General features: G+C 40.6%; 3 protein-coding genes and 1 long non-coding RNA gene across 11 annotated transcripts; 3 read left to right on the forward strand and 1 right to left on the reverse strand.

Moving 5' to 3' along the window:
• Positions 1 to 883: 883 nt before the first annotated feature.
• ppp1r26 (protein phosphatase 1, regulatory subunit 26) lies at positions 884 to 17,603 on the forward strand. Of its 2 annotated transcripts, XM_084047615.1 has the most exons (6): positions 884 to 1,028; positions 4,271 to 4,460; positions 8,206 to 11,603; positions 15,263 to 15,371; positions 16,033 to 16,112; positions 16,323 to 17,603. In XM_084047615.1, exons 3-6 carry the CDS (start codon positions 8,278 to 8,280, stop codon positions 16,345 to 16,347), a joined length of 3,540 nt encoding a protein of 1,179 aa, XP_083903741.1. In that variant the 5' UTR covers positions 884 to 1,028; positions 4,271 to 4,460; positions 8,206 to 8,277; the 3' UTR covers positions 16,348 to 17,603. The 2 variants fall into 2 exon arrangements, with proteins under 2 accessions (XP_083903741.1, XP_083903740.1); XM_084047614.1 differs by having other exon boundaries at positions 16,033 to 17,603.
• Positions 17,604 to 18,100: 497 nt separating this feature from the next.
• On the forward strand, positions 18,101 to 23,797 carry mrps2 (mitochondrial ribosomal protein S2). The gene is made up of 4 exons (XM_084046517.1): positions 18,101 to 18,152; positions 18,933 to 19,073; positions 21,483 to 21,615; positions 22,258 to 23,797. Exons 1-4 carry the CDS (start codon positions 18,128 to 18,130, stop codon positions 22,805 to 22,807), a joined length of 849 nt encoding a protein of 282 aa, XP_083902643.1. The 5' UTR covers positions 18,101 to 18,127; the 3' UTR covers positions 22,808 to 23,797.
• A 2,543-nt stretch (positions 23,798 to 26,340) lies between these two features.
• Positions 26,341 to 34,443, forward strand: LOC311037379. 7 transcript variants are annotated; one of them, XR_014599948.1, is made up of 11 exons: positions 26,341 to 26,442; positions 27,333 to 27,393; positions 27,764 to 27,846; positions 28,213 to 28,300; positions 28,695 to 28,776; positions 29,673 to 29,758; positions 30,417 to 30,499; positions 32,739 to 32,821; positions 33,215 to 33,301; positions 33,703 to 33,774; positions 34,018 to 34,443. It is a non-coding gene; the product is annotated as an uncharacterized lncRNA (long non-coding RNA). The 7 variants fall into 7 exon arrangements; XR_014599949.1 differs by having other exon boundaries at positions 33,218 to 33,301; XR_014599950.1 differs by having other exon boundaries at positions 32,742 to 32,821.
• A 648-nt stretch (positions 34,444 to 35,091) lies between these two features.
• On the reverse strand, positions 35,092 to 46,080 carry dipk1b (divergent protein kinase domain 1B). The gene is made up of 7 exons (XM_084046648.1): positions 45,621 to 46,080; positions 45,388 to 45,535; positions 43,967 to 44,101; positions 43,554 to 43,661; positions 40,954 to 41,130; positions 37,723 to 37,986; positions 35,092 to 37,268 (listed from the first exon to the last, which is right to left on the reverse strand). Exons 2-7 carry the CDS (start codon positions 45,454 to 45,456, stop codon positions 36,720 to 36,722), a joined length of 1,302 nt encoding a protein of 433 aa, XP_083902774.1. The 5' UTR covers positions 45,457 to 45,535; positions 45,621 to 46,080; the 3' UTR covers positions 35,092 to 36,719.
• Between the last annotated feature and the right edge of the window lie 5,082 nt (positions 46,081 to 51,162).

Consider the following 51,162-nt stretch of genomic DNA (forward strand, 5'->3'; position numbering starts at 1 on the left):
TGCAAGACAGAATAACTTGGAATTGGACAACCACAACAGATGAGCAATACAACTAATGGCTATTCCCTAAATTGTCATATAGGCAAAACATGCACTGAATTGTCAAATGTTATTGGTTATTGTGCTCAAACAGCAAAAAATGACATTAATGGGTGATATTTTGTGTTACAACAAAACTTTATTTTATAAGTTAAAGCTCTATTCTGATAATAATTACAACAGTGTTCAGTAACAGGGGTCTCCCCATCTCTCCAGCTCCTTTTCACCCAATAACCAATAAACACTGTGTGTGTGTGTGTGTGTGTGTGTGTGTGTGTGTGTGTGTGTGTGTGTGTGTGTGTGTGTGTGTGTGTGTGTGTGTGTGTGTGTGTGTGTGTGTGTGTGTGTGTGTGTGTGTGTGTGTGTGTGTACGCGCGCGTTCAACTTAAAGCACCTTTAAATTATCACTGGGGACCTTACAGTAAAGATTGGGGTCCCACAGAGAACAATTATTATAATGTATTATAATTACATGGGGTTATTATTTACCCCATGTTATGTGGCCCAGGCATTATCAAACTGGGAGTTCTTCAAAAATGAAGAGGGTCGAGAATCACTAGGAGGGTAACAGGATAGGTGGACACCAAGGAAGAGTCAGCACCTCTGTGTTAAATTGACTATTTTTTTTACATTACTAAGACCATTTTTCAAATACATTTTTTTTTTACATTTTGGACAAAATAGCCAATTTTACATCGAGGTGCCCAGATGTCCCTACTAGTGCCCACCAATCCTGTATCCACTAGGACCCCCAGCAGCCCAGCTAGCTTAACCAAGCCTGACGACAGTCAAAGAGGGGGGGACAGTGGACTCGACAGACAGGAGGCATCCAGCCAGCCCTAGGCGCGTGTCCGTGTCCGCGGTGCTGAGCAGTGTGTGTGGAGGCTGAAGATCCGCAGACAACCACCTCACCCACCGGCCGCAGCAGCAGCAGCACACTGACTGGCTGGAGCTGTACAGATCTTTACCACGGACCAACAATAACTCGGGTAAGTTCAACTTCCATGTGCGTGAATGCTGACTCGATGTGTAAGTGTTCTTTGAAAAGAAAAAAACCCGGGTTTACGGTCGTCTGTGGTATAATAATAACGATTAAAAACAAGAATACAAAGAGGCTGTCGTGTCTTCTCTTCGCCCCGGAAAAACTAAAATGCCGGGGCTGCAGCAGCAGCAGCAGCGAGCCGAGGGCCGCCAGACACTGTCTTCTTTGAAGTCACGCAAGTACAAACAATTGTATCCATTCCTGCCGCTACTGGAGATAATTGTGTCGCTTTCTTCCGATAGACTGTGTCGTGTTAGTGTGAAGGGGAAAATGTTTAGGGCCATATTAGTTCATTTCTGGCCGTGATGTCGGTATTTTGACATCCACGGCCCGGGTAACGGAGAAACATGGTTGCCTCTGCGGAGTCTCCTAGTGCCTCACACCGGGCATCAGAGCGGTCAGAGCCGGGGAGTCTCCTAGAGCCTCACGCCGGGCATCGGACCTCTCGTCTCTAGTAAAAATTAAAAAAAATACACTTTTGCCACTCATCAAAACAAAGACGGGTTTAAGATGTTGAAAGCATACTTTCCTTAGTGGGAACACTCGGAGCCCCCCACCTCACGTCTAAAATACACTTTTTGGATAAAAAAGAAAATATTTCACCGGAAAGAAAACATTTTAGTTGCTCCACTGCGCCCCCTACAGATTTGGTCAATGGGATTTTTCTGTTGAGAAGATCTGTAGGGGGCGCAGTGGAGCAACTAAAACATTTTTCCTTCCGGTGAAATATTTTATTTTCTGTCCATAAAGTGTATTTTACACGGAAGGTGGGGGGCTCAGAGCGTCCCCACTAAGGAAAGTAGGCTTTCAACATCTTAAAACCGTCTTTGTTTTGGTGAGTAGCGAAAGTGTATTTTTTATTTTTTCTACAGACGAGAGGCTGTACTATGGCGGTATGCGGGCAAGGGCCGAAAAGTAACTTAGCGTTAATAAGGAGAACTCCTATGGACGCTATGGACCAGAGCGGAGTGGTCAGAGCAGCGGAGGCACTAGGAGCCGGGGAGTCTCCTAGTGCCTCACACCAGGCATCGGAGCACTCTGAGCCGGGGATTCTCCTAGTGCCTCACCCCGGGCTGTGGAGCGGCCAGCGCCGGGCCGACAGGCTCAGCAGCCCCGCGGTGGTTGTTGTTGTCGGAGGGTGGAAAACACCAGTGGTGGAAGAAGTACTCAGATATTTTACTCAAGTAAAAGTAGCAATACCACAATATAGAAATACTCTGTTACAAGCAAAAGTCCTGTGTTCAAAATGTTATTTGAGTAAAAGTACCAAAGTATTGGCATCAAAATATACTTAAAGTATCAAAAGTAAAAATGCATTTAAAAAAAAAAGGCAGATCTACATCGCATTGTGAGATTGTAAAATAGCCGATGTATGAAATAGGGCTGAAGTGGTTAATGCTACTTGAGTTGAGTACATGTAGTTACTTTACACCACTTGAAGACACTAGCAACACAACAGACACCTTGTTATGTAATACAGTCAGAACATGTTAAAATGATCCAGTTTGAACTTTCATTTTAACACGAATGATTCGCTGTATCTTCAGTTACTAGTTACTTTGCAGATATAAATTATTATATTATAAAACATACATTAACCACTTTAGCCCTATTGTATTTGTATACATAGGCTATTTGAAAATAGCCGATCTACAACTCATACTTAAAGTACCAATAAGTAAAATATCTGAGTATTACTTCCACCATTGTTAATATCTGACTATAGGCAGATGTACTGTTTAGTGGCTTGCATACAGCACTATTCAGGATGGCCACTATGAGCATGGGGGGGTGGGGGGGCTCAATCAACACGCCATTTGTCTTCTTTAACACCTGCTAACAGCTGTGTTGACATTTGCCAGTGATGTGTAGTCACTAATTGAATGCCATTGGCCACATGTACTACAAGTTTACGTGCCATTGGAGGTCAGGAAACCCGTGTTCACATTATCCACTGCCACCCAAGCTGAACGAAATGTCATCACATGAACACTAATTATAATCCCCATTCTGGGCTAAAATAGTGTGGGTGTTGTGAGCTTGTAGATCAGCTGTTTTTGGGGGCGGAATGGAGTGTGCCTACTAGTAAAGAGCAGTGGTAGAGTTGTACCGATACCAGTATCGGAAAAGCTGCCGATACTTCCTAAAATAGCCTACTGGTATCGGTATCGACGAGTATGCCAGTCTGCCATTCCGATGCCACGTAATTTATCACATGATGATGTGTCATCATCTTACAGTCATCAATTATTTAGTATTTTGAATGGCGTTTCATACTCTTACTTTACCATTTACATTATTATTTTACTAACTGCACTTAAACAATTATTGATGGCAGTTTTAATTATTCCTGGATCAGTGGTTTTCAAGGACCCTCCCATAACTCTGAGAGTGTACAGATGGAACCTGTAGGGGTCCATTTGGTTCCATCTGTACACTTTCAGAATGACAGACCTGTAAGGGTCCATTTGGAACCCCCTCAAGGAACCCTGAGACTCCCTGGACCCCACTGTCTTAGATTTCTTTGTAGTACACATTGGTATCGGATAGGTACTCGGTATCGACCGATGCTCAAGTTATGGGAATCGGTATGGGGAAGAAATTGTATCAGCTCTAGACTAGTGTAGAGCCCAGTGGGATCCCAGTCAACTATATTGGGTATATGTATAAGGTTTAAGTGGTTAAGTCCTAAGTTGGGGCCTAAAGTCCCTACTAAGCCCCTACTAATTATTACATAATCGTCTAATCGCAATTATGTTTGCATAATCGTCAAAATGTAAAAAAGCAGAAATAGCAGATCTACAAGCTTACAACACGTCACTTTGTGACGCGTTGCAAGCTTGTAGATCAGCTATTTCCGCTATTTTTAAAATGTTTTTCAAAGTTTTAAATTATTAAACATGTCATTTCTTTGTATATTGAAGTTTTTTGTCAAAGTCAAACAGAGATTACGTTTTTATTCATATGTTCCAATGTTAGATGCCAAAAACACAATTAAATTAATAATTAATCATAATTATTTGTGTGACAATAAATTAATCGTAAACTTAAATCTGTAATCGTGACAGCCCTAGTCTCTACCAGAGGCTTAGCTACTAGTTAAGTTAGGAACTAGTGAGTTATTAACTTGTCATAGCATAACTTGTTCTATAATTGTTTTTTTCACCCCTTTTTTTTCTCCCAATTTAGTCACCATGCCAATTCCTGATGACCTGTGTATTCCAGCGCCGTGTCACTGCTGACTCCTGCGGTTGGTCCTAGGTAGAGCGCAGACAACCAACCACGTGTCTGAGTCTCCTCTGACACGCATGACACCAAGACTGCTCCTTTTCACCTGACAGTGAGGAGTTTCGCCAGGAGGGCGTAACACATACAAGAGGTAGGCCACACGCTATTCTTCAATCTACACCTACACTGACTGAACAGGCAACTTGACCAACCTGTAGGAGTCGTCAGTGCAGTGCCAGGGACAGATCGACCCGCCCTGCCCCCCAGGCATCTCCCCCACAAACACGGAACACAGCCAACAGGCCTTGCGCATGATTGTCCCACGTTTCCAGAAGATCATGGCATACCCCATGGATTCAAGTTTTTAACTGATTTCAGTCATTTGGATTCCATATAAGCCAGCATGTCTTCTATGGAAGCATGTTGCGCAGCGAAAATAGCCGATCTACAAGCTCTCAATGCGTCGTAGTTGCATTGAGAGCTTGTAGATAGGCTATTTTCAGTTACTTAAAGAATAGAGCATTTGAAGTGATCAAACTAGCAATATATTCAGAAGCATCTTCCATAAAATCTGAATTGTCTTGGATATTTCATGTAAAAGCAAAGGTTAAACATCATGATTTTACATATTGTGTTAATTGTTTAGGAATCAGTGCTAGTGGGTGGCGGGGGGGGGTCCTTTCACACTGTTTCACAAATTGCACATTAGGACTTGGTCATTCATAAAAAAATCAGTCGTGAGATTTTATTTTTGCTTTAATCCATGCATACCTGTTTCCTTTTCACGTTTCATTTTCCAATAGCTTCATTTGATTGGGCTCAGCAGCAGATTTGAATGGGAAACGCATAAAGGTGTCCTTTGTGTTTCCCATTTAAATCTGCTGCTGAGCCAATCAAACGACGCTAGGGACACTGAAACGGAGCAGGACATGGGTATGGCTCCGTCTGGAAGCCTGGGACAACAGTTACTATGATTGTTGGGGGCACCCGAGTGCCCAATTTATGGCATCATTTAAAATGAAGTGCATAGACTGTAATGCAATGTAGTCCCAATTAATGACATAATCCATCCAATCCAATGGACACTGGTTTAACTGTAAACACAGAAGAGAATAAACACGGATGCAGGCGTTTTACACACTCATTCGACAATGATAAACCACAGCCTGTACTACCTATTGTCTTCAAAAGCAGCGGAATGGGCCATTAATTGTGAATTATAGAACTATGTAATTCACTATCCTATCCCCCAGCACTGACTATGTTGAGTTGTCTCACGTAAATGTCAGCATAATCATTATATGCAATGGATGTAATCTCTCTCGCAGAGTGTATTGGCAAGGATGGGGTCGTTCGTTACATTCAATTAACCACTTAAACCCTGTATACTTACTGTCGTTCACTCGGCTCTGTACAAGATCTCTTAGCCGAAAATAGCCGATCCACAAGCTCAACACGATGCATTATGAATTCCTATTCATAAAGTCTATTTTCTGCAAATGTTCCTCCAGAGTGGGTGTTAATTAGTTGAAGTCAAAGCAGTCTGCAATTGTAGGAGATGTTGGTGCTGCCTTAGGGCTTGCATATTTAGTTGTTACTTAAAGATGTTATAACTAATTAGTGTGGAATCTTGGCTTTTCTTATCGTAAAACATTTTTTGTCATTTAAACTGATAAAATTACAGGGAACGGGAGGTTTCCAAATTTTTCATAAGTATGCGAATGCCGCACAGGTGGCAAATAAATCCCCACCATACAAATTACCTCTTGTAGGATCTGAGTCTGTTTTCCTTCTAGTCTGAGAACATTATGTATTAATTGTTTGCCCAAATATGGAGATGATGATGACGATGAAAATGGTACCGATCAGACATGTCATCATAGACTGGCCTCCAGTACTCTGATAACTGTATACTGCACTAGTTGTAAACAAACTTTAAGCAAAACTAATATCAGCTTGGCAGGCATCTGCTACATAAAGTTGCCTGGCAGAAAGATGAACCGATTAATAAACTATTAATAAGTCTCATTTACACAGTATTTAATCCTTATCCTGAGTTGATAAATTAGTTGTGATTTAGATGCCTGCCAGGCATCTTCATAGTGCATCTGCCTCCAAAGCTAAGGGAGTTTTTTTTTGTGCCCCACAGGCAGAATGCAAGTCCCATTCTGAGTAGATCCTACTTGTAAAGTAATTAGAGTTGTTCTGATACCAGTATCGGAAAAGCTGCTGGTATCGGGATCGGCGGGTATGCTAGTCTATGCCATTCCGATACCACATCATTTATCACATGATATTTCATTTACAGTCATATTTTGATTGCTTCAGTTGATGTTGCACGACTGTTTTATACTCTTACTGTACTATTTACATTATAATTTTACTAACTTGAAGCTGCACAATTATAAATGGAATTGTGTACAAATGTACAAATGGAACCCTTACGGGTCCATTTGGTTCCATTTGTACACTCTCAGAGTTACAGACCCTGTACGGGTCCATTTGGAAGTTGGAACCCCCTCGAGGAACACTGAGGGTCCCTGAACCCCACTTTGAGAACCACTGTTCTAGATTATTTTTATATTACACACTGGTTTCGGGAAGGGAAAACTGGTATCGGTACATCTCTAAAAGTAATTAGGATAATCTAGTATCTTCTCCAAATTGGAGAAGCATAACATTTGCCCGCAGGGCAGAGTAGTCCTAGTCCTACGTCAGTTCTATAGGGAGGGACCTCAAACACTAATTGTCTGGATGGCTGGTCAGCCTACAAGTGATAACTGCTGATAAGTCGTACGCCAATTAATCCATTATTCTGTTCTAACAAATAGGAGGATAATCGGCATCACCTACTGTATTGAACCAGATAAAATTCAGACCCTCTATATTTGACCACATTTATACTCTGTGTGTGTGTGTGTGTGTGTGTGTGTGTGTGTGTGTGTGTGTGTGTGTGTGTGTGTGTGTCTGTGTCATGATGTACGTAGCAAAGCGGGTCTGTGAATGGGGGAGACGGACAGACACCTAATCACACATAAATCGCGGAAGAGAATGAGAATACTCATTGGCACTCAAAATACTCTAAACATTCTCCAGACATGCAGGCTATAGAGATTGAACAGATGTGTATTAAGCTGTCAGTCGGCCTTGAGTCTAGTTCATTTACTATATTCATAGTAAATGAACAAAAAGCTGCCTGGCTGACAGCACAGCTTAACTGAGGTAAGGCCCCGGCTTCACTGTGCCAGTGTGCCTACAGTAGATCTGCGCCTGGTCTAGTCCAAATTCAACCCCAAATGTTCTATTGGTGCCTTGCAAGGTTTTGTAGGTGTGTAAGCACTTTGTCATGCTTGTCAGACCAAGCATGACACATTTTAAAACATGTTTTTGGTCATTGTGTAGGGTGATCACCAAGAAGCATCTCACCAAAAAAAATAATAGTAAAGTTACCAGCTGGAGATGTTCTTCTAATTTACAGCTAACCGGCCAGCAGCAGCGCTTGAGGAACGGCCTCTATGCAGAATGTACAGATTATGATGGGAGAATATTGACGCCACGTTGTGAGCTTGTAGAGCTACTGTTTTCGCCAAATGTTTAGCTATGTTCGCCGAAGGCTACAATTTAGTAAAATAATAATGTCAATAGTACAGTAAGAGTATAAAACAGTCATGCAACATCAATCAACGGGGGGGGGTGGCATTATTTTACTGATTGCAATATGCAACCAAATAGGCCAGTAGTCTATTGTGTATATACAGTATCTATGGCAACAATAGTTTTTTTTGCCAAACAGTTCTACAAATATCCAAGTAATCTAACCATAAATTGATATGATTTGAAATTCCATTTCATATATATGAAGTTATTCTAACATGTTTTCCTCCTTCTCTTTTCAGATTCAACGATGCGATCCTAATTGGAGTCAGTAGCACTCCCATGGTCCAGTGGCCCACCCCTAGCTCACTAGAATGTACTTGATGAATGTACCTCCAGTTGCAGCGTCTCACACAAAATGGAGAAACTGTGGCCCACCCCAAGGCTTTAGCCTTCCCCTCAGTTTCAGTGACATCGAGTTGTCCACCAAAGACACACCTATCTCAGACAAGGTCCAGATGATCATAGAGAGCCTGAGGAGCAGTCAGTCCTCGCTTGACATGGGAGATGAGACTGAGAATAATGTGCTACCACCAGGACAGGAGGGCCAACCCCAAGTAGGCAAGGCAGGGGTGGTTCCTGTCACAGGACCCAAATCCAAACACAATTCTCCCACTGAACACCGGCAAGATGATGATGTATCCCTCGTGGTCGGCTCTGAGATGCAAGATTCTGACAGTGATGATTCTGTCGACAGAGGGATTGAGGAGGCCATAATGGAATACCTGAAAGAAAAGGATGATCACAAACGCAAGGCAGAACCGGACGCAGAGGTTACACAGCCATCAAAAGTACCCAGGAAAGACCCACCTGTTCCTGAGATTTCCAAACAACATTCCGACAGCAATAAGGTTTTAACTGCCAGCAACCAGTTTCCAAAGTTTGTCCAAATTGAGACCCCTGCTTCTCCGCCCAAAAAGATGTTTAGCAAAAACAAGGCCACCCTCAAAGAGAACCCACTTAAGACAATGGATATAAGCAAAGGTACAACAGGCAAAAGTATGTCTAACAAAGAGCAGATCAAAAGCTCTTCTACAACACATTGCATCTTTAAAGAGATAAATGAGATCAAGGTTGAGGAAGACTCAATGGACTCGAGTAGTGATGACGGAATTGAGGAGGCCATTCAAATGTTCCAGTTGGAGAAAAAGGAGAAACAGAAAACGGGCACAGAAGCTTTTGAGCCCCTCACAATCAAAGAGGAGTCTGACTCCAGCAGTGATGATGGGATTGAAGAGGCCATTCGCTGCTTCCAGCTTGAACAACTAAAAGAAAAGAATGTGCTGAAACCATCGTTAGAAAAGCCTGCAATTAAGTCATCACTTAAGCCTATCGAGAGTACAATTAAGTCATCACTTAAGCCTATCGAGAGTACAATTAAGTCATCACTTAAGCCTATCGAGAGTACAATTAAGTCATCACTTAAGCCTATCGAGAGTACAAGCGCAGAAAGCATAAAAAAAATCAAATCGAGAAAGAAAAAGAAACGAACTGACAAACATGTGAAATTCCGCCTGCCTTCCCCGACACCTGTTTGCACTCTGAAAAATAGACTTCTAAGCAGCTCTAAAGGTAAAGGAAATGGGGTATTTTCATCTAAGGCAGAGGCGTTTACAGAGGAACACGCTCCTGCTACTTCAAAGGTCAATACAACCACAACCGTAGAGCTCATGTGTGCGGAGGCAATACTGGACATTTCAAAAGCTGTCATGCCTGAGGTGTTTAGTCACAACGTTGGCGTTACCAGCAATAACCCAAATCAATCATCAACTCCCCTCATTCCTTCTGACTTCCCGCATGATCAGAGTGATGACAGCTCCATCGATAGCGAAGATGGCATCGAGCAAGAAATCAGGAAATTCCTTGAGCAGAAGGCCCAAATGCACATCCAGCCACCCAGCTCTGCTCCATGTACTACAGGACCACAGAGCACGGATGAGCTTGTTAAGGTGAATCAAGTAACAGCCCAGAAGAAAACTTTGAGGCTATCTTTGACCCAAAAGAGAAGGCATCGAGAGGCAGAGCAAAAGCAACTCTCTGAAGTGACAGATAACAACACTGATGATGTCGCTGGAAACGGATCAAGGCCATTTGTTTCCACAATCATCAATCCGCTGTCATTTTATGGTCTAGAAAAGACAGAGAGGAGTGGAGACAAAAGTAGCTCCCTGGACAGCGATGAGGATCTCGACACCGCAATAAAAGACTTGCTCAAAACAAAGAAGAAGTTAACGAAAAGGACAAGGGACATGAAGCTGAAATCAAAGAAGTGTTTCCAAGACAAGGAACCTGTATCTGAGAACATTTTACAGGCAAAAAGACCGAAAGCTGATACCATTGCCAAAGGTGGCATTTTGAAGAAAGTTGATATCAGAGACCAGAATAAATTAAGTAAGAAGAGCAAACAATGTAATAAGAGAAAAGAACACAATATCCAGGCAATTGAAACAGACATCTTGAAAGGGAATGGTGGTGCAGACATCCCATCAGTGGTCAATATAGAACAGGATATTGTTCAGATTAAAGAAGAAAGCAGCTGTGTAGACAGTGATGATAGCATTGAGCTGGAGATCAGAAAGTTTCTGGCAGAAAAAGAAAAGGCCAAGGTTTCCACCACAGAGAAAACGGGAGATGCACCAAGAAATGGCAATGTTGAGGCTTGTACCTCTTTTCAAGATAAAGATATTAAATTGGAAGATCAGCTGGCTGAAATTCCAGTACAAGGTGCTATTCACCTCCCAGAAGAATCCCTGCCAACTAGTCCAGAACCCGAAGCTTCTCAGGATAAGGAGGCACTTCCAACAAGGGAGACAGTCTTACTAGACAACTCCAGCTCTGCACTCAAAACTGTCATTAAATCATGCCTCTCCACACCCCACTCTAACAGCCCTAGTCTCATAGAGCCAGCAGATGGGGCTGGTGCTGCTCGAACTGAGAAGATAAGACCAAGTACTGGGAGCAGTGATGTCCAGAATGTCTTCTCTGAGTTGGCGAGACCCCAGCAGCGTGCGAGTCCCAGTACTGCCCAGTCTCGCTCGGACTCAATGAAATGGCGTCAGTGTCTTGGACTCCCCACGACTGGAACAAGGAGCCTGTGTCTTAATCAAACCCCATTCCACGTCACTTCAACTAAAACCAGTGAGGTGACAAGTCCACCGCATCAACAAGGGAGCTATCCCAAACCACAGACACCTGCCACTGTATGGTCCTCTGCGAGAAGCAGCACATCAATTGTGCCTTTCCATCGTCCTCCAGACACGCCAGTGAATGTCGTGTCTCGCTCCCCGTTTTCCAATCCCTCATCTGCTACCAGACAGCTCCCTGTTAAGTCCTTCATGCTGGGTCTTGCGCCAGGAGGCCACAGGGCACAGCGCTTATTGCCACAGACTGAGAGCAGCATGGTGCATATGCCCAAGGACCAAAGTGTGTTTGTGGAGCTGTCCTCAAATAAGACCAACCATGTCCAGGTCCGAAGCAGAGACACGAGTGAAGGAAAGGAGCAAAAGAAAGAAAGGGAGAGCACCGAGACAGATGAGAAAGGATTGCAGCTAGCAAGAAGAGGGGAGCATTTTGTAGATGAGACAGATTGTGAGTCAGATGAAAGAGGAAGTCCAGAGAAGAAGCAGGGATTTTCCACATTGTAAGTATAGGCTTTTATTATCGTTTGTGCAGTCACCTAGCATAATAAACAAGTTTCATGAATTCATTTCCTGGATCGTGCCCTCCTAATGGATATTTTTAACGCTATGTTGAGTCCTTTTAATTGTAGGCTTGAAAAAAATGTTTGTTGATAACGATACAAAAATGAACATTGTTTTCTTTTTTTTATATATGTTTGTACGTTTATACAGCTGTTTAACACATTTGGCACCACAAAGAATAGTCGATATATATTTCTTATTTCTGCTGTGTAATCAGTCCATATCACCAGACCCCTGCCAAGCAATACAACCACCATTTTGTACAACAAGCAACTACTTAAGTTTTGGCACCACCCAAATGCACTATACTTTAAAGTAGGATTTATCACTCATCAGATTTCTGACCTGAATGACCTGATTAAGTTTAACTGTAAGAAATTGGACGAACATCAATATCAGACTTTTTTCACAATTTATCTCCTGACCTCATAATTTAACCCATAAAGACCGGGAACGCATCCGTGTCATTTTAAGATTTCTTTGGCTACTTTAAAAAATAGCAGATCTACGAGCTCATAACGCGGCACTCGGTGCCGCACTATGAGCTTGTATATCTGCTATTTTTTAAAGATTGTGAAAATGTGTGCAAATCTTTGAATATATATTTTTTAAAGCGAACATTTGTAAAATATTTTGTTCCAGGGACCCCCAGAAGCAAAGATTTGAGTTACAAATGTTTGCTTTAAAAAGTATGTATTCAAAGATTTGCACAAATGTTCACGATCTTTCGAAAAATAGCTGATCTACAAGCTCATAGCCGCGCTATGAGCTTGTATATCTGCTATCTTTTTCATAGCCAAAGAAATCTAAAACTGACACAGATGTGTTCCCGGTCTTTATGGGTTAAGAAACATCAATGCAGTTATTTTAGAACAAGTCACACTTTATTATTGTTTACCCTACATGTGTTGGAAGATCTGCCTTAATGTCCAATACAGTTATCTTTCTTCCTCACTGTGAATTTTGGAATGTAGCTAATTGGCCTATCTACCAGACATGGGGTTCTCACTTCTCATACATTACCATGCCTAGAACCCCCAAGTAGACAATAGCCTCTGGCTGCAGACCTCCTATTGCAGAATGGGTCAAACAAATAAATTATCTTGGTTAATATACGTTTAAAGTTATAATGTGAGCTGCCTGCTTTTTAAACCCTTTGGTGCACTAATTGGACCCCATGCATACATGCTTATTTCCATGATTTTTTTATTTATTTTTACCCAGGGATTTATGTGGATTAAATATGCAGTGAATTTACCCTTTGTTACTAATGTCAAAGTGTGTTGGATCACCTCAAGATAGGATTTCGGTGACAGGGTATTCAGTATGTCTTGGGTGTCTTTACAGTTGGATTTTATATAGGGCTGGGTGATATCACTTGAAATCAATAATATCCCGGTTATTCTTAGCATTTGCTTCGATTCCGGTTAATCAATGTTTCTAAAAAATAAAATCCCAAATAGTGAAAATGGCTCACAACAAGCTCACATTGCGACGCGTTGTGAGCTTGTAGATCGGCTATTTTCACCATTTTTGTACGCCACCATTGTAAAACGCTGTAAAACAGTGTTGAAAAAACCTTATCGATTAACGCACATGAGCAAGATTAAGTTGGTTATTGGTTCTAAATATCGGTTTCAGCTTATGTTAGGTTAATTGCCCAGTCCTAATTGTATGTGTTTTATACAAGACACATTAATTCCAGGTGTAAACTGAAACGGGAGTCTTAGCCAACACAGGTAGTATAGCCATAGAAATAAAGACATTTTAAGCATATCGTTATATCGTCGGGCAAAGATCTTGTATGTCCGTTACTTTTCAGGACATGGACAGAAGAACCCGTGTCCCAATGGATCCAATATAGTTATTAGCAAGCTCCTCTTACTACTTTTCATAGGTTAAACATTTATAAAACCCATAGACAACATGGCGAACATTTTCACAATTCTTAAAAAATACCACATCTGCAGGCAAACAACTTGTAGATCATCTATCTAAAACTGTCATATGACGGAGTATAAAGTAGTAGGGCATTCATTTATTTAAAAAAAGAAAGAAGGGAAAAACATTTAAACAAGGTTTCTGCCCGACAGATTCGACGAATACAATGACACATTTTTATGCTGAGTGAAGAGTGTCATAGAAGAATATTCTCTCAAAACACTTTGCTTTGAATTCCAAAGGGAACCTTTTTGGTCACAATTTCAAAATGTGACATTCAAAACTAAAGCAAAGACACACTGTTATCCTTTCTCAACTGAACTGGAGATAAGGTATCACCGTACACTTACATAATATATCTCTTTCTTCTTTGAATACATTCCCCTCCATTCACTGCCTGTTGCTTATATAAGGACAGAAATGCCATAACCAATGAAATGATTGATAATGGCAGACAGACTTATTTTCTATATGTGTCCACCGAAGTGTTTTTTAATGAGTATGTTTACGATTCTTTTCACTGGGAGTGTATTTACGATATCGTCTGTCGGGTGAAAACCTCATATGTCCAAAACAGTTAACAGTAGCAGATCGACGAGCTTTAAAAAAGGCTTTGCAACGCGCCACGTTTTGAGCTTGCAGATCTGCTACTTTTGATACTTTTATGCGACGCTGTAGTATGATCCAGAAGGGCATTAATTTACGAAAAAACACAAAAAGTAAAGATCTGCAGATAAGAGGTTTCTGCCCCGACAGCAACGATATGCTGGAAATGCTAGCAGCGCGAACAAGGCGCTGAGCGTCTATTCTGCGCTGTGCCGCCGACGTGTACATCTGGTGTTTTTAACTGGTCGCAGAGAGTTGGAAAAACAACCAAGAAACAACTTTGGTTGTTTGGAGGAGTGATTTAGAAGAGCGCCTTGTGTTTTCAGCTGGGGGGGAAAATTCTTTGGTGGACACAGGCCTAAAATGTCCAGAATCCACAAAATCCCCACAATTACTCCTCATTTTACTAGATTTGCCATTTAAAACGTGTTTTTGTCATATAGTTTTGTTTTTTTCTTGAATTTCCTATGTGAGAAAGTTATTTATTTTTGTTTATGAAGAAACAAAAGACTTACTGAACATGCTGTGCATTGCCAGTTTTCGTAAATATTTTGCAGAAAGTGATTTTTTTCCCCCCCATACCCGTTTAAGAAAGAAACTTTTGCTGTATCTTTTAAGTGCAACTGTGTAATAAAGAGTGAATTGCAAACAAAACCGTCTCTTAATTGTTACATGCAAACACACCAACACACGTCAATGTAAATTCTACACATTTACAATTCAACCATAACCACCACCTTTAATATTTGTTCAACGTACTTGCTCTACAGGTTTGTGTTCCTGTGTAGTTGTATGGTTGGTTACGTATTAAATATATTCAGGGTTCGATTTTCTGGGGGAGGATGCTCACCACGAGTCGCCATGGCGACGTGTTGCGAGCTTGAAGAGCGGCATTTTTTTCCACTATTTGTCGTACGATGAAGTATACTTTAGCCTACATATAGTATAGCGCTGTTCCCCCCCGTCCCCACAAATCTAGCCCTGTATATATTGTAGCGTTCCATAATGGAGGATCTGTACTCTGATGCGTCTCCTACTCTCCCTTGCTCAGGTGTCTGTCCAGTAGCATTGACCATGGCATCTCCCTCAGGCCTTACATAGCTCTGAACACAGTGGAGAGGCACAGGATGTTCCACAGGAGATTTCAGAGTCCTAAGAAGGTACCATTCCACAGAAACATTAGCCTGGTAAACCATCCCGGTCGCGTGAACTCGGTCTGCAGAAGGCATGTGAAATGTGAATTCCGGGATGGTTTACCAGGCTACAGAGAGAGAGTTTTCATCCATAGCCTACATTCCTTTGCATGCCTTATTGGTACAATGGGAATATAATACAATGCCATGCCTGGGAAACCATATATTGTTCTTAATGAACTTTGAACTTTAACCACTTAGCAAACACAACTAAAAAATCGTATTGATAAAAGGACGAGCTACAAGCTCAACGTGTTTTTGTTTTTTAACGTTCGTTTTTATGTTTATTTTCGCCTATAATGCCATGCCCACAATTGAGATGTCAGGGTTAAAGTTGTTAATGTTGGAAAAATGGAAACCATCTTCATGTTTGCATCTCTGAATTCATCCCCATGGATGACTCCAGAGAATACAAGAACGCTCACCCCAAAACACACTCGCCCTGGGTCAAATCCAGCAACCTCGGAACGGTCGGCACCAGGTATTCCTAAACGTAACCTCAGTAAAACTATACCTAAACCTATTCTTGTTCCTAAAATTCCTCGAAAAAATGGGGGCCGAGTGTGTTTTTGAGCAAGCGTTCCGGTTACCACTCCAGAGTCAAAAGTTGATCAAATGATGCTTGCAGGGGATCCGTCTTTCCGTTCCTGCACAGAAGAGGGTGAAAGGTGTCAAAAGAGCTCTCCAGTTTGTTCCAGCATCTGCTAGGTACACACCTGCACCTCTGGCTGTGCAAAGACATTTAAATTAAAGTCTGGATTTATACTTGGTTGCACCAAGTGTCTTGCGCCAAAAAAAGCTGAGTTTGTAGATCGGCTAAATTTGGTGCGAGACACCAGCATGCAACTAAGTATAAATCTGACATAACATGAGTGACTAGTAAATTGAAAATTATAACCAAGTTTATCTATTTTTCAGGATACGTGAAGGATTCAGGCTGTAGAACATAAAACACATTTTCTTCTGTTTTCTTTTCTTATTGATCCCAACAGTTTTTGAAATGCCTAGATCAGATACATATATCGTCAGGCATATTCTATTGTTTTGTGAAATATTTCTAAACCTAAATAATTGTTTATTTGTAAGTGATGTCCTAGTGAAGGCACTTTTTGAAAAGGATAAGTAAGTAGTGACTTGACCTGTCAATGTTATGCACTTGTTATAAGCCTAAATGCACTTTGTTTTCTTATTGTGGTTGTTAAATGTCCATTAACATCTGCAGCCTCATGGCTAGAGGTTGGTTTGGTTTATTTTATTTTATTCAGGCTACTAGTTCCATAAACATTCTTATCTTTCAAGTAGCCCTTAGTTTAACATCTGCAGCCTTGTGGCAAGATGTTGGTTTCTTTTATGTTATTGTATTTACTAGTTATACCCTATTCCATAAATATTTGTATCTTTCAAGTACATTGGAGCAGACGAGTGTGCGGGTTTATTCTTTTTCTTTATCTTTCAAGTAGCCCTTGGCTTAAACAAGGATGAGTTTAAAAGAAGCAACATTCTCATTAGGCTAAATGTAATGACCATTGAACCAAAGGTACTATTCAAATTCTATTCCCAAATCAGGAAATCCAAGACACGATTGTAATGTGTGATATGTAAACTGTAAATATAAATTAAACCAACAATGTTTTCTTGTTTTTATAAGGGCTAGCTACACTGGAAGTAACTGGAATTCACAGGTTTACAACTAACTATACACTTGAATGGTGTTACCAGTTAAATGTGAGATTGTTTTGTTGCCATGATTTATATTGTTTGAAGTTTTATATTTTTGCTGTTTAAGATTATTTTATTGTTAGTGTTGCACTTTCAAGTTTGGCAGCTATAACGGTGCTATTTGTGTTTATATAATGCTATATAATGTTCAATAATAATGCCATTAATGTTTTTTTTTATGTCTAATTTGTGATGTCACATTTTAAATAACAAGTGGTTCGGCCCACTCTGCGGCTCTCACACCTACACCGCACTTCCGATCCAACCAACGTGCCTTATTTGGAGTTCGCTGATGTCATCGGTATATGCCCATATATGGGCATGCCCCCTTTTGTGCCCATATATGGAGCTGACTTGATTTATTTGGTCTGCTGATGCCATGACAACACATTGAGGTTAGTCAACAGTGAACACACTCCCTATGTGGGCGTAGGTGCATTGGGAACTCCTTATATTATATGGTTAACGGAGTAGTTCACCTAAAAAATGACTTATTTTCTATACACACCCCATGAAGCCTTGAATTCATGGAGATTTCCGAGATGTTGCATTCCGAAGCCAATAATTTGATGACTTGCAGAGTCTGCTACTGACTAAATTATTGGCACAGGAATGCAACAAAAACAAGAAGATCTGCATGAATTCAAGGCTTCATGGGGTGTGTAATTGATAGAAAATAAGTCATTTTCCATGACTTTAATGCTGAGTCATTGTGACATGAGCATGACAACTTGAAGCAATTGTTTTAATATAAGATGACATTGAAGTTTTTTTTATGGAACTGCAGTTTTAACAGTGCTGTTTTGTTATTGTTCGTTTTCAATAAAGTCATTTAAGTTTGTATTGCTTAATTTTTTACGTCTTATTTGCGAGGTAATGGGAGTTGTAGTCCACATGGACGTGGATCACGTAGTAGATAGCATGGTAGATAGCGGCTATTGGACTACATTTACCAGTCACACTTCTTTGACCTTCTGTTTGTGGGAGGGGATCTAGCAACAAGCATGGCTGCCAGGGTTCTAACGAAAGGTAAAAGGAAGACTTTACACTTTATATTTATATCTTAGTTTTGTTATTTGAGGAAAATAATGCAGTCTTTAATGACGTGTAATCGTTATATGTAGATTAAATAGTGTTAGCAGCCGTAACGTTACCTTGTTTACAGCCTCGCTCACATCATGCAACCGTTGGCTAGCTCAGTGGTTGTCTAACATTGTCAGTGAAGGACCTCCAAATTGATACGTATTATTAAGCCGTGGACCCCCCATTTGAACAGATTTGGTGCCAGGGACCTCCTATAAGAGAGAATATCTTGGTTATTGGATTAGGAGTATAGAATTCTACAATTGTATGTGTGTGGACTGGAGATAAAAACATACACAAGTATTATTCTCTCATCGTATTACATTATAACCAGCTATAGTCTAGCTGGTTATAATTTAAACTGTTAGAGTCTAGCAGCTGATTATATTATCACCAGTTAGAACATTATGTCAGTAGTTGTCAGACGTTTTAATTTCAAGGACCCCTATAACTCTTTGAGAGGGTACACATGGAACCCTTACGGGTCCATTTGGTTCCATGTGTACACTCTTAAGAGTTACACATCGTAAGGGGCCACTTGGAACCCCCTCAAGGAACCATGATGAGGGTCCCTGGACCACACTTTGAGACCCACTGGCTTAAGTGGTTGACCAGAGTGGATTCCCTGGCCCACACTTTGAGAGCAATTGAGCTAATAACTAATATGAATTGCCAACACATTGAATTTAGATGATCTATATGTTTTTTTCCTGCTTTATTCTGTAGGACTTTTGTTGCTACGCAACTCACGGTCCATTAAGGTACCATACGTATGCAATGGACAGCTGCATTTATGCAGTGGACAACTGCAGGCCACTGCAGCAGCTATAAAACCACTACAGAGTAACATAGAAAGCAATGCTACAGGTGAGACTGCTCTTTCTTTGTGCATGAATAACATAACATAACACAGTGATTCTCAAACTCTTTCATTTTAAGGACCCACAGTTTTTTATCTCTGGGACCCCAATCTTCACTGTAAAATCCTCAGTGTTAATTTAACTCAGAGTTAAGGCCTCGAAAGAGGCAAAGGGCCCAATTTGGTTCCTGTAAAAAAAAAAAAAAAAAAAGCAGATGTACAAGCTCGGAGCTTGTAAATCTGCTATTTCTGAATTGCCAATTAGTCCAGTTCTATATGTAATTTCGTTACATTTTTGGGGGGATTAGGAAAACTATACATTTTTGGAATCTTCAGAGTATAACAAATCAGAAAATCCATGATTCCATTTGCGCAGCATTTTGAAAAATGGCGACCTTTGAATATTCGTTTTTCAATATCTCGACTTCTAGATTACATAGGATCTGGATTCTAGTGGCTAAATCTACATTTTTAGGGTCAGGAAAACCAATGGTGCTAATTAACAACATTTTACAAATGATCAATGGCACAGATTTGGGTCATAATCCTTGATTTTGGGGGAAAAAATGAAAAATGTAATATTCGTTTTTCCACCATTTTGACTTCTAGATTAAATAGGATCATGATTCAAGTGGTTAAATCGACATTTTTCAAGACATCCAATGGTGCTAATTAAAATCAGTGATCAATAGCACATATTTACATAACAATCTAGAATAATATATGATTATCTGAAGAGACAGAGACAGATGATTTCTATCATTGACACAAGGTTGCGTCATTTATTTACACAAACACAAACTAGACCAGTCTATACATAATCCTCACTATCATCATTGCTGTCACTAGCCAATGTATCTTGACAGTTTTCATCATTTTGGCAGTCAGCAGTACACTGACATAGCTCCGTACAGGGTAGCCCCACTGATCTGCACGAACATCTAAGTGAAGAACAGTCTGCTTTACAGTGACATCTGACCATCTCAATGATTGCCTCTGGCGCTGGGAGGGACTCAGTTGTAGCTGGTTTCAGCTGGCCGTCCTTGTCCTTGTAGTAGCCATTGTTGAGTGGGTCAAGGAACTCCTGCTGAGCAATGTGGACTCTTAGGACATGCTGCTTGAGAGCACCAAGGGTGGGTGGAAGCTTGTCCCCTTCTACCTTGTGTTTGCAGAATATCACTCACTATCATCATTGCTGACATTAGCCAATGTATCTTGACAGTCTTCTGGGATTTTGGAAGTGGCACCAATATGGACAATTCTGGGTGCAGATCGAGCAAAAGCATTGCCTGCATTTCATGCCTTTACAGGAGCAGACAACACTGGGAGATTGTCTAGGATAGGCAAACCTACCTGGTGGAACAGCTACCTCAAAGCTGGTGATGATGTCCTCTGAAGATGCTTTCAAAAACCCGTGATGTGTCAGAGGATCTACTAACTGCAGTAGCTAAGTTTGTATGCACTGCATACTTACCAAAGGGGATCAAAATCAAAAATCGAAAACATCCCTGAGCTGAGATGGCATCTATTCTGCAAACACATGGCAGAAGGGGACACGCTTCCACCCACTCCTGGTGCTCTCAAGCAGTATGTCCTAAGAGTCCATATCCAGGCCAGAGTGTGGAGTCAGGCACACATTGTCAGCAGGAGTTCCTTGACCCACTCAACAAGGGACGGCCAGCTGATGATGATAGTGAGGATGATGTATAGACTGGTCTAGTTTGTGTTTGTGTAAATAAATGACACAACCTTGTGTCAATGAGAGAAATCATCTGTCTCTGTCTCTTCAGATAATCATATATTACAATTCTAGATTGTTATGTAAATATGTGCTATTGATCACTGATTTTAATTAGCACCATTGGATTTCCTGAAAAATGTAGATTTAACCACTTGAATCATGATCCTATGTAATCTAGAAGTCAAAATAGTGGAAAAACGAATATTATATTTTTCATTTTTCCCCCAGAAATCAAGGATTATGACCCAAATCTGTGCCATTGATCATTTGTAAATGTTTTTTATTATCACCATTGGATTTCCTGACCCTAAAAATGTAGACTTAAGCCACTAGAATCCAGATCCTATGTAATCTAGAAGTCGAGATATTGAAAAACAAATATTCAAAGGTTGCCATTTTTCAAAATCCAAGATGGCCACCATATTGGCTTCTGCGCAAATGGAATCATGGATTTTCTGATTTGTTATACTCTGAAGATTCCAAAAATGTATAGTTTTCCTAATCCCCCGAAAATTTGAACGAACCTTCTTTTTTGGACATATAGAACTGGACTAAATGCACAAATCTAGAATGACACAGATGCTTTCCTGGTTTTCAACAGCATTTCTTAAATTGCTTCACCACAAATGACGGCGCTTTCTGATTATTATCTTTTTTTTTGTCATATCTGATACAGAGATTACAGACAACAAGCTTCTGAACCAGCCTCTGGAGACAGCAGATTTTTTCCGTCTGTCAGAGCTCTTCTCCCTGAAAGACCTTTTTGATGCCAGGGTGCATCTTGGCCATAAGAAGGGCTGTCGACACAGGTTGGTGTACTGCTTCATCACTTCTAAATGTTTATTTCAAATGTTATGTGCAAATTTGTGGGTAGGGGACTTTTTTAATCTCCCACCCAACGAAGCAGATGTATAACCAACATGTATCAGCCAGATTGTTGCATTTAGAAAAAAGATATAAAGTGTTTCTATCGTTCATCAAATTGCTGTGAAAGTGATCCCAATGATATTGTTCACCAGCTATAAAGTTTGTGGTGCAGACTCCACAATCCACTTGAGTTAGAACTAAATATATCGACCTGAGGCCGATTCTACAAATGCCTTCTAAATCAGTAGTTCTCAAACTTTTTCATGCCAAGGACCCCCAAAATGATATATATTTAGCCTCTCGAACCCACCACCTGAAATCTTTCTAAAAATGTAAAAAATAGCAGATGTACAAGCTCGCGGCACGAAGTGACTCGCTGTTAGCTTGTATGTCTGCAATTTTTGAGAACCACTGTTCTAAACCACTGTTGTAAATCCTAAGAGTTTTTTGAAAAACGTATGTTGCTATGTTTAGCTAAAATCTAAAATGACACATATGCTTTCCTGGTTTTAATGGGTTACGGACCACATTAGTCCTTATTATGAGTTCCACTTATGTACCACTCTTAATTCTCACTTTCTTAGGCTTATGGAGCCTTACTTATTTGGCTGTCGCCTGGACCAAGACATAATTGACCTGGATCAGACCGTGGAGAACCTTCAAGCAGCCCTGAACGTCACTGCCCATGTGGCGTACCGGGGTGGCATCATATTGTTCGTCAGCCGTCGGCGCCAGTTCAGCCACCTCGTGGAGTACACGGCGCGGGACTGCGGGGAATACGCCCACACGCGCTACTGGCAGGGCGGCATCCTCACCAACGGTCCCATCCAGTACGGCCCGGGGGTCCGCCTGCCGGACCTCATCGTCTTCCTCTCCACCCTCAACAACGTGTTTCAGCAGCACGTGGGAATCAGGGACGCCGCGAAGATGAACATCCCCACCGTGGGCATCATGGACTCGAACTGCAACCCCAGCCTGGTGACCTACCCCGTGCCGGGGAACGACGACACTCCGGCCGCCATGGAGCTGTACTGCCGCTTGTTTAAGATGACCATCAACCGTGCCAAGGACAAGAGGAAGCACATGGAGATCCTGCATGGTCTATCGGCGTCCCCGACAACGCCAAGCTCGTGAACAAGCTGACCTCGTTGAAAAGTACATGGTGAAGTCCTCTTTTCTGGGGGCAAACATTTAGCTGAAAATAGCCAATCTACAAGCAATGAAGACTTAGATGAACTCTGGTTTATACTCTTGAAAGAAAAGAACATACTCCTCACCATTGAGCAGGAGTCAAAACTGCAGAGAGTCTCGATGCCCAGCTCAGAACGTTTAACTAAGATGTAGAATCAGAAGCGGTGTTCTTTTTCTTTTTTTGTACCTTTCATTTTATTTCTGGTTCTTTGTTATTGTTTATCTGTGTCTGTCCTTTACGTATGTGGGTCTGGGGAAGGGATTTGGGGCAGTTGTATGTGTACTTTGTTTTGTGAAGAAATTGAAAATGAAATAAAAAAAGAAGATTGAGCGGTCAATGGCAAGGCTGAAGTCAGTGGTGATGGAAAGAGAGACGGCTGTACACTTGTTAAAAACAGGCCAGGAGAAAGCCAGGAGTGTGGAGGAGAGAGATGTAATTGGACAAGTCAACTGGTGCAAATTCAGAGAGCATCCTATTTCCTTTCCAAGAAGAGGTTCTTCACGAGTCACGACACGATTCGTTGATCCACACATACTGTACAGCATAATACATACATAATATATATAGCTCATTTAAAATTTGGTACAAAAATATTACATTTGATTTCCACTACACTTTGTGATGACTAGTACTCTTCCATCTGTCTGAAGTTTTCCTTTGGCACAGCAGAGTATCTTTAAGGTGAGCAAAATGAGTTGAGCATTACTGTAAATGCAAATATGAAGGCTTGATTTGTAAAGTGGCCTGTAACATTTGCTTGGCTTGTTGCAGTGCTTATAAGCACTCACTGATGGTACACAGTATACATTGCTCAAAAACAATTCAAGGAATGAAATACTAATTTTGTCCCCTTAAGTTTGTGTGTATATTTATTAAAATAAATGAGTGATTCAAGTGTTCCCTTAATTTATTTGAGCAATAATATGTGTCCATAATATTATAATATAAATGCTAAGCAGTGAATAAAATAGTGTGTGCTATTATTTGTAGTGTATTTTTCTCCAGGCTGGAGCCATTGTTTAAAGTTTAAACCTTAATTTACACAGTCCTGTTTTATGAAATAGTTCTAGTCATAGGATATATAGGAATGAACAAACAACAAAAAAAAGATCATTTTTTTCCAAACAGTTTTTGTATTTCTGCCTTATGCACGCGCTATTCCTTAGACCGGTGTCATTTGGCTTTACAGGTTTGCAGATCCGGTCTGAGTCTAGAGCGGATACGGAAACGAGTCTGGCATTAATGTGTGCGCACAAATTACCGGATACGGTAGGCGTACTCTAGACCGGATCTAAGGTTTCCACCTGGTGACTGAGCCCATTCTAATTCGATGTCGAACATGAGGAAACAGCGGATCTACAAGCTCACAAAGCTACGCGTGGCGACGAGGTGTGAGCTTGTACATCTGCTGTTTGTGCTGCGCGACGCGACACTGTCGCACAACCAATGGCCCCTCCCCCCGCAGTTTCCGTCTGGGTTGGCTGAAAGGACAGAGGCGGCGTTGCCATGTCTGCTTATTATAAGCGACTTTGGCCTTGTTCTTCTGTGAAGTTGTAATTATTGGTTAGGGGTTGCGGTTTTTTGGGCTTGTTTCTACAGTGTAGTTGCTTATTTGGGCTTGTTTATGAAGCGTAGTTGATTATTTGAGCTTGTTTCTAAAGTGTAGTTGCTTATTTGAGCTTGTTTCTAACGTGTAGTTGCTTATTTGAGCTTGTTTCTAAAGTGTAGTTGTTTATTTGGGCTTGTTTCCTAAATGCTGTTTAAAACAGTGGTTCTCAAACATTTTCATGTCAAGGACCCCCACATTGCATGCATTTGTCTGCGGACTGAAAATATTTTGTGCCAGGAACCTGTGTACCAGATTTATAAATATTCCACAATTTTCATTCTTTTTCCCCCTAGATTATTTTTGAAAATAGCAGATCTACAAGCTCACAACGCTTCGCAACGAGGCGCGTTGTGAGCTTGTAGATCTGCTATTTTAAAATAGCCAATCCAAGGTTTAAAGTGCTGAAGTAGTCTAGTAGTCGCTTCTGTTGGGGCTTGTTTTCCTACACCATGATTGCTTATTTCTCTCCCAAAACCTGGCACACCTGGCTGAAAGAATAGAGAACACACTCACTTTCCAAACCAACTCCATTTTGCGGTTTCTCTGAACATGGTGAGTGTTTTAATATGAAGTGCGTAGTGTTTATAAACTTTATGTTCGTAGAAAGAAGCCATTATTTGGCTGTCCGTTTAAAGCATGCTTATTAAAGCCTTTGACCTTCATTTCATTATTTATTGAGTTCATTAGACTCTTAATAATTCCTCTAATGATATGAGGAATTCACTGAATGCATGGTATGACTAGCTTTATGTTAATGTTACACAACGTTAAAATATCACAGATATTAAGTAATGTCACATAATCTGAGTCATTTTAGTAATGAGTGCAAGGCTTAAGGGTTATTTAGGGTATATAACAATATTCTAACAATATAATTAAACTGTTGCTTCGTTGAAGACTAGGAAGGCGGTGACCACGTGGTTGATCAGCAACAGGCTTCCTCTAAAATAGTACCATCTATTATTAACCAGTGTAGCCTCTTTCCCAGCCTCAAGTACTCACATTTATTTTACTTAAGTAAAAGTATTATTACTGTAATGTAGAAATACTCTGTTACAGGTTACAGGAGTCTGGTATTCAGAATTTACTTGAGTAAAAAAAGTACAAAAGTACTGGCCTCCAAATGTAAAGTAAAAGTACTCATTATGAAGAAATCTTACATTTCATGTTTTCAAAATGTATAAAATAATTAGAAAATGGCAGATCGGCTATTTTCAAGCAGCCGAAGGGCTGAAGTGGTTAATGTGTTTTGTAATAATATTTAAAATTTACAAGGTAACTAAAGTTGTCCAATAATTGTAGTCGAGTAAAAAGTATAATATCTTTATCAAAATATTCTTTTTTTAATGTATTGTTTTTACATTTTTATTATTAGCCAACATATGTACATGTACTGTAGGATTCATCGTGCCAAGCCGTTCCGTTTCTACATCATGGGTAAACTTTTAATTTAGCGTCATCAAATCAAATAATAATACAAGGAGAGAACAGGTTGAACGTATTGGTCTGCATACTAGGCTTTTAGGTTGTGTAGCGGTCGCATCACTTTTTATAACCAGTGTTGCCAGATTTTGCGAGAGAAATAAGCAACCAGGTCTAGGAAAACAAGCCCACTTGTCTTCAAGGACGAGCGATTAGGCCACATTATCAGCTATTTAAAAAATAAATAATAATAATCTTAAATGTGGAATATTTTAAAAACATTTTAACACAAATCTTTATTTGTAGGCCTATCAACATATTTTTTGGGGGGTGTGGGGTCTGCATTGATTTTTTTTTTTCAATTCCTGTTTTTGATGTGTTAACTCATTTTAGGCTGTCAGTGGAGTCACTGGTTTATAATTAAGTAAACTCTACTTTCTCTTAGGTGTGTCCTACTCTACAGCATATCCCACATGCCTACAGATCCACGGATTCCATGATTTGCGGTGTGACTATGCTGCCTTGTCAAGGTACAGCCTTGTCAAGGTACAAACCGTTTAGATTAATCAACTGCCAGCAGGAAAGCAAGAACTCTTGATAAAAATGGGTATTCCGATTGGTAATGGATCTTGATAAAATGAAGACTTTATAGCTGAACATCATGGGAATTTTTTTTGGGGATAACAGACGGCAGTTGGCAGTTTGTATGTTGACATTGCCCCTTCGATCATAGCACTGGCTTTAGTGCCTCTTGCTATGTAAACGTGGGCATACAGAAACCGGCTCACGATAGCCTGAAGGTCTTGTTCAGTAGCCTTTGGGTATGGAACCGGGCCAGATAAATCACATGACGTGACCTTGGCTCAAGTGCTGTTACTACATTTGTGGTTACTAACAGCATGGCACATTAACCGTATTTAAAATAAATGTTGGACATAATGGAAATGTTTGGTAGAACCTTGCATTGTATAGCTCCTGTACCTTGGCATGATAAGTCGAGATCAAATATTGTTCTATGTCATTGAGAAATTAGTAGGGATTCATTACATCCACTCATTGTATGGCTCAAAGTTTTAGCACTCCAACAAAGGCAAACAAGGCAGATTATGCCAATATATGAAACAAATCTTATTGAACAATTTTGTTAGCCTGCTTTGACCACTACTCTCATTAATGTTTGACCCTATCCATTTTTGTTGCACTGAGAAGCGATGTTGTGGGCAATATTACCTTTTAATACAGGCATTTACTTTACCCTAGTGTAGAACATTTGCAATCAATACGTCTAGATTGTCGCTTACAAAGCATAGACGCAATAGACAAAATGACTATATTTGGGCTTATGTCATGTCCAGGTAGCGATATAAAGAATCTTCCAAAGTTTAACATCTACTAAACATTTTAACCTGATTTGTGTCCGTGACCAATTTGTTCAGCTGGCCCCATGATGGTGCTGAGGAGTACTACCTGGATAACCTGACATGAAAGAAGCTTATAGTAAGTTTAAAGTGTTTATTTTGCCTTTCTTTAAGCATGCCCCTTAGGCGTTGCAGTCCGACAGCGTGTCGAGCCTGTGTCAGAAGGTGGCAGAGACTAAATGGTCTATCGTTTACGCCAAGTATTTAATCCAGTGGGTGCTTGGAGTCATTAATAGTGCCAACAGAACTAGTGGAACTCTCATACTTTAAATATTATTGAATATGGAAGTTTTAAGAAAATGATTGTGGTTGACAAAGACGGAACAGAAACTGGCTTTACCCTGTTTAGTCGGCATTAAAAAATTGTGTGGAAAAGTTTGAGTGTTGTGCCATTACATAGAACATATTTTGTCTTCATTGTTTCTCATGTTAACCAACTTATTCTTCAGAAGCAGCGTGCAGACGTAGTGATATGCTGCCAAATACTGGTAGTGAGTGACTGCAGAGTAACCTGGCAAACTGAACGTTCTTGGTAAGTTTATGTTATTGTAAAGCTTTCCCAGCATGCCCCTTAGGCGTTGCAGTCCGACAGTGTGTCGAGCCTGTGTCAGAAGGTGGCAGAGACTAAATGGTCTATCGTTTACGCCAAGTATTTTATCCAGTGGGTGCTTGGAGTCATTAATAGTGCCAACAGAACACTAGTGGAACTCTCATACTTTAAATATTATTTAATATGGAAGCTGTAAGCAAATTGGTGTGGTTGACCCAGACGGAATAGAAACTGGCTTACCATGGCTCAATTACCCTGTTTAGTCGGCATAAAGAAATCGTTGTTGTACCGTTGCATAGAACATATTTTGTCTTGATTGTTTCTCATGTTGACCAACTTGTTCTTCAGAAACAGCATGCAGACGTAGTGATGTGCTGTTGTCCACATACTGGTACTGAGTGGCTGCAGAGTAACCGTGGCAAACTGAACGTTCTCGGTAAGTGTATTTTATTGTAATTCTTTCCCAGCATGCCCCTTAGGCGTTGCAGTCCGACAGTGTGTCGAGCCTGTGTCAGAAGGTGGCAGAGACTAAATGGTCTATCGTTTACACCAAGTATTAAATCCAGTGGGTGCTTGGAGTCATTAATAGTGCCAACAGAACAATAATATAAACTCTTATTTGGAGTGGCTGAACCAGTCAATGAAGTAAGTGTATAAATGGTTAATTATTGTTGAATATGGATGTCATAAGCAAACTCGTATTGTTGACATGGAGAAATTGAAACGGTCTCAAACTGCCCTGTTTAGTCAGCATCAGAAAACGTATCATGACAACATATTCAATGTATTTCGCCTTGATCGTTTCTCATGGTGATCAACTTGTTCTTCAGAAGCAGTATGCAGATGCGCTGATGTTCTGCTGGCCAAATACTGGAGTGACTGCAGAGAAACCTGTCAAACTGAACGTTCTTGGTAAGTTTATTTTATTGTAATTCTTTCCCAGGCGTTGCAGTCCGACAGTGTGTCGAGCCTGTGTCAGAAGGTGGCAGAGACTAAATGGTCTATAGTTTACGCCAAGTATTTAATCCAGTGGGTGCTTGGAGTCGTGACTCCAGATACTAAATTCGGCAATAATTGCACGTCTTGGAAATCTGCCAGGACAGTGCTCGCACTGTGAAAAGTTTAAACGGGTTAAGTACTGGTTGTGATCTACTTTCATGAAGCATAGGATGTTTACAGTGCATTTAGTGTGGTTATTTCTCTGCTCATGCCTGTAATGCATGTTTGTTTGAGCACAGTCTGCTAATATGTACTGTATGTAAATATATGTAGCTACTAGCTTGTATTCTTTGAACTGTGAAAATCAGAGATATGATTTAAATGCCTGGTCCTTACTGACCTGACATTATTTTGGATTTGAGCTTCAATCTAGCTTGCTACTTTTAACTAAATAACTTGTAGTCTAGCTAGCTGCTTATTTTGAAATGGGGGTTTAGTGGAGCTCAGTTACGTTTTATGAAGAGTAGCCTAACTAATAGTTTTAGGTAGCTACATTATTAAATTAGGTTGGTTGCCCAACACTGTATGTGACTTGTAATTGCTGTCAATAGTCTTGTCAATGATGCTATCAAATACAAATGTCTGAACTTATGATTTTTAAGTGATTCAATTGTTTTATTTTACTGAGACAAGACATTTCAGCACAGTCATACATGGTCTTATTTAGTGTGGTTATTTCTCAGCTCATGCCTGTAAATACAAAATGTTTAAGCACACTGCAGCCTGCTAAAACTTATTTAAATGTGAAGATCAGAGATGTAATTTAAATGCCTCCTTCTCACTGACCTGACATTATTTTGGACTTGCAGACAACTGGAGTGCCACGGCCAAGAGGAGGAACACCGCCGGCACTGGTCGTCTTAGACACCTGAAGGTCTTCTAATCGCAGATTCAGGTTTGTACTCTACGTAGTTGATGCCAGTACAGTGTGAGCGTTTGTGACGAGATGAGAAAAATTATTGCATTTGTATCTTTGACCTACACTGTATGTGACTAATTGCTGCCAATTGTCTTGTCAATGATGATATCAAATATAAATGTCTGAATCTGTCTGATTCTACAGTGATAATAAATCTTAAACTGAGACAAGACATTGCAGCCCAGTCATACATGGTCTCAATGCTGACCTGAAGGAGTTGGGTCGAACCTAGTAAACATTGTGTATTTCAGACAAAGGGGATATCTTTCTTATGTAGGCTTTGTTTTAAGTTGCACACGGGTGTTTTAAAACGCCCCCCCGGTCATGTACATCCCACCGTCATCATCACCGATTTTCAATATTCAAGGTGAACACGCGGTATCACGAAACAAAGATCAGGAAATGTGTTTCCTATTACAATTTGATGTCACAGATAAAATTAAGTTTGCAAAAGCATTAAGTTGTAAGCAAATGATTGTGGTTGACACAGACGGATTATAAACTGGCTTACCATGGAACAATTACCCTGTGTAGTCGGCATAAAAAAAAATCGTGGGAAAGTTTGAGTGTTGTACCATTACATAGAACATATTTTGTCTTAATTGTTTCTCATGTTGACCAACTTGTTCTTCAGAAGCAGCATGCAGACGTAGTGATGTGCTTCCAAATACTGGTACTGAGGGGCTGCAGAGTAATCTGGCAACCTGAACGTTCTTGGTAAGTTTATTTTATTGTAATTCTTTGCCAGCATGCCCCTTAGGCGTTGCAGTCCGACAGCGTGTCGAGCCTGTGTCAGAAGGTGGCAGAGACTAAATGGTCTATCGTTTACGCCAAGTATTTAATCCAGTGGGTACTTGGAGTCATTAATAGTGCCAACAGAACAATAAACACTCTTATTTGGAGTGGCTGAACCAGTCAATGAAGTTTACTATGGTTTAAGTGGTTAATTATTATTGAATATGGATGTAACAAGTAAACTCATATGGTTGACATGGACAGAAATAGAAACTGACTTGCAATGTCTCAAACTGCCCTGTTTATCCGGCATCAGAAAACGTATTATGGCCAGTGTTGGGAAAGTTCACTTAAAATATGAACTAGTTCAAAGTTCAGTTCACAAATTTTAAAATGAACTAGTTCAAAGTTCAGTTCATAATTCAAAATTTTGAACTAAAGTTCATGGTTCAAAAAATGAACTAGTTCAGTTCTTTTTCGTTCTTTTTTTTTCAATATATATTAGTGCTGTCAGGCGATTAAAATTTTTAATCGCGATTAATCGCATGATTTGTGTAGTTAATCGCGCGATTAATCGCTTATTAATCGCATATTTTTATTGTCTCAAACTTGAATGATTAACTGAAAAGCAGTGCATTGTATTGTATTGTATATGGAGCAGGATGCATCCGAATCTATTATTTATTATTATTACTATACTTTTATTTTTTACCAAATACATTATAAAACCAATGTTATTTATTTAATTTTCTTATACATTATATCCTCTCTGGTGTACATACACAAAGCACCCTATATTTATTATTTCCAGTGGTGTAAAGTAACTAAGTACATTTATTCAAGTACTGTACTTAAGTACAATTTTGAGGTACTTTTACTTTACTAGAGTATTAGCAGTTTTCAGTACTTACTTACTTCTACTCTACATCTCAGAGGCAAATATTGTACTTATTTTTAATTATTTGAAAACTGAAGTTACTAGTTACTATGTAGATTTTGCAAATACATGAATCACTTCAGCCCTATTTAAGTTTTGGCTATTGGAAAATAGCCGATCTACAAGCTCACAACCTATACCTCTATGCTCACAACAGGTCACGGTGCGACACAGTGAGCTTGTAGATCTGCTATTTTCTAAAGATTTTCATTCATCTTGGTGGGAGGCCTACTTTTCTTGGACGCTTTTTTTCTCTCTGCCAAAAATAGCAGATCTACAAGCTCACAACGCGTCGCGCTGCAACACGTTGTGAGCTTGTAGATCGGCTATTTTTGGCTTATGTTCCCCCCATCTGGGGTTCATGTGGTTAATACTAATGTAATGCATAATAATGTAATGGTGTTTTAATTTTTCATTCATCTTGGCGGGGGGGCTGGGGGCTTGTCAAAGTGAGTGTAGGCTATGACACTGTTAACATCAAAAGCCAGGTGCAGAAGTCCACTTTTAATGCCAAAATAAAGTCGGGTCGGACGTCCAGACTACAATACGTTCATTCAGAGGTTCGGGGGCCGGGGCTACCGTCCTAAAGTCGGCTGTAGGCTACGGTGCACGACGCATCAGCCACGGTCCGGACATGTTGTTGTAACATCCCAAACTCATTTCGCCGTTCCGCGGTGTTTACTTTATTAATTCAGCCCAGCTTCAAGTTAATTTTGTCGGCAGTGAAGCCAAGGAAACAACACCGATACTTTGGAAGAGACACAAGTCAACTTCCAAATGCTTGTGGCCGGGAAATGAGCTTCGCAGAGCGGATAAAGTGTCAGCTCTTCGCCCTGGCCGAGTGGCCGTAACTGTATGTGCTGTTCACTAGCTGTCGCTGCAATGAGACTGTTCACTCGGAGTCGGTCTCCGCGCTGCGCACATGAATGTGAGACGCCGCCTTGCTTTTCTCTTTTTTTGGCTGATGGTGCGTTCAAGACGCCTCGGAAACACAGAATAGGATGAAATACAACATGACAAACCGATGTAACCATGGAATTTTGGGACACTCTTGAACGAAGTTTGAACGAAGAGAGAACGCCGTTCACAAACGCCAGAATGAACGCGTTCACAATAACGTTCATCTAGCGGATATACAGTACGTTCAGTTCACGTTCGCCCAAAATACGAACGAGTTCATGAACGATCGTTCATTGAACGCGTTCAGGCACAACACTGATTATGGCAACCTATTCAATGTATTTTGCCATGATTGTTTCTCATGGTGATCAACTTGTCTTTCAGAAGCAGCATGCAGATGTACTGATGTTCTGCTGACCAAATACTGGTACTGGAGTGGCTGCAGAGTAACCTGGCAAACGTTCTTGGTAAGTGTATTTTATATTTTCTTTCCTAGCATGCCCCTTAGGCGTTGCAGTCCGACAGTGTGTCGAGCCTGTGTCAGAAGGTGGCAGAGACTAAATGGTCTATCGTTTACGCCAAGTATCTAATCCAGTGGGTGCTTGGAGTCATTAATAGTGCCAACAGAACAATAATGAAAAACTCATACTTTAATTATTTTTCAAAACATTTTGAATATGGAAGTTGTTAGCATATTAGTGTGGCAGATAATATGGACAGAATAGAAACTGGCTTACAGTGGCTCAATTACCCCGTTCAGTCAGCATCAGAAATCATGTGGAAAAGTTTTGAGTGCTGTGCCATTACATGGGACATATTTTGCCTTGATTGTTTCTCATGTTGACCAACTTGTTCTTCAGAAGCAGCATGCAGACGTAGTGATGTGCTGTTGGACAAAAACTGGTAGTGAGTGACTGCAGAGTAACCTGGCAAACTGAACGTTCTTGGTAAGTTTGTTATTGTAAAGCTTTCCCAGCATGCCCCTTAGGCGTTGCAGTCCGACAGCGTGTCGAGCCTGTGTCAGAAGGTGGCAGAGACTAAAATTTAATGGTCTATCGTTTACGCCAAGTATTTAATCCAGTGGGTGCTTGGAGTCATTAATAGTGCCAACAGAACAATAATATAAAACTCTTATTTGGGTTGGCTGAACCAGTCAATGAAGTATATATGGTTTAAGTGGTTAATTATTGTTTACTATGGATGTTCTAATCAAACTCATATGGTTGACATGGACATGAATGGAAACTGGCTTACAATGTCTCTAACTGCCCTGTTTAGTCAGCAACAGAAAACCTAATATGACAACATATTCAACCTATTTTGCCTTTATTGTTTCTCATGTGTGCAGACGTATTGATGAGCTATCCAAATACTGGTACTGAGTGGCTGCAGAGTAACCGTGGCAAACTGAAAGTTCTTGGTAAGTGTATCTTATATTTTCTTTCCCAGCATGCCCCTTAGGCGTTGCAGTCCGACAGTGTGTCGAGCCTGTGTCAGAAGGTGGCAGAGACTAAAATGGTCTATCGTTTACGCCAAGTATTTAATCCAGTGGGTGCTTGGAGTCATTAATAGTGCCAACAGTACACTTGAAACCTTTTCTTAATGCCTGGTTGCCTTTTGGAAAGCACAAATGTAATTATATGTTCTCCAATTGTCTTTACAGATGGACATAACCACCAGCCATCAGCCATGTCTCCTCATAATCACTCAAAAGGTTTTCCTACACTGATATTAAAGCGATTTTAAATAGCTTACTATCAGAACATTTTCTATTACCCCCCCCCCCCCCTTTTACGTGCTACATTTCATTGTATATTGTACAATTACAATAAATTGATTGAATTTAATGCCTTTATGTGCTTCCTTTTTATCATCATGTAATTATGAAATTGAACACGAAGGAGACTGGACGATGTGTTCAGTTCTGTCTGTTGTATTGACTGTCTTATAAAATCTGAAAAATCTGTAAATCACAAAACGAACAACATTTTGACGGAGCTGCTGGTGACTGAGAGTTTAACTTAGTCACCCTAACAGATATATTGGAAGCTCACCAAGTTAACTTGGTAGACCAGAGAATATTATTAGGTTGTAATATGAGCAATGTCAACCCTACTCAAAATGTGCACTACTTAAGTAGGTCACCCAAAAAATGACTTATCTTCCATCACTTGGATCGGAAGTTTAAATGCTTCTTAAGATCAGCTTATACATTATAAAATCCACATTGGGAAAATAATCGGGTAGATTCTCTGCGACAGGCCCAAGGCCTAGCAGGAAGACCATCCCTCTGTGCGAAATAATGGATATTCAACGGATGAGGGTATCACTTACACCCACTTCAACCTGATTAGTCCTGTAACTTCAACATTTATGAGTGTATTATATAAATTCTACTATATAAAATAAACTGCGTTCCAATGGATCTTATGTAGTTATGATTTAGTCAGAAACCGTTTTTAATACTTTTTCATTGGTTCAATATTTATAAACCCCAAACAGACTTTCACAAATACAATAAATCTATCTTAAAGGTCTTAAAGTCCTTATCTATATTTTGTTCTCTGGATAGTCACGTTTACACATTTATCGATCCACAGACACAAGTACTGTATTTGTGAGGTTTTTTAATGGACTCTTTTTTTTTTTAGATGATTTCCTTAATCTTAAGCAAGAATGTTAAAATCTCCAGAGGCATGAACATTGTAGGGCAAGTCCCTAGCAAACCAGATAGAGCTGTTGACATGTCTGTCCGCTTGGAAAGGTGATATACAAAAAAGCTAGCTGCTATGAATTTTGTTTCATCTGAATCACTTAACCACTTGTACCCTACCATCCCACGGTCTTAAGAAAATAGCCGATGTATTTCCAGCGAAGATACAATAGTAGGAATAGGAAAACAGTGAGGATTCTGGTCAAATAATATATAGTAATAAAAGTGGTAAGCATTTTGGATTTTGCCAACAACATTTATCGGGGTTCCAACATATCTTGGAAAGCCACAACATTTAGATTTTCAATCTTTGAATACACATGAAAAATTAAAAGAATAAACTGGGTTTGCTACTTACAAATTCTTGAGAGCCATGATTTCACTAATTTTCCAGAAATTAGAAGTAAGCACATTTTCACTAAGCCACTTTCAATCTGGCGTCACTATTTGGGAGAGGGGGGTTATAGTTTAATTAATTTATACTCCATTCTTTGTCGGTGCCATGTGGCAAATATATCCGATCTACAAGCTCACAACACGTCGCAATGCGCCTATTTTCACCTCGCAACACCATGACTCCTGAAAAGGAACCTCATATTAATATTTCAGAGGCAGTGAAAACGCTTTACTGTTTGAGTCTAGTCTATAATTGTACTTGTTCCAATCATCTAAAATGGATTTCATAATTAATATCAGTGTGAATGATACATAATGTACACCATTTGAATCGGAATTCATTCTTAAAATGGGTTTATATTCACACAAATAGTATACAATGCACATGCGCTCAATATCGCACGCATCCTTGTATCACTCTTATCCCTGCTGGCAAAGGACTACAGTTCTAAAGTGTGTCCTCGAAATCATTCGGTAAAGTTGTCTAGTATTCATTTTGAAAAAGTACTTGCTTTCTGATGGGATATGACAAAATAAAATCACAGGGAAACCCCTGAGAATATCATGTCTACACAGATCAATGAGCTACATAAAATAAGGATAATTTGAAAAACTAAACAAAAACATGAAGCTCCCAGAAAACCAGGCTGCTGTTATAGATGGTAATCATAGTATCATTTAAATCACAGTTTTATATTAGTCAGTCATTGTTGTCATGTAGGAAGCCTATTCCTGAAACATTTAGGCAAAAGCATCACCAGGAAAAAGAAAACGCTCAGTTGAGACAATTGATCCTGTAAACATTTGTACCACGAGGATTAAGTGTTTACTGGTGAATCCTAAAACTGCGTTCTCAGCTGTGTAGTTCACTGGATCGTTAGGTGGGGTCCGGGCTTCCTTGGAGGGGGTTCCAGGGGGTCCCCAGCAAAATGAGAAACAGTTAAGCTATATTTAATTTTATCTTAGATGTTTGTTTTTTAAATAAAAATCCTTAAAAATGTTGACAAATCTTCTCGTATAGGGGGTCCCTGCCACAAAAGTCATTTCAAATGGGGGGTCTACGGTTCAAATACATTTTCAATTTGACAATAGTCTTTTTCGTATTTTTTTTTTTCTGCCAGTTTTCCTTTATGTGTTTGAGACCACCGCACCTGCAGTCAACCCTGAACAAAGGACAAAGAAGGGGCGCAACAGTTTACCCTGTACTTTAGCGGTCCTTGACATAAAAAATGTTTGAGAACCACTCGTGGCAGTTCTCATGAGTACTGTGTGTTAGAGATCTTCTTCCACAGTAGAGTCTTGAGGTTGTTGAGCACCAGCGAGTGATGCACCTCGATCTGGCTGGCCAGGCCACTGAGTGTCACGCAGGTACGCAGCTGCTTCTCCAGGTCACCGCGGAGGTCCGACGGAGCCCCGAACAGCAAGAAATTCTGCAGCAGGACGCACACCTTGGCGAGGTTCGGCTGCACCACCTCCGTGTTGCACTGCTTGACCAGCCGGTCGCACGTGGCCGTGCAGTCCCTGCCGTACGTGCAGTCCGCGTTCGTCTCGCAGCGGCGTCCGCGCAGGAACCCGCGCACGGCCGCCTCGGACGCCACGCTGCGAAGGTCGGCCATCTTGCAGTCGTACTTAGCGTTGTAGCCCACGTGGCGCGGGCTGGCGTCGCACATGAGGAAGCTGCCGTAGGAGCCGTGGAAGACCTCCTCCACGAACTCCAGGAGGCCGATGGTGATGCGCGCCCGGCGGGGCCACGCCGGAGCCAGCCAGCGGTTCACACTGGAGCTGAGGACCTCCGGCACCAGAGCCTGCAAAGTGTATAGGCATGTCACAATTACTACATCATCGCCTGATCGCAGTTATTTGAGATGATAAGCGAAATTATTTGAGCGGAATCAGAATCATTTCCGTTCATCTGAAGAGATTCATATCGTTGTTGTCGGGCAGAAACCTCTTATCGCCATATTCTTTTTGTGTTTTTTTGGTAAATGAATTCCCTACTTGATCATACTACAGCACCACACAAGAGTATCAAAAATAGCCGAGCTGCAAGCTCGAAACGCAGCGCAAAGAGCCTACAAAGAACCTATAATTATCATTATTGGTATCAGTCATTTCTTTGTATATATTGAAATTATTTGTCATATCTGCTCTGTGAAAAAAATGTCAGTGCCAAAAAACTATTAAATCGTTTATCGCAAACATGTGTACGACACTTAATCGTCAAAGTACAATTTCATGATCGTGACAGCAGATTTATACCTGCAAGTAGCTGGGAACTTCCAGCCTGTAGAGGGAGCTGTGGCCCACGCGCTCGGTCACGTATAGATCTCCACAGAAGCCCAGCAGCTTGGGGGTGTGCTCCTTCTCCTGAAGGGCCACCATCAGGAGGAACTCGTTGATCTGGAGCAGGGCCCACACAGACTTGGCCTCTGCCAGGGACACTTTGCCGTCCTGGTTGACGTCAGCCAGGGTGATGACCCGCCCCACCAGGGCACCCAGAGAGGGCTGGTCACCCAGGTTAGACTGCAAAAAAGGAGAGTTTAGACACATTCTGGTTAGTATTGCTGCGTTTGGAATGGGACCATAGCAGATATCATCGCTGTCAGCTGGAAACCTCACTATGTCCAAAAGCGTATCCTTTTTTATTAACCTATTAAGACCTGAGGCCGATTCTACAAATGCCTTCTAAATCAGTAGTTCTGACACTTTCAAGATTTTTCAAAAATGTTCAAAAATAGCAGATGTACAAGCTTGCAGCGCGGCACGCTGTGAGCTTGTAGATCTGCTATTTTTGAATAGCCAACACAAAAATCAAAAATGACACAGATGCTTCCCCGGTATTGAAATAGCCGATCTACAAGCTCATAGATCTGCTAGTTTCACTGCTTTTGTGTGAGACTCTTGTACGATGAAGTAGGGCATTCACTTAATTAAAAAGCATAAAAAGGTGACATATGGAGATACAAGGTTTCTGCCTGACAGTGACGACATACAGCATAACCAATGAATTGGTAGTGAATCTATCAGGAAATATGTTTATTGTAGTGAAAAACATTTCAGATGGAAAATAAACATTTTAAACAGCCTTAAAAAGACCATGTTTGTTCAACAACATTCAACACATTGATAAATGAGAGCAACTTTTTGTAAATTGCAGACCACAAACAGTTCTCTTTGGAGAGAGAGCTTTACATGGCAGCCATTTCTCAGCCATTTCTTTCTCTCCCTGCAATCAATTCTCCATTATCGATGATGGAAAGTAACTAAGTATATTTACTCAAGTACTTTACTTGAGTTTCCATGTTTTACTTTTATTATTTTTTTTCTCTTCTTCTATTACGCAAATATTGTACTTTTTAATCCACTACAATTATTTTACATTTTTATTACTAGTTACTTTGCCAAAAAATCCTATAATATGACTGTGAAACGGTCCATTCTGCATAATAATGAGTACTATCACGTTTGGTACATTTATAGTATATTTTGATGCCAGTACTTTTTGTAGCTTTTACTCAAATAAAAAATCTGAACACAAGACTTTCACTTGTAACCGAGTATTTCTACATGGTGGGCATTGCTACTGTTACGTAAGTGAAATATCAGAGTACTTGTTCCAGCTCGCTGTCCGTTAGAAACTGACCCGAGGCCATACTATATTCTACTCAGTCCTCCCCCTCTTCTATGTTAAGAGTCATTGTGGTGACAGTGACTGTTGACATGCCAACTATATTTGGAAGCGTGTGACAGCTTCCTTCCTGTCATTTCTTTTGCTTCTTCTCAGGGTTCTCCTCATATTGACATTCTTCTTCTAACCCATCAAAACCGGGAAAGCATCTGTGTGTCATTTTACATTTTAGTGTTGGCGATTCAAACATAGCAGATTGACGAGCTCACAGCGCGACTTTGTAGATCTGCTATTTTTCTGCAAATCTTTGAATATATAAAAGAAATTATAGCGAACATTTTAACTCAAATTTCTGGAACAAAATATTTTGAGATGGGGGTCCGCAGCCAAATACATATGATTTTGGGGGTCCTTGACATGAAACAGTTGGTAACACTTCCTCATAAGGTAATTAACCCGTAATTAACGCTTAATTTATGATTACTTAATACATTATTTAAGCGTTAATTAAGCATTAATTAAGCATTAATTAAGCATTAATTAACATCATTAGTTAATCATTAGTTAAGCAAAGTTACTTAATACATAAATTAATGATGAGTTACAAGGAATTCATAATGAATTAATGATTCATTAATGCTTAATTAAAGCTTAAATAATGTATTAAGTAATCACAAATTAAGTGATAATTACGGGTACCTTATGAGCATGTGTTACCAAAAAGTTTGAGCTCCACTGACGTTTTTCAGAAAGATATTTTTAGAATCGGCCTCAGGTCTTACTGGGTTAATGCCCTCCTGCTGTTCTCTGCAGGACAGAACACTCATGATAATAACATAACACTGTCATGACCTGTACCCACATACAGTAAGTACTATAATATACAGTACTATATCGTTGCTGTCGAGCATCTCCATATTCTAACTTTTTGTGTTTTTTTTTGTAAATTAATGCCCTACTTGATCATACGACTTACGACAGCGTCACACAAAAGCATCAAAAGTAGTAGATCTACAAGCCTGAAACGCTGAGCTTGTAGATCTGCTACTTTTGCTATATTTGAATTTGAAATCATAAAAGTAACAGTTTTAGACATATGAGGTTTCCACCCGACAAAGGCGATATCATCACTGTTGGACAGAAACCTTGTATCTCCATATTTCATCTTTTTATGTTTTATTTCTTTCATAAATGAATGGTTTATGCTTTATGCAAAAGCAGCGAAAAGAAGCAGATCTAAAAGCTACTAAGTAGCCTACACCCTACAGTATAAAACAGGGCATTCATTTATGAAAAAAGAAAAAAAAGATGAAGGGAGATAAAAGATGTATACAAGTTTTATTTATAAAACCCACGGACAGACAGACCCTGTCATTCTAGGCAACGATTTTCCAGATTTTTCCAATTTGTTCAAAGATGAGCTCGTATATTGGCAAATGTTGACACATCTGGAATAGAAAAAAGAAAAGTATTGTGCTGTAGTAGTGACGATGTGTGTGGGTGGAGAACTGACTGAAAGTCAAAACAGCTTCAAACAGGAAACAGGGGATGCTATTCAAACATATACTGTATAAAGATGTGAATCACTGCTTTTATAAATGTTTCCTTGCAGTGTAAAGTACACAAGACAACCATGGCTATGTAGCTACTGCAGGTACTGTATTGCATGTACTATATTAACCCATTCAATCCGGGAACGCGTTTCTGTCATTTTAGATTTCTTTGGCTATTCAAAAATAGCAGATATACAAGCTGCCGCACTATGAGCTTGTAGATCTGCTATGTTTGAAAAAAACGTGAACATTTGTGCATTTGTGTTGTTGTGTGTAACATCACTGTGGTACCATGTGGTGAAAGCAGACCTTAAAGAAGCTGTGCAGCATCTCTCTGAACTCGTCCATGGAGGTTCCACGCGTGGGTTTGTCAAACAGGCTCATCTCCTGCCGGAGCAGAGAGTCTGGAGCTCCGTCTGCCTTCACTGGCTCCTCAATCCCACACTTAATCACCACTGGTCTCTCCTTCCACAGCCCACTGTACACCTGCAAGCATGAAGGACAGGGGTCCATTTGTGAACCAAACGGGGAGACATTTTCTTAACTACTTAATATCGTTTCTGTCGGATGGGAACCTCGTATGTACTAAACTCATACAAAGTCACTTCGCACTGCGTTTCTACGTTTTTGGATTATGGTTGAAAAATGCCATCAGGTGTTTGAAAGAAGAGAAACCGAATGTTTCTAGTAAAAGATTATTTTTTTTAAAGCCTCAACAACGCATATTCACAATAAACTAAAATCATTGTCACTGTTCCTACATTTGCATATACGGTACTGGATGTTAAGGCTTCTTATATGAAGCATACATTTCTTCTAAAACACCTGTGTGGTGTTGGTGGCCTTTTTATTGTTTGTCAAATATTACATTGGAGGCTGGTACAGTAGGTCACGCTTTCTCTCTGCCCTAAATAGCGATCCAAGATTCATTTGCACACTCTCTAGAGAGTCAATCACAGAGTCATTTGTATAATCTCCTAATCTACAAATGAGTGTCATGCATGAAATGCGCAGAGCTACATCAGTCAGGAAAAGCCTTTTCAGTTGCTGGCAGCCGACCATTGGTCGATCTCAGCTCCACGTTTCTATTCTCAACCAATCACATACACACTTCACTAACAGAGCACCCATTTAAATGAAGAAGTTTGCATCGCTTATTTGCTTGTTTTCTGTGTTGACTCATGCTGCGGCATGAGTCAAGGCAAAGCTGGAGTCAGAAGGCCTCCTGTGTTTGGTAAGGAAGCTGTAGTGTGTTCCCTCAGAGTACCTAAAAGCAGATCCATTCATCACTTAACCAAATAAACGCATTACTCATTTTATATTCATTCAACATATTTCAACTCAATTCATGATCCAGGGTCCATTTTGTTACATTTGTACACTCTCAGAATTAAAATTAGCTCTGAGAATTGTACAGATCTCACTTGTCGCAAGACAGCTCGAACAGGTAGTGGCTCTGGGTAGTGGCTCTGACATTTACATCGAAACATTGTCACTCTGTTTGCCAGTCCTGAGATGCACCGGACCAGCCTAAATTTGGCTTGAGGCGCGGTGGATACCCTTTGCGCTGGAGGACACTGGAAGGTGTCACGTCACGATGCGGAACCTGTCAGCAGTGATCACCTTCATTGACTTCCAAAAAGCTTTTGATACCACACACTCTGGGCCTTCTCTGGGCCTATGGTGTTTCTGAGAAGAGGGTGGAGATTAAAGGGACATTCCACCTCGCTTCAAGCCGAAATCAGGCTGAACCTGTGCGTCTCAGGAGCGGACACACCTAATTCAATAAAGAAGGCGCTGGAGCAACGCCTTTTTACTTTGATAGCTGAGTGCAAAGCACAGAAAAAAAAGACAACGTTTCAATGATTACATCTTGAGTTTGACCTGACCTGACCTGACCTGACGAAGATGTAATCTGACATCGAAACTTTGTCGTTTTTTTCTAGGCTTAGCACCCTGCTATTAAAATAAAAAGGCTCAAGATGGTGGAGATATAGCGGTAAGCAACAGTTGGACTCGAGCCATATCAGAAACATAATATAGCTCTCCACCTAACAGACTACTGAATGCACCTGAGAGCCGACACCGACAGACGGCTAAAAATAGCCTATGGCTTGAAGTCTTTTTCAACAACAAGCCCTCTGCTATCCGACGGTCGAAAGACGCTTCCTTACAACTTGCGAGAGCTACCTATAGACCTCTACAGGGGCCTCCCGCGGTCGCCGGGTCACTGACAAGGTAGCGATAGAGGGACGAGGTTGGCTGGGCACTGGGTCAGGAACTGATGGCGAGTGAACTGACATTGTGAGAGCCAACCCAAGGCACAGCTACAGTAGGAGGGGAAAGAGGATCACCACCTACACACACTATGACACTAGACACACTGCGGGGTGACCGTGGAGCTAGCAACACAACGCTGGACAGGAGGGAGTGGAGGCCGGCGAGTCCCGAGTTGGTGTCGGCTATTAGTCTGTACTCTCGCATGGCATAGTACTGTGTAGTGTAGGTCAGTGGTTCCCAAACTGTGAATTATTTTTGGGGGTCTCCAAATGATTTGAGTTTTCTCACTCAACAGTAAAGAAACCAACATACAATATGTGTATACAGGGTATCTGCATATTTCTAAAGTTACAATTGAATTACTTTTAGGACCTTTTTAATTTACCAAATTGGCCAAATTGTCAAATATTACCTATGAGGCAAACATTGTGAAAATAGCCGATCTACTTGTAGTCCGGCTATTTTCACAATATGTATCTGTGGAACCAAGACAAACTAAATGTAATGCCTACAATTCCAAGTGGTTGTCAGGGTGGGGGGTCCCCAGTTCAAATACGATTCTTTTGGGGGGGTCGCGGCCTGAAAAAGTTGAGAACCACTGGTGTGCAGGTGAAGGTGTTTGCTTTTACCTGGTGGGTGGAGGAGGTGGACATGCAGTGCTGCAGAGTGAGGGTCCTCTGGTCACACAACGCCTTGCAGGCCGAGCCAGAGATGATCCCCCTCCTGTAGTGATCACACTGAAACAGGAAACAGGAAATCCCCATTGTCAGGACAAGGAGGTGCTTGAGCGTCTAGTAATCTCAGTCAGTCAGTCATTTTCAAACTCTCTGTACTAGTGTAACCCCACTAATCAGCGGAAAATATATTGTAGCAGGCCCGCTACAATATATTTTCAGCTGATTAACACAGCAAAAAAACATTCTTCCTGATACTGATGAATCAGAAAGATTTTGACAGCATACACACGGGGATGGGAAACTCATGAATTATCCTACTACATATGGTGTTCCTGCGAAGATGGTGAAACAGAGTGTGAACTCACAATGACCATGTGGCAGACATGCCCACGACAGAGTTCAGAATACGAGGCATACTGCATGTAGACGACCCAGCTGGCAACCAGGATGCCCAGCCATGCCAGGAGCAGGTACTTCACCTTTATAGCTGGCAGACGACTCTTCAGGGTGGAAGAGAGAGAGAGAGAGAGAGAGAGAGAGAGAGAGCGAGAGAGAGAGAGAGAGAGAGAGAGAGAGAGAGAAGGATAAAGATTTTGATTGATTGAACAGTTTGCAAATAGTACAGTGGTACGATTATACATTGATGCTAAAAGGATAACAAAAAAAAAACTACTACAACCCTAAGGGCTTGTTTTAATTGTTGGGTTAGGGTTCAAATCATCAAGACATTTAAAAACAAAGGCTACAATAACATACAATTACACTAGTATAACAATATATGTACAGAAAACAATTGAGGCGGGGGGGGTCATTTCTGGTGTCAAGCTTAGAAGACTTAAGGGTAGGGAGTCACACTTTTTGATGGCTGTTGGTAGGGCATTCCACATTTTGGTTGCATAGTAGTAGAACGAATTTAACCCCATGTTAATAGATGCCGAATATGGGTTGAACGAGATCAGTGGAGCTCCTTCTCATGCTCCAGATAGATGGATCCACAGAAAAAAGACTATAAGATCAAGTCATGATCTGCTGGTCTATGCAACCCTGCATAGACCAGCAGAGTTGGTTTTGCTGGTGACCACCACCACATCAACTTGCTGGCCACATTGTGTCACATTGTGTTACCACATCTAACTGGAGTCTTTGATGTGGCAACACCAACATAAAGTGACATTCACACTGAGCATTATAAAGATAACTATAACTATATCGTTCACCATTGTATTTTTTTTTTCATATAGTCAGTGTGAACTCCATCCACTTGACTTAAAACATTTTTTTGACTATATTTTTTATATATAGTTAGTGCTCAGTGTGAATGGCCCTTAAGTCAATTGACTTTCTCTTGTACCAGATAAAAATAAAAAATAAAAAAACAGAAGTGAAAGGGTACGCAAGGTCAACACGTTCTCTTATAGACTCAGGAATTTCGTTTATGTATTCTACATAATAGGATAGCCTACTAGTTCCCACAGAACGGTAGACGGCCTTTATCATTGTATTTGCGCAGTTAACACTATTGGCAAACACACTCACACACGCACGAAAAGAGACAGACAGAAAGAGACAGACAGACAGACAGACAGACAGACAGATTAGCTGTCTTTCTCTGGACCAAATATAATGGAAGATGTGTTTTTTTTACATTTTCAAAATAGCCAATTTTGCATCGAGGTGCCCACTCTTCCTTAGTGCCCGTCCACTCTTCTTGTATCATAATAAACATAAGAGCAGATGATGATGGCCATATATATACATAGCCTACATACATACAGTACATACATACCTGGAAGCCCTTAGACAGAGGGCAGAACACCACCAAATGGACCAGTCTCCTCAAAGCCCTGGGCATCATGAGCCTCAGTCAGTCCGTTAGGATGATGCTATAGGAATCAGCAGTCTGTATCCCTGCACAATCACATCCTCATAGCAACCTGCACAATGCGTAACAAATAAGTCTTATTTATCAAGGCCTTCCAGACAGTCACTAGGCAATTCTAGAAAGACGTTCACACTTACATCGATGGTGGTGAGCAACCAAAAGGACACACCATATGTTTGGTGGAGATCCAGTTTCACAGCATTCATTGTGGGGTGTCGGGGGAAAAAAATCAACAAGAAATCCACGTCCTTGCCGATCTCAGCCAGCCTAATTACGCACAACACAATCGATGTTAAAGCTTTGGATTTAATTCAAAGACTAGGCTATTGTTGTTATAATAGACCATATCAGTGTCCAGCTGTTGCAGCAGGCACCGCGTCGTCGACCGACGCATCCGATGTAAAGCCATTTCTTCACTGTGTCATCATCAGAGATCCGCGCAGTAAAATGTTCAAATGAATCCGTGCCAGATCAGATGCCCTGTGGCCGCAGCCTCCATCCATCCAGTCCGTGTTAACAGCGGTTCATCGGAGCGTGTTTGGTTAAAGGGAGCAGATCGTTATGGGGCTCGCCTGCGTCCTCGCAGATGCGCTCTGCTTTTACACCGCCGACGTAAATAGATATAGCCTATATATCTGTCGCCTCCGTTTCCTGTCCTTTTCACTGGAATGCAAATGAAGCGAAAGTGCTGCCTATAGCAAATAGAACGATTGCAGAACTAGAAAAAGTGCTCCTCGGAGCACAGGTCTCCGCCAGGTCAGGTAGGTTATTGTGGCCTCCTGGTGGCGCTATAATTGACCAATGTGAAAAGGGTGGCATTTCTTCCTCGGCCTTTCATGGCAATCAGACCTGTGTTCATGATTTGAGGCATTTTGAGGCACACAACATAAAAGAATATTTAGCAAAAATTGGCCTGCTGGGGCTATAACAGGGCATTGTGAAAAGAGTGGCATGTCTTCCTCGGTCTTGTGGGAATGTGTGTGCAAAGTTTCACACTTCACAGCAATTGCATGCTTGATCATGATTTGAGGCATTTTGTGTGCAAATTTGATGTCAATCTTAGCCAATCAGGATGGAATATGGGCTATAAAAGGCAGAAATGCAGGGCAGAGAGTTTTCCTTGGCCTCTAGGGAGTGTGCATGCAAAGTTTCATGCAGATCGGTCCAGTTATAGGTAAAAACGTGAATCGGCCTGTTATAGCACCATCATGAGGCTTTGAACATTTTCAATTCACGGAAATTGCACGCTGTGTTCATGATTTCAGGCATTTTGTTCAAAACGGACCAATCCTGTAAACTTTGGAAAGCAATGTTAGCCAATCAGGATGGAATATGAAAAATTGGACAGATCCGTCTTGATCACATGACTATAGAAATACTGTGTACCAATTTGCGTGATGTTTGGACAAAATCTCTGGGAGTGATATTAAAAAATGTGTTTAGCAAAAATCGGCCTCCTGGTGGCGCTATAACAGGCCGGTCTGAAAATGTTGATGCAGAGGTTCTGCTCTGGTATCTAGGGAGTGTGTGTGCACAGTTTCGCTGCGATCGGGCCAATGGTGCCGGAGATTAGCTGCTCACAGACAGACAGACACACGGATGGACAGACAGGGTGCAAAACATGCAGGTCTCGGCCATGCCTTCGGCCTGGCGGAGACAACCATGAAGGCTAAAGGAAAACATAACATTTCCAGTAGAGAGACAAGCCAGGCTAATGCGCGCGGGCTCCAACGACTATCATCCAACTTGTGATGCTTGAACGATTAATTAGATTAATCTAAAGCGCACATTAATATTTCTGACTTTGCCTAAAGCAGGGGTTCTCAACCTTTTCAGGCCGCGACCCCCAAAATAATGATATTATTTCCCGCGACCCCCCGCGTGCACGCGCGCGGTCCCGTTCGCGCGTGCAAAGGTTATTTAATTATAATAGGTTATTTGATAATTGTTTATTATCAAAACATTTTTGCAAAAAGTGGGTAAATTGAGTAAATTAACTGATAAAACATGAATTAATGATAACATAAAAAAATATTTTGTAAAAAAAAAAAAAAAAAAAAAATCTTTTTTTTTCCAAATTCACCAAAAAATCTGGCGACCCCCCCAAATTATTTGGCGACCCCCCTGGGGGTCGCGACCCCCAGGTTGAGAACCACTGGCCTAAAGGATGCATGAAGCCCATATTAGGCTAAATGACAGACTGCTAGAATTGTACAATTAAGTAGGCTACATGGTTCATCATGATTATTTCTGATTAGTTGTCGTTTTACCTTTTCCTTATTTTGTTATTTTCTGTCATTGTAGATAATTGAAAAAAAAAACTTTGATACAAATGTAAGCTTTAACAATAACATTACTTTTCTTATTACTGTAGGCCTAATTCAGAATTATTCCTGTCTGTCAGTAGGCTATTGTGATCTTTCAAGACAATGCCAATGTTATTCTGGCAGAAATAAAATGATGTAACATGGCATATCACATCAAATGCACATGTTTGAATTTAAACTATCCATTTGCAGTTACTCTTAATAGTTTTGCTTATTGACTAAATGTCGATATGTTCTAGATATTTTTGTCTCTGTTAGTATTGTCTATTTAGAACATTATTGGTGTCATCACCAGCCAACAAAGTAGGCTACAGGCCTTCCATCCTTTTGGCATACATGTTAATCAATTTCAACAGCTACCCATGTCATTATTAAGTTCATTAAGTTAATTAACTCATAGTCAGCTTAAGATCAATGACGTGACCATTATTTATCAGTGTGTGAATGTGTGTGTGAATGGGTGAATGTAATGCACAATCTATGTAAAGTGCTTTGGATAAAAGCGCTATATAAATGCACCATTTATAAGACAAGACAGGATAGGGCAGTAGGACAGGAGGAAAGGAAAGGATAAAACAGGACATGAACGACACAACAAGAAAAGACATAGGATGAGGCAAGACAAAGACTAAACAAACATGTTGATTCTTTTTTTGTATATTTAAATTCATTTTGTTTATATAAGAAAGAACAGGATATCTTGAATACAACAACTGAAGTTGGACAACATGGACAAGAAAGAATCATATATAAGATATGAATAAAGAGGGAAATGAAAAGAACAGAAAAAGAGAGGGGGGAAAAAGGGGGGGGGGGGATCCAGTGGATGTAAAGGTGTGTGCTTTTGGGTTTATGTATGTACCATGGATGAGACAATGGTTCTCAAACATTTTCATGTCGAGGACCCCCAAATTGATACTTTTAAGCCACGGACCCTCCATGTGAAAAGATTTGGTGCTAGGGAGGGACTGCCATCCGACAAAGAAGATTTAATTTGCTGTATTAGATTAAGAACAGAATTCCACAACTGTGTCTACTGGGTGAGGGGGACCTTTTGTTTGTCACGTGGGGGAGATGCAGTTTCAGCTTCACCCAGGTGATGACTGCCCATATGGTTATGAGGAGCGCTGCAGGGTCGGGCGCTGTGTGTCTTGCTCAGAGACATGTAGACCGGGGCTGGGAAGTGAACCGGGGACACATCTACACACTAAGATGGATAACATGGCTGAGAGAAACCCATGATCTGAATAACCTACTGTACATTCTCTCATTGGATTATCTTTAATCTGGTGAAATTATAGTGAAATTACTTCATTTTCAACCTGGTGTCTCTATTTAGTGCATGTCATAGGCAGAAATGTTCGAAGATAGCAGATCTAACAGCTCACAATACAATGCATCGCGATGCATTATGAGTTTGTACTGATCAGCTATATTTGCTATATTCTTGAAATAGTGCTTAAGTGGTTAAATGTTCCTCATTTTGCTGGGGACCCCCTGGAATCCCCTCAAGGACCCCATGGGGTACCCCAGACCCCACTTTGAGAACCACTGGTGTACAACCTATTATTTCACTAATGAGGATGCCAGAATACAGCAAGGATCTAATTAGTGCAATCACAAGGTTGTTTTGTTTGGAACAAAACTTTCTCAGTTGTTCCTGACGTCCATGAATGAGGACCTCTTGGCTACAGGCACGAGGCCGGAAAGAAAACAAAAAAACAAAACAAAAAAACAAAAACTCCAATCCTCCAACGTGTGAACGTGCCTTCTGATTTCATAGGGGGATACTGGCACCTGGCAGTGGTGGAAAGTAGCTCAGTTTTTTCAATACTTGTACTCCAGTACATCACAGAGGCAAATATTGTACTTTTTACTCCACTACAATTATTTGAAAACTGTAGTTACTAAATTGTGTTAATTTGTTGATTTTGATTATTATAACAAAACATACATTAACCACTTCAGCCCTATATATACTTTGGCTATTTGAAAATTGCCGATCTACAAGCTCACAACGCCTTCGCGGTGCAACGTGAGCTTCAATTTTCAAATGATTTTTATACATTTTAGACATTTGAAAACTTGAGAAATGGGACATTCTGCATAATTAGTACTTTTTACTTTTGGTACTTCAGGTACATTTTGATGCCAATACTTTTGTACTTTTACTCAAGTAAATTTTGAATTCCAGACTTTTACTTGTAACAGAGTATTTCTACATTGCAGTATTGATACTTTTACTTAAATAAAAATGTGAGTACTTTTTCCACCACTGGATACTGGAGGTGGGGAAATGAAAGGTTGGCAGTAGGCCTATACAACAGGAACCGGGGGAGAAAAAGGAATGGTATGTTTGTTTGGCATTGATTCATTGCTATGGTTATAATAAACATTGTGGAAATAGGCTCCAGGGGAAGAGGGAAAGAATGGAGAATGTGTTGGGAGAAGGATTTGCACCAAAGGTCTGGGTATTAGAATGGACAATGTCTTGAAAGGGATCACACGCACGCACGCACGCACGCACGCACGCACGCACGCACGCACGCACGCACACACACACACACACACACACACACACACACACACACACACACACATATATAGGCTATATATACTGTACACACACACACACACACACACACACACACACACACACACACACACACACACACACACACACACACACACACACACACACACACACACACACACACTGGGGAAAGTAATTATGTTACTTTCCTGGTAATCACATTTTGTACACTGTACTGCACATTGTACACTGTAGTTTTAGTCCAGGGACCAAGGCAGATTTTGGTACCACCTAAGGTGGCCCTACATTTTTGGTATTTTTGTATTCCTACATGTCTCTAGTTTATATTTTGGTATGATACATCTTCCAATTCAGTAGCTTAATGACAGTAATCACTCTAAACCGGCTAATGTATCCGGTAGGAGACACAAAGTAGAATCTTTGTGTCTCCTACCGGAAATACACCCGGGCATCAAATTATTGCGACAAAAAACAAAATATATCCATGTATTCAAGGCTTCATGGGGTGTGCAATTGACAGAAAATAATCATTTTTGGGGTGAACTCCTCCTTTAAGTTTCCCAGGGGGACTCTCTACCCATTCAGCTATGACCACCCAAGGAGGGTCAACTTTTACAAGCTTATGGAAAGCAGTCTTTTTGCATACACCAAAAATCTGAGAAGTTATCAATTGCACACCCCATGAAGCCTTGAATACATGGATATATTTTGTTTTTTGTCGCAATAATTTGATGCCCGGGTGTATTTCCGGTAGGAGACACAAAGATTCTACTTTGTGTCTCCTACCGGATACATTAG

The sequence above is a fragment of the Gymnoscopelus microlampas genome (genome assembly GCF_963454915.1).
Source record: "Gymnoscopelus microlampas genome assembly, chromosome: 21".
Taxonomy (NCBI): domain Eukaryota; kingdom Metazoa; phylum Chordata; class Actinopteri; order Myctophiformes; family Myctophidae; genus Gymnoscopelus; species Gymnoscopelus microlampas.

Bases quoted from the DNA above. Each gene is read 5' to 3' on its own strand.
- ppp1r26 (XM_084047614.1), top strand. From the start codon at position 8,278: ATGTACTTGATGAATGTACCTCCAGTTGCAGCGTCTCACACAAAATGG. The intron at 11,604-15,262 runs GTAAGTATAGGC...TCCCTTGCTCAG, and splicing joins AAGCAGGGATTTTCCACATT to GTGTCTGTCCAGTAGCATTG. The intron at 15,372-16,032 runs GTACCATTCCAC...TGATGCTTGCAG, and splicing joins GATTTCAGAGTCCTAAGAAG to GGGATCCGTCTTTCCGTTCC.
- dipk1b (XM_084046648.1), bottom strand. From the start codon at position 45,456: ATGATGCCCAGGGCTTTGAGGAGACTGGTCCATTTGGTGGTGTTCTGC. The intron at 44,102-45,387 runs GTATGTATGTAC...TCCACCCTGAAG, and splicing joins CTCTGTCTAAGGGCTTCCAG to AGTCGTCTGCCAGCTATAAA. The intron at 37,987-40,953 runs GTCTGCTTTCAC...CCTTTTTTGCAG, and splicing joins TGCTGCACAGCTTCTTTAAG to TCTAACCTGGGTGACCAGCC.
- mrps2 (XM_084046517.1), top strand. From the start codon at position 18,128: ATGGCTGCCAGGGTTCTAACGAAAG. The intron at 18,153-18,932 runs GTAAAAGGAAGA...TTTATTCTGTAG, and splicing joins TGCCAGGGTTCTAACGAAAG to GACTTTTGTTGCTACGCAAC. The intron at 19,074-21,482 runs GTGAGACTGCTC...TATCTGATACAG, and splicing joins CATAGAAAGCAATGCTACAG to AGATTACAGACAACAAGCTT.